General features: G+C 41.3%; 4 protein-coding genes across 4 annotated transcripts; 2 read left to right on the top strand and 2 right to left on the bottom strand.

The window, feature by feature from the left end:
* Positions 4,085-8,449, top strand: LOC8061543. The gene is made up of 7 exons (XM_002438174.2): positions 4,085-4,575; positions 4,662-4,745; positions 4,861-5,046; positions 5,724-5,894; positions 6,410-6,619; positions 6,787-6,875; positions 7,476-8,449. Exons 1-7 carry the CDS (start codon positions 4,473-4,475, stop codon positions 8,154-8,156), a joined length of 1,524 nt encoding a protein of 507 aa, XP_002438219.1. The 5' UTR covers positions 4,085-4,472; the 3' UTR covers positions 8,157-8,449.
* LOC8061542 lies at positions 9,204-12,507 on the bottom strand. Its single transcript, XM_021450257.1, has 7 exons — positions 11,944-12,507; positions 11,077-11,318; positions 10,863-10,985; positions 10,490-10,606; positions 10,218-10,400; positions 9,978-10,119; positions 9,204-9,698 (listed from the first exon to the last, which is right to left on the bottom strand). The coding sequence occupies exons 1-7, from the start codon at positions 12,365-12,367 to the stop codon at positions 9,622-9,624; spliced, it is 1,308 nt and encodes a 435-aa protein (XP_021305932.1). The 5' UTR covers positions 12,368-12,507; the 3' UTR covers positions 9,204-9,621.
* Positions 36,616-38,298, top strand: LOC110430714. Its single transcript, XM_021448568.1, has 4 exons — positions 36,616-36,901; positions 37,115-37,208; positions 37,433-37,599; positions 37,814-38,298. The coding sequence occupies exons 1-4, from the start codon at positions 36,896-36,898 to the stop codon at positions 38,117-38,119; spliced, it is 573 nt and encodes a 190-aa protein (XP_021304243.1). The 5' UTR covers positions 36,616-36,895; the 3' UTR covers positions 38,120-38,298.
* Positions 64,305-65,434, bottom strand: LOC110431087 (zinc finger BED domain-containing protein RICESLEEPER 2-like). The gene is made up of 3 exons (XM_021449781.1): positions 65,180-65,434; positions 64,887-65,093; positions 64,305-64,793 (listed from the first exon to the last, which is right to left on the bottom strand). Exons 1-3 carry the CDS (start codon positions 65,432-65,434, stop codon positions 64,305-64,307), a joined length of 951 nt encoding a protein of 316 aa, XP_021305456.1.

The raw sequence follows: 72,089 nt of genomic DNA, 5'->3' as shown, positions 1-72,089 counted from the left end.
TTTCTCTATGCACAAATTATATTTTAATTTAAAACTTTGTGAGGTGATAGAGGACATTGTATTTTGTGTTATAAAAATGCACTATAATTTTTCATCATTAGGTTTTATATGATATTGTATCTCTACTGTTAGTTTATTTTTAAATTTCCTAAGCTATCAAAATTTTGGTAAAAAGTTAAGATATATTTTATCTAACATAACTTATGATGTTCTCCATCATATCACAAAAGTTGATATTAAAACTCAACTAACACGTGAAAAAACAAAAATAATAAATCATGTTAAGGGGTAAACTAGACCAACTAAAATAGTTGGAGTGAGTAAATTGAACCAAATGTAAGTTTAGGGGGTAACCTTGACATATGCCAAACTTGAGGAAGTAATTTGGACTTTTTCTATTTTTCACCAAAATCTCTATTCCTAGCATTTAGAAAAGATTTAGAGAGTCTCTTGGAGTTGCTATTATCACTTCCATATTTCCATTGCATAAGACAAACCTACAAAGTACATCTAGGAATAGTAATAATGGGGGAAAAAGTCTATATAACCGCCAAACTATTTAGGGTGAAATAGTTCATCCCTCAAACTATTAAAATCGGATATTCTACCCCTAAACTTTCAAAACCGGTCAAATAACCCCCTAACGTGGTTTTAGAGGGTGGTTTTGTCTTTTTGTTTTTTATTTACTTCCGCTAAATATTTGAAAAATCATAAAAAATCATAAAAAATCAGAAAAATGAAAAATTCAATTTTCTTGGACTCCAGATGAGTAGATCTACACAATGAATATAATATGATATACTTTAGTAAAAAGTTTTTGTTGTAGCTTTAAATCTATATTTTTCTATAATTAATAAGAATAATTCATATATAGTTCTTATGGTTCAATTAGGCCCTGTTTAGTTTCTCACCCAAAAAATTTACATCCATCACATCGAATCTTTAAACACATGCATAGAAAATTAAATATAGATTAAAAAAATAAATTAATTACATAGTTTGGTTGAAAATTGCGAGACGAATCTTTTAAGTCTAGTTAGTCCATGATTAGCCTTAAGTGCTACAGTAACCCACATGTGCTAATGATAGATTAATTATGCTTAATAAATTTGTCTTGCAGTTTCTAGACGAGCTATGTAATTTGTTTTTTTATTAGTTTCGAAAAACCCCTCCCGACATCCTTCCGACACATCCGATGTGACACCTAAAAATTTTTCATCTCCGATCTAAACATGCCCTTATGGTAAAATTTTATGGTGGACTCATTATTGTATGCTTGAACTATGTTAAAAGTTTTCTACGCATTGGATCAAGTATAACTTAGTTATATTCTTGTTAAATCTATACTTTATCTAGTTTTGACTATGAAGTACCAATAAATCTAGTTGATAATCATCTATTGGATCTAAAGAAATGCAGAGCTGATGTCTCCAAAAACTATCCAGCAAATAGTAGCTGGTCCTTTAAAAAGTCATGCCGCTGTAGTCCTGCCATTTGTCAGAGCCAATGGGTTCTCCTAAATAGTACCTGTAAAAAGGTTTTCAGTCTGCATTTATCAAAAACCATTTTGTTTCTTGTTACCTACACATGGATATAAGTAGGAATGGATTCACATCAGATCAGCAAGGAATCAAATATGGATAGCACCATTTACTATTTTTTATTAATTCGAATCCAGATACAACTATGAATATTATCGGATAGAAATGCAAAACAAATGTCTCAAATTCAAATTATATATATATATATATATATATATATATATATATAAGTGCTATTCTACACCCTAGGTGTAGAATACTATTCTACACCGAACTACTATACTGAACAGATTTCAGTATCCATATTTCAGTATTGTTCAGTATTTCGTGGTCCTAGTGTTGGATGATACTGAATGATGTTCAGTACTGCTCAGTATTTTTTCTGCTCAAATTTGGCTTGCGGTGTAGAATAATATTCTACACCTAGGGTGTAGAATAGCGCTATATATATATATATATATGATTGTCAATAGTTTTAATAGAATATGATTATTATAACACATGTGGATGTTTACTACGTTTTAGTATACGGATACAGATACACATATACCTCAAATCCGGATTCAAATTCAGATATCTATTTGATTTTGAAGATAACATGTATCTATCTGCTTATCGATAGTTTCATGGTATAATAAAATCCTTATGGATGAAGGATTTAAAATATAGCTATATAATACCATAGATAAAGACAACTACCAAAAAAATATTTTAATCAATAATTAAATATATAAACTATAAGAAAATTATGGATAATGTACATTAATTACTGAATTTAAATAGATTGAAACAAAATCTAGAAGTATATAAATAAAATAAAATACTACTTAATAATTAGCCACGTAAAAATTAATTAGATTTAAGATTTATATATTAATAATATTAAAATCACACTAGCTATAGATAACTTTTAAATAATGATACATATCATCTCTTATGTTAAAGTTATTTTATTTATATAGTTAATTAGTCATAATTATAAGATTTAGATTATTTCAAAATAAATTGTACTTTGCGGATATGAAGTATCAGATATTTCATATTTTTTAATACGAATGTGGAATGGGACATAAAATAACCTTCAAAAACAAATGCAGATACATCTATTTAACATATGTATTTAAATCAAATACAAATACAAATATCCATATTTACACTAAAACATATATGACTATCAGATCTTTCGAATATCTGAACACCTGTATCCATCCCTAATCTAGGCTCACCTAAGCTCTAGGCGGAGGGTTATCATCTAGACTTAGCCTAGTGAGCATCTTCAACAGTTTGATATTTTTTGTTTGTTATTTGTTGTAGTTTGCCAACTCCCAAAACGATATGGCAAGTGGAAAAAAAAGTCATCTCCAAGTGTTTGACATAATTGACTTGGCAAAAACCAAAATTATGGACCCAACTGTATTTGCCGCGACTTTTCTTCCGCGCCGTATCTGGAAGCGCGCTTTTGGTCCCGCGCGTTTCATCTTCGCGGCATTTTCTCGTCGCGCCGCCAGTTCACGAGCATCCAGGTCGCCGCTGTTTCCTGGTACTTATGCTCGCCGCTGTTTCCTGGTACCTCTCCTGCTGCCATGGACTACAGGTCGTCATCGATCTCCAAGGTTCGTCTCCACTGTGGCGCGGAGGAGGAAGTTTCTATTGCGACAAAGTACCGGACGGACTATATACGACACGAAGAGTCTTCCACGCGCGGGAGTAGCGGGAGGAGTGCCCGATTGGTGTTTGCCAAGCGGCCCGCGACCTTGCATTTATGTCAAGTTTCCTCCTTCAATTGTCAAGTTACCTAAATTGCAAAACACAAATGCAAAACTGTTGGATACCCTATTTTAATAACTTTAGTAAATTATAAGAATGCAAACCTCAAATGCAAAATTGTTGAAGATGCTTTAACGCAACCTTGACAAATGTCAAGGTATTTTATATATTTTTTAATACGAACGTCAAATCTGATAGAGAAAAATCATAGAAAACAAATATGGACGAATCCATTTAGCATCTATATTAGAATCAAATACGAATACGAATATTCATATTGATGTTAAAACAAATACAAATATTAGATGTTTCAGATCTTTTAACATCCAATCCATCTCATATACTAAGTTCTTAAGGGTGTTTGGACTGCTCTGCTCCACGTTTTTCAGCTCTACTCCACGTTTTTTAGCCAAACGGTTCCAGCTCCACGCATTGAGTTCGAGAAAAAATGGTGGAGTTGGAGAGCATCTAAAGGGGTACTCAACGAACTCCAGTTTTTTGTAGAGCTGCTTTATGATGGAGTTTGTGGAGCAGAATTTGTGGAGCAGTCCAAACACCTGCGGAAAATCGTAATGGATTTTTCTTTTTATGAAATCGTAATGGATTTGATAAAGGATAGGTGATACCCATGGGGTATAAACCCGCTCTATCCCTACCTACATCCAGTGCTGGGGTCCACAACGCAGAGGCACGCCCCCCTTCCTAGCCGGGACCACCACAAAACCTCCCGCCGCCCCCACGTTACACGGGCAGAGAGATAGAGAGAGCGGTGCAGCGTGGAAGGCAAGGCGGCGAGTAGCAGCCGCCGCAGCCCGCAGCGGCCAGCGGGCGAGAGCGAGAGCGCCACCAGCAGACCTCTCGTGTCTCTCGTCACGCTCCCCCTCCCTCTTCGCTTTACTACGCCTTCTCTCTCTCTCTCTCTCTTGTCTCTTCCCCTCCTTTTCCACCCGGCGACGGCGAGCGAGAACTGCCGGGCCCCAAAAGAGGCCGCATTCTTGGTGCTTTCTGAACCTTCTTTACTTTGTCCTCAAATGGCCTCCTCGCCCTCTCCACATCTCCCTTCACCATAGGCACAGGCACCTCTCCCCTCTGCAAGCTCCTCCCTTTCTCGCCTCTTGGTTCTTGCTCTGTCTGTCAGCCCAGAGGCAGAGAAACCCAGAATCAATGGTGGCCATGGCGGCGCCAGGGCGAGCGGCGCTCCTGGCCGTCGCGCTCCTCTTCGCCGCCTTCTTCCCGTCAGCGTCCGCCGCGTCCTCGTACCCCGCAAGTGAGCTCCTTTCCTTTCGCGGCGCCACCGTCTGGTTCGCTTCGCTTCCTCCGCTGATTAAAGTTTTATTCTGCGTCCGGTGGCAGGGATTGCGGGCAGGCTCCTGTCCACCACGGCGTCGGCGGTGGCCAAGCAGTTGTGGTCGCTCAAATCGGCCGCCACCAAGACGGGTAATAATCGCCGGCCCGTGGCGTCGTCATTTCCCTCTCCGATTCTCGGCTTATTCTTCACTCGCTCTTTTCTCACGCCTGCTCCGGCTCCGGTCTCTGGCGGTGTCGACGACAGCGACGGCGGCCGTGGCGGCGCGGCCCAAGGTGCGGTACGAGGGCGGGTACGCGGTGGACACGGTGTTCGACGGCAGCAAGCTGGGGATCGAGCCGCACGCCGTCGAGATCACCCCCGCCGGCGACCTCCTCGTGCTCGACTCCATCAACAGCAACATCTACAGGGTCCAGCTGCCGCTGTCACCATGTGAGCACGCTCTGCCTCCGACCACTCCCCTGTCCTTTTTCAGTTTTTTCAGTCTTCATTCATGGGATTCTGCTAAGTGTCCTGCCTCCCTCGATGATGTGAGGTGTGAGTGAGGAGTTCTGGGTGGTTGGTAGTGGCTGATGCTGCATGCTAACTTCATCATGCGCTGTTCCTCGATTGCGAAATAAACTGTTATTTTCTTCATTGCTAGTAAACCTCGTATGGACAATATGACATGATAGTTCTTTGCCACCTTTGTCACTTTCAGTCCCCATGTTTGTGGCGTCATTGTTCATGAGTTTTTTTTCCCTTCGCTTCCCTTTGTTTATGTACTGTTCGTTTACTTCCTCGGTTTCACATGTCAGAAGTCGAGCAAATAGACCATGACTTTTTATTCCCCAGGAAAAATGTTTGTATGAATTGGTTGCCTTAAATTGTTAGCAATATCTCTGTCTCATGTCACTAAAGGTATAGGTGCCACTTGGAATTTTTACACTGCAACTTCACTATGAGCAAATGCTATATCAGTAACACTTCCCTCACTGCAACAAGATGGCTTGTATTTTAGGACAGTGAAGCTGTCATTTTTATGTTATTTTTAGCATAAGATGCTTCCTGGATTATATCCAAGCAATTCGATTCTGATGGATCTTCTGAAAATGGATCCAACAATGTAGATAGCAGACCAAAGCTCCTTGCTGGTTCTCCAGAAGGTTTATCTGGCCATGTGGATGGAAGGCTGAGAGAAGCAAGGATGAACCATCCTAACGGGTTCACTGTGGACGATAAGGGCAACATTTATGTCGCAGATGCTATGAACATGGCAATAAGAAAGATCAGTGATACAGGTAAGCTAAAATGGCCCATTCTGAGGTAGTCCACATGGCGTTGTCTGGTCCCCCTGGCATCCTCTGTTTGTTCTGTGGTTTTCCTGGAGCTTCTCCAGCACTTATTTACTACTTGTGCCCAAAATTGCATCCCGAACGAGGTATGCTGTCAGTGTGTCTAAAAATTATTTCTCCAGCAGCTATTTAGTAATAGATACCTGGAGGAGATTGTGCTAGGAAATGTAACCAGCATTCTACTCTTGTCTCTTGATGGTTCAAATTTCTACAATCATTTGACCTTCGCTGTTGGTTCTGTTTAAATTCTTTTAGCACATTCATGTTTCTCTTGTAACTAATTTCCTTCAGAATGAACTAATCAATTTACTTTCTTCAGTAGAGATTACCAATCTTTATGCTAAATGAATCTGGCTTTAGCTGAAATTTGTTTGGATCTTCTTCTGGAGCTATCTATTGTAAATATCCTTGTTTATTATATTGTGGATTAAGTTCTTGACAAATTGTACTATAATATTTAGGGGTTACAACCATTGCTGGGGGGAAATCAATTAGAGGAGGGCACATAGATGGGCCCAGTGATGATGCAAAATTCTCAACTGATTTTGAGATCCAGTACATCAGTAGTAGCTGCTCTCTCTTGGTCATTGATAGAGGAAACCAAGCAATTCGAGAGATTCCACTCAACGATGATGACTGTGCATATCAGTATGAAACTGGTTTTCCACTAGGTACATTGCACTTAACCTCTTCTCTCGTATTACTTGACCATATTTTACTTCTGCTCTGTAAAGCCAGTATATGGTCACTGCATTCAGTGCTCAAATTACATAGCAAAAATAAAAGGAGCCTGAAAAAAAAAAGACTAGTAATTACTTTTGATTTTGAATGCTCACAGGGTTTGCATTGCTTTGTGCTGCTGGTTTCTTTGGTTATATGCTTGCATTGCTCCAACGCCGCCTTTTCGGGATGGCATCAACGACAGATGTAAGTTTGTCAAACCGTTTTTATCTGTATCCCGCCCTCTCCTCCCCCTCCCCTCCCCCCCCCCAAAAAAAAGAGAAAAGAAAAGGTGACATAGGTACATTTGCTGACAAGAAGTAGAATTTATAACTAGTGTGTGGACCACAGTTTGTAGGCTTGCTGTAAACCAGCACATTGGTACATGCATATTTGACCATCAACCTTTGGCTACGCTACAGCTAATATTATTATATTCATAATCTTGTGGCTGCAGCCTGTGCACTCGATATGTCTGATACCAATCCTCACAGCTACTAGAACTGGATGTGTGCCAGAACAGTTAAAATGCAAACCTTTTATAGTTCAAGTAATAGATGTTTAGATGATATTTCAGCTTTAGATAACTGATTTTGTTAGTTAGGTAAATGAACAATGATAATGTATTGATTCTGAGGACACATCTATAGAAGAGTGCATAAAAGATAAATGATAGTTTAATTTGTTATTATCTTATTTTAGACCATTGTTAAAGTATAAATGATGACCAAATGCATTATCTTTGCTATGTCACTCATGTATTAATTTACAGTTTCATCTTTATTAAACTAAAATTTTACCTCACAGGAACCTCAAGCGCCTCCAAGACCAAGTATTGCAAGTATCCCTCCATACCAGAAGCCTTTAAATCCTTATGTTCGTCAACCATTCATCCCTAGAGAAGAAACTGCAAAACAGGAAACTGAAGAGGGGTTCTTCACTTCAGCTGGCAAACTCATTGGAGGGGCAAAATCATCTGTGGCTGAGATATTTGGTTTAAAGAAGAAGCGCCTGAGCAACCCATACCATCAGCAGCAACGAAGAGCTAACCCTTGGCCAGTGCAAGAAAGCTATGCCATCCCACATGATGAACACCCTCCAGCACTGGACACAAGAGCGCCAACCCCTCAGAAGAACTACAGCTTGATGACAAAGGAGCCTGAAAAGATCCACTATGTCCGCCATGGGCACCCGTATTTCAATAGCTGGGACGGTCACCGTCACCCTCAGCAGCAGCCAGACCCGCAACTGTATCACCAACAGCAGCACCTGCAGCAGCACAGGCAGTACTCTGCAGGCCCACAGACATTTTACGAGCAGAGCTGTGAGGCTACAAATGAGATTGTCTTTGGCGCAGTCCAGGAGGTGGACAGCAAGCGGCGCATGGTCGAGATCAAGGCTGTGAACTATGGAGACACATTCTATGAGCAGTACGGGATGCGCTACCGCAACAATTTCATCGGCTACAACAACAATAATAACTATTGAACAGCCCATCTATTTTAATTTTCCCTGCCTCCTTTTTTTTTTGTTTTGCCCGTCTTAGTTACATGGTTAGATTTACTGGTCGTCTCCTTATTTCCAATCCTCCATATTCCCTGTAACAAAAAAATAGAAGGTGGAGGCAGCAGAAGCTATCACCTGTTTTAACTTGTACAATGGGGAAACTGGGTTTTGGAAGTACATCGTGATCATATCTTCCTTAGACTTTCTGATGTATGTATTTTACTGACATATCTCAGACTAGGTACAGCAATAACTTCTTACATTCCTGCACTTTTTATGGTTAAGATGTGTTGTGAATTGTGATTCCATGGAAGTATGCCTTCCTGACCACCTAGGTGGATAAGAACTAATGGCATCTGGGAGCTGCCAAACTTGCCTTGCTGCATGCTGCGCTGGTGATAGCTTCTATCTGAAGTCACCCTCACTGACTGCCACAGGCACCTGTTCCTTGGATGCCTGTAGCGTTTGAGACTGGAGATTGTGGGAACGATGCCAGTCACAGGCGATGGATATCACCGAGGCTCCACGCCCCGTGATGGCACTGAATGCGTTCACCTAAAGGGGCAATGTGTGGTTCTGATGACAGGTAGGCCCTAATTTTTTTTAAAAAAAAGACAGGTGGGTCCAGCACGGCAAATACGTAGGCACACATGAAAACAGGAGCCAATCAAGATGAAAAATGGGATTACCTGCTGCCAGTGATGCCAGGTAGCGTTGTTGCTATTGGAGAAATGAAGGTGCCCTGGCTAAGATAATTCTGGCCATCTAGGACCATTGTTTAGCTGGGGTGTGGCCGTGTGGGCTACAGACATACTGTTGTGTCTGAGCTCTGATTACATCGTGATTGGGAAAAGACTGACTATGAGTCTATGACATGTTTCTGACACCCAAGGCAAGCTTGATGCACAATCAGCATGAAAACAGGTCCCTGGAAATTTTGAGGAAAAAAAAGAAGGAACTGATTGTTTTATCATATGTTTTTAATCTACAATGAGAAACATCGGATCGAAACATTCGAAATGCAAAATATATGATGAATTGATGATCATATGCTTTTTAATCTACAGTGAGAAACATTGGATATGAAAAATACATGGTGAAAGTAACTTTTTCAATCTGCTTGAAGAACTGGTTCCTATCTACTCCCTCCGTTGCAAACTATAAGACATTTCTGGCTTTTCTAGATACATTACTTTCATTATGTATCTAAACATAGTATATATCTAAATGCATAGAAAAGTCAGAATTCAGCACAAATCTGTGTTGGGTCAACCAGAGAGCTTCGGTTCCCTGCACTACTGCCTACTAGTGTCATAACAATTGTTGGATTTCTTTGTGCTGACATGCTTGCTATTGCTAGGTTATTAGATAGCTACCCTATAAAAGAAAAGAAAAAGGTTGCTTCATCATGAATTACAACTTGCTTCATCTTCTGTAATATGTACATTTAACTGTTCATCTGATAATTGTCTCCTCTAGATACATCAGGGATTGCTCCAAATATCTGAACCATCAAGCTGCCAGCTGAAAGGGGAAAAAAAGTGGAAAAAAAAACAATCAACTTCTATATTTAAAATCATGAAGCTACTGCAGAAAAAACTAAAGACCAAGGCTCAACGTCAGCTTCTCTATCTAAAGTTTTAAACCCATCAAGGTACTGGCAGGAAAAAAACAAATGATCAAGGAGTTGAGATGAAAGCTTCTCATTTTGAGAGCTTCTTCAACAATTAAACATAAAAAAATACAGCAAATGGAAATTTATGATCCATAATGTCACTGACAACACGGTGAATACGTTTTTACCTATGATCAAGATAGCCCCGACAAATCCTGTCGTGCCCCATCTCTCACCGAGCATTGCCCATGCAAAAGCAGCACCCCATACAGGTTCCAGACCATAAATAATTGCAGTTTCTGTAGCTGATACATCACGCATAGCAGCCACCTGAAATAAAAAAAGGAGAGAAATTCCACAAAATCAGCAGTGATAACAAAAACGATCTCATCCAAGAGAATAGCTGATCTGATGACAACAAAACTAACCTCTGCCCACAAACAAAACGCAGTCGAGAATATGCCAGTGTATAGAATTGCTGGCCAAGGAAAAACCATCACCATACCAAATAACTCCGATGGTGGCCATGTTTTGAAATTCCAGTGTTGCACATTTCGTGTGAAGCATTTAAAAATATATGACGCTGCTGATAGGATTGCTACAACAAACACCTGGTTTTACACTTGTTTAAGAACCTTGTCAAGAGGAACAGAAAAGAACTCGCATAACTGAGGTAATGAATCTTAGTCAGAATACTAACCTCACATCCAACAAGAGTTAAGAAATTTTCTTCCTTTATATTTTTGGAAATATGCTCAGTTCTGAGCATATGAATTGCAAAAGAAAAAGCGCTCACAAGGTTCAGAAGATCACCAATCTGATGGAAGCATGGGATGAGATCATGAGAACATCAATCAATATGGCGGACGCAATCCCTAGTGTAGTTCTAAAAATATTCAAAATATCCAAATTACTAAAGAAGCGATTTTCAGACAAGCGAACAGGCTCATAATGAGTTAAAACTTTGAAGACAACAGTAACCTTGACAAAGCACAGTGTCATAGGCCATAAGACATGCAGACTAAAGGTCCAGACAAACATGTTAACCTGTCCATGCAGATAATCCGACTTACACATGGCGGAGAACCACTTAGCTCCAGCATAGCAACACCAAGAAGTGATAAAAATGCTCCAAACCATGTATGAGCAGGTACTTCTGCTCCAATAAGACCATCCAAGAAAGGGACAATGATCACCTGCAGCAATTTGAATAAAGAATAGTGATGTGATCATATTCATACGTTTTAGGGAAGGCATTGTTGTAGAGTTCTTGAAAAGAGATCTTACAGTGAGTGCAGAAATGAAAGATGCGCGCCCAGCATCAGCTGTAACTAACCCCATAGCCTGAGCCAGGTAGGCCAAGCTTACCCAAATGCCCAACTCTATTCCTCTAAAAAGGATTTGCATATCCCTCAGCGATTTTAGTAACAGCGGCACAAAAGGGATGGCTGCTATAGTGAACCTTAACATATTGAAAAGGTCAGGGTCCAAAAGAGCCTCCGCCTGTTTCACAACTGAAATGTTGCTAGCTGAAAGAAATAAACTGAGTCTTAGCTGAAAATTTAAGAGGAAATCAGCATGCAGAGTAACTACCAGAACCAGTTCAAGCACAAAGCACAAAGCAGACCCTTGTAAGAAACACACACACACACAAAGCAGATGATAAGGTAGTGCAACTTTTGCATGCTGGTTAGTATGTATTCAAATTTTTTATATATGTGTATGTTTTTCGCTCAACACTATTAAAATGCATCCTCTTATTATTGTACATATAAGAAATGTAGAATAAACTGAACCAAACGTTTTATGCTGACACCACAAAAGATGAAATGGAAACGAAGTGGCCACATCATTCAGCAAAAGGATCAATGAACAATTTGACCAAAAGGAATGTCGATTGAAGCCTGTAGTAGGATCACCATTTATATAGGTAAATTTGATTTGATGACTACATTAATCCCCAGAGAAAAAAAACAATCGCTAACGAAGCTTATATCTGCGGCAAAACTCGGGGAAATTGAGCACAGAAGAAACAACTCCAACCCTAAACCTAAACACACCCCACCATTTTCTTGTCGACCATAACATCGAACAGGTGAGGTGCAAACAAACGACCCGTCCGTCTCAAGAAGGCGAGGTGAGGTACGATCGTACCAAATATAAGGGTGACCAGGTTGAGTAGTACGAGACTCCGGGCCTTGCTGGGCACCCAAGACGCCACCTTCCGCCACGCAGCGCGCGCCCTCCGCCTCGCCGACCACAGGGCCGTCCGCTGCGGTGATGGATCCTCAGTTTCAGTTTCAGGGCCAGCGGACTCGCGCATTCCTGGCCGCACCGCCTTCGACCTCCCGATTTCATCCGGCGCCTTATTCTTTGATGACCGCTTCGCGGGAGGGACTGGGAGTGGGGAATCTCTGGACGGAGAGCCGGAGGAGGCAGCGGCCGACGGCCGAAGGAGGTGCCTCCGTCCTGACGATGTCGTCGCCGGGATGCGGGGGCGAGGGCGAATGAGATGAGCGCCTGGTTGAAGGGAGGGGCGCCATGGACGGGAAGAACTCGGATGCTTGGGAAGGAACATCTAGCCGGAGGGAGCCCGGAGGAGAAGGTTCCGGAACCGGAAGGAGGCGATGCGCGAGCGGACGAGAGCACCGGGCGGCGGGCAGGCGAGTAGGTAGAGAGACCTGTGTGAGCTGCCCAGACAAGACGAGGGAGGATACTATTTCGGGCCTCTGAGTGCTGCGGCCCAAAATAGGTGCGTATTTTGTGAAAAAAGTACAAACAAATTATAAGGGACATGTTTTCTACCTTTTCTTTGCATGATTATTCAATGTTTTATTTATATATAATACTCCCTCTGTCCTTGAAAGCTTTAATTTCTAGAATCCGTGCCAGTCAAACTTATTTAACTTTGACCAACTTTGTAGAAAAGACAATCAATATATATGATATAAAATGAGTATCTTATGAAAATATATTTAATGATAAATCTAATGGTATTAATTTGGTACTATAAATCTTAGCATTTTTTTCTATAAATTTGGTCAAAGTTTTAAAAGTTTGACTTAAGACAACTCTAGAAGTTGCAGCTTTCAGAGACGGAGGGAGTATTATACAGGTTTCTCGGTGACTTGAAGTCAAACATGAGGAAACCAAATATTGCTGTTTTTACCGGCAGCTTTGATTGCGAGGGGTGTCATGGTCACATAGGACAAAGATTTGGCAGAGCTTTGCCTCTGATTTTCTTGTCTCCTTGCAAGAAGCCCTATCACATGGTCATATGAAAAATGGCTGAAAGCCCTAGTTTGATTTTGATAATTAATGACACTAAGTTGCTAATGTCTTGTGTTTGAGTAATTTGAGTTAGGCATAGCAACACATGTGATGAAGGAGCAAGGTGGCATGGAAAGTTTGCCACATGATCACAAAGGGATGAAGCATGAAGTGAAGATCATGGTGATAGACAAGGAAGAAAGTTATCAAGGCAAAGATATAAACATAGGGATTTACTTTTGCCGGTCTAAGATGAGTAGAGAAGTGATTGACCGGGTTTAGGATAGATAGCCGACTATCAAGAGGGGAAATCACGGTCATCTCTCGAATCAAGTGCTACTAGGTCTATATCTTGAGCATATGCATTAGGATCTAGTAAAGTGCTAACTTAACTCCTTTGGTGAAAATGTTTGTGAAAAGCTAACACACATGCACTTTGGTGGTGGACACTTGTTGGTGTTATCACATTTACAAAGGAGGTGGAGTTCCTAGGGTTGAGAGGGGTGTGGGTTCCTCTCGATTCGGCGCTTTTGAGAAAATTAAGTGCATATTTTCTATTGCGCCGATGGGAACTTTGGAGAAGTCGCGGAAGTGTTTTCTCACTGAAAAACACTCACCAGACGCTGAGTGCGGAGGCACCGGACGCTTGCCTCAGAGTCCGATGCGCTTAACTCTGCTAGGGTTGAGCACCGAACGCGCTCTGAGAGCGTCCGACGGTTAGCGTCCGGTGTGAGGGCGTTTTGCAACCCTCCCTGTGTTTAAGTCCGGTGAGCACCGGACGCTCAGGGTGCGTCCGGTGGCTCACGTCCGGTGTGGACCTGCAGAGCGTCCGGTGCTTTGCAGGTAGCCATTAGAGACTGACATGCGAGATTCAAGAAGGACATGTGGCCAACCCCTGAGCACCGGACGCTGGGGGTCGAGCGTCCGGTGATCACTTGGTAGCGTCTGGTGCCCCCGTTTTCAGCCCAGTGAAAGTGGCCAACGGCTAGTTCTTTGAGAGGGCTTATAAATAGAAGGTGGTCGGCTTTGGGAGGTTCACTCTTGCACATTTGATTACTTGAGACATACATTGAGCTAGAGAACACTCCCTCCACTCATCTCCTTGCTTGATTGGTAATCCTAGTGAGATTGAGTGAGATTCAAGTGCATTGCATTGAGAGTTGCATTTAGTGGCACTTGATTCTTGAGTTTGCTGCGGATTTCTTGTTACTCTTGGGTGTTTTCCGACGCCCTAGACGGCTTGGAGCAGCGATGGTGTTGAGCTCGTGATTGGAGATTGTTTCGAGCCTCACCAAGTGATTTGTGAGGGGTTATTGAGCCTTCCTCGTGGGAGATTGCAATTGGCTACTCTAGTGGATTGCTCGTGGCTTGGAGGATCCCTATCTTGTGAGTGGATGTGCGGCACCCGCTGAGGGTTTGGCTTTGGATTGCCAATTAGCTCGTGATCCATCAAGTGGTTGTATCGCCACAACGAGGATTAGCTTGCCGGGAAGCAAGTGAACCTCGGTAAAAAATCTTGTGTCATCTCTTGCCGAGGATTCTCTTGTGATTGTGAGTGATTGGTTGGATATATCTCTACTCTACAATGTTGGTATAACAATCACTCTCCACTCCTTTACTTACTTGTATACCTTGCTAGTTGTTTAGCTTGTTTAGTTTAGTCTTCTTGTTTAGGAGTGTAACTAGCTTTCTCTTGTTGTTGTGCTTTAGTGTTTAGCCTTATACTAGTTTGTATAGGTGGCTTGCATAGCTTAGTTGAGCTAGTGCTAGATTTGCTTCGTCATTTGTTTACTAACTCGCTTGCTTAGTGAAGTTTGTAGAAATTTTAAATAGACGATTCACCCCCCTCTAGCCATTTGGACCTTTCAATGGCTCCTTACAAAAAGCATAGAGAACGGAGCATTTTATATAGAGGAGCCAAAGCCAAAGAAATATGGTTTCTTTTGATTCTTCCTCACAAACCTAATACAAAGGAAATTATTACAAAATTGGCATTGAAGTTGTTTTTATCAAATGTTTTTACAAAACGACTTCATCTCCACTGCTCTACATAAGGATTTATGGTCCTTTTAGAGGAGCCTTAACACTACCAAATAGGGTCTTATACTAGTTTAGGCAGAGGATGTCCTACGCCTATTGTATTTGTGGTGATTGTATTGCTTATTTGCTGTACGTAGATGAATGTTAGGATTGCTTCTGATGTCTAGGCTACCAATTAAGTGCTCCCTACTCCATTCATATTCCAGGGAGCAGGGTTAAAGAAGAGATGTACCTTGACCATTATACAAGTTGGTTTTATAGTCGGTTATAACAAGGATCTTGGCAGATTTGGAATACTAACAATGTCTTGTCTCGTTCTCCTACTAGATGACGAATTGAAAGGATTGGTTGATGGGTAGAGGAGGGTGAATAGCCTATTAAAAAATGACAAAGAACAACACCAACAAAACTTGTTAGACAATATAATAAGATAATTAGAATAAGCACTACTAAAGTTTAGTCTAACAAGAGCACCCCTACACAAAAATAGAGGCAAAGCTAACAACTAGCATGGAAACTAGAGAGCTCCTACACATAGGGCAACTAGAAATGACAAATTTAGGACCATGCGTAGTTAACCCTCACCTAGTGGCATTAGATAATGGTATTAACTAAAGAATTCCTCTCTTTATAGTATGACTATCTATCCTAAACATAGCCAAACTCTTCTATACACACACACAAACACCTTATGTCAGTGAAAATAAACACACTATGCATATCCCTTTGCCTTGTGAGGTTGCCTTCAATTCCATCCATCTTCATCATCATCTCACTAATTGAGCACTTTATCACCACGGTTCTTGCCACCTCCTCTCGCTGTTCGCCTAAACGGTCGTTTAGACTGTTTAAACGCCGTGTAAACGCTACACTTTGGTACACCCTTTCCATTTAGTATCCGTTTAGCCGTTTAATGGACTGTTTAGCCCGAATAATGGCTAAACGGTAGGTGACCGACTGTTTACTGTTTAGCATTTAGGAAAACATTGCCTCCTATCATGGTGTTATGCGTGCCTCAACCTCACCTTGTGGACTAACCTAGCTCATCATCTCAAGGAAAAGCATTAATCCAAAAATTGTCACTGGATTACCAAAACCCTTCAAAATCTCTAGGTAGGTGTCACCTCTAGTCAATCAGCCTATCCCACCCTGTGTCCAAGGAAGTTTTGACCTCCATGACAATACATGTGCCCCATATAATCGCCACAAAGCTCATCCACAAGTAAAATTTCTAATTGGGTTTTGATAATTGAGTGACAACATTAGTGCACTAATGCTTTTCATGTGAGATGATTAGATGATGCTTAGCCCCCAAGTAGTGTTGAGCAACATGGATCCATTAAGAGGACTTGACTTGGACATGTTGTGTAAATCTCACTGTGTGATGAAGATGAATGGATGGAGATGAAAGCAAAGTATATGGCAAAGATATATCAGTATATGCATAGGTTTTGTTTTCACTGGGCTAAGGTGTGTAGAGAAGTGAATGTTTGGGTTTAGGATAGATAGTCATACTATAAAGAGGAGAAATCTTTGGTTAGTATGGTTGTCTAGTGCTACTATGTGAGATGTAAATAGTTATCCCATGTGACACCATTTGGAGTTAGCTAATTTGAAAATATTTTAAGAGTGAGCTTGGTGGATAATTTTGAACTCATTGAAGCCCTCTTGTAGGCACCAGAGTGATACCACTAAAGTTTTTCTACAATGCTCAGCTGTCGAACCAATTTAATTGTCATCAAATCACCCTACTATCCAATGTACACTAGAAGTGTCCATCGTAGCTTAAACCAGTGATGTTGTTGGCTAGTTTTTAGAGTGACACACCAAGATAGTGCCACAGGAGATTAGGAACAGTGGTGACTGAGCATGTCACAGTTTTCAAGAGCAAGCAATAGAATCTTCCATTGGGCACCGAAGAGTTTGTCAAGGTGAAAAATGATTCTGCATAGATCCTAGAGCTCCTCAGAGTTCTCCGATGTGTGCACCAGAGAGTGACTCTAGAGATGTTATTCTTGCACAAGTTTAGGCAATTACATGCACTAGAACTATTTGGTGGTCCACTAGAAAGAACACAGAGCTATCAATAGTGTAATGACGACTAGTTTGAAAGATCCATTGAGTCAACCATTGAAAAGCTCTAGTACGAGCACTTCAATGCTCACTAGAGCTCTCCTGTGCACATTATCTTGTGAGGTCATGCTCCAACTGTTGGGAAGGACACTTCAAGATAAACATAAAATATCTTAGAATGAGGGGAAGCAAGAACTACCACCATCAAGAAATAATAAAGTGTCATCATTGTTGTTGATCAGCAAAATCTGTCCCAACTAACAGGAGCAGGTGACCAAAGCTAATTCTAGTACTCTAGGTCAACCAAAGTGAGCTAGGTCAACATCTAAAGTCAACCATGCTAGCCTAGGAGAAAATCCCTCACATACTTGAACCAAAAGGTCTAGGGATTAAAGCACGGAAAATTAGTACAACTAAGGTATCTAAGAAAGCAATAAGGCCCGAGTCGACCTTGGACCAGCATCTAAGAAAGTACACGATCAAAGGGTCGATTCACTGAATCCTCAACCCCTAAAAAAGGAACCTTAGTCACATCCAAAGCAAATTGAACAAGATGAGCAATGGAAAATTAGTTGAGAAGCCTTGTGTTGAAACTCATGTTCAGAATCATGTTATATTACATCCACCTATGCCATGGGGGCCCTTGATGCCATGTAGGAAGTGCAATGTAAATCTATTATTTGGTATGCATTAATGTAGATTTATGCTAGCTTGATAATTGATTTGTTGCTAATTGATATGAAGACATGACGTGATTTGAAGTACTGTTGTTTATTGCTGTAAAATGCTACTAGATTTCTTCCAAAATGGTTGTTTTTGTCAATTTTGGGTAATGCTTTTTTGGGGCCAAAATCTGGTAGCAATTTATAGTACCTGAATTACGCAAACCATAACCCGAGTGCCCAACCCTACTACCTGAGACGACTCATGTGTTCTTTTTTCCAAAGATCATTAGGTGTCACATGGGGATTTCTCCTAGAGTGGATTGAGTCTATGTGTACGTGTGAGGTGTGTGTGCATGACTTGCTCAGTAGCCATTCCAAGACTGCTTGGACCCCTCATCTGTGTTTAAGCATGTGGTTAGCACGGGTGGCCATTCGAGTTCTTCTATGATATGCCAACAGTGCTTCTTGCAGTGTTAACAAAAACATCTGCGCGCACCACTTTGCTTAAGAAAAGAAACAATTGCACCTCCTTGTGTACCACCGGATAGGGGAAGTTTACATCTTTACTATTATAACGATCGCCACTCATCCAATTCTCATCCTTAGGATGGAAATTACATATTTACCAGAGAAGAGAGACAAAATCTTACAAGTTTACCAAAAAAATATTTGTGCATACGTGGCATGCCAGGTCAAGCTGCTAACATGGCGGCGCATTGCAAAAAGATGAAGCTACCCTTCTCCCTCTCCCTCTCTGATAGCTGGGTCCTGTAGCTCCTCTCACTGCCATGTGGGTCTCACTCGTTAACTTCATCTCCTATCTCTAGCACACCATGATCAAGGTTGGGCTGATTCGGCTATCAGAGATGGACACCGGTGAAGAGCGAAGGTGGAGCAAGCCCAAGACCACACACGCTAGAGACAGGGCTCAACTCGATCGGCGGCTGTCCGTGGCAGCCTGGCCATGAGAGCAGGGGACCAGCGGTGGCTATGTTGGCAGCAATAGATCTAGCAAGGCCACCTTGCCGCCGCCTGGATCGAGGCGAGGACCTGCATTGTAGCATGGCCTGAGAGGAGGGGAGAGATGGAGAGACGAATGTAACATCCTAAAAAATCATATTAAAAATACACTCACATTAGAAATTATTTTCAGAATATATTTTAAAAACTATAAAATCATGTGAGCTCTATATTATCTTCTTCCAACTCTTGTCCATCCATCCTAGTTATCTATCTTCAAATGTATCATGCACAACATGACATCAGCATCATCCAGTTGCTCCTCACCTTTCTCTCTCTCGCTCGCTTGCTCGCTTTGCCCGATACCCAGCAACGGCGCATGCACCGACCCTACCACCATCGCCGCAGCAGCGCACCCGCGCCCGAACCCCCCTCGCCGACTATACCAGCTCCAACGCTACCACAACAGTGGTTCCACCTCCTGCCTTTCCCTCACTCCTCTTTTGTGGTATAAAAAGATTGCAAGGCGCAACGCACAACTGGACATCATCTATATTTTTTACACACAAATAACAGCAAGTACCAACAGCTTACAAGATGCACACACGTAGTAGTAGTAGTAGTAGCAGCAGCAGCAACAACAAGCATAACAATGCATCCACTATACGCCACCGTCCATTTGCATGCACCATGCATGCAAATTAGGCACTATCTAGTTGTATGCACCATGCATGTAAATTAGACACCATCCATTTGCATACATCATGCATGCAAGTTAAGACACGGTTCATTTGCATGCACCATTCATGCAAATTAAGGCACCGTCCATTTACATGCACCATGCATGCAAATTAAGGCATCATCCATTTACATACACCATATATGCAAATTAGGCACCGTTCAGTATGCCGAGAATCCACCATCCCTTCTCATGCATCATGCAAAGCAAAGCATAGTGCAGCACCTCGTCATCTGTGATCATGCTGATTAGGCACCGTCCATCTGCGGCATCGTCCAATCGTCTTGTGTAGCCATGGTACTACAACAACACCATTAATGGCAAAAAGCTGAGCACCAATGGCATAGCCTCACTTCTTAGGCCTATAAAAAGGCACACTCTGGTGCTCTCTTTTAGTATCCAGAGCAGCATGCTCAGCTCACTCACTCGCTCACTTGCTCTCCCCTCGCGTATACCGTATACGGCCGTGCGCATGAGCCGAGCTCGACTGTCATCACAGGCGAGGTGAGCAGCTCATGAGCATCCCCTTGCTCTCCTCTATCTTCCTGTGGTCTCTTTCTTGTATCTCTTCTTGCATTTACCGGTGCCGAGCTCCACGAGCTTAGCCATATCGTATAGCATGCACGAAGCAAGAAGAGCTCTGATGATCCTTGCTAATTTCTCTCTGTTCCCATGCATATATGGGTCATAAGCCATAACTCCACCATATGGTGCATGCACCATGCACTACCAGCCAAATAAATACCCACATGAAGCCTCCATTCCCTAATCACACATTAGCTTTTTCTCATAATTAAATTCCAGCCATTTTATAGATGCCACATGCTAACTCTGATTTCAACGATTCTTTTTTCTAAATTCATCTAAAATCATGATCTACCTTCCATATTAATTTCATGATTTTTAGAGCTCATTTGAATTTATGTGATTATTTATCTGTGGTTATTGTCTATGTCGATCATCGTGTATTTTAGCAGACGGAGTAAACGAACCGGGGAACGAAGACGTCAGAGACGAGTACCGCGAGTTCGACGCCGAGGATCCAGACTGCTGAAAGCCCTAGTTTGGTTTTGGATAATTGAGGAAACCCTAGTACTAACATCTATACTAAGTGTGTGTAAACTTAATGAGGTTGGTACATGCCACGTGATGGAGCAAGTGATGATCATGGTGATGATGGTGATGTCCACAAGATGATCAAGTGCTCAACTTGTAAAAGAAGAAAGAGAAAAACAAAACCCTATGGAGATCAAGACAAAGATATTGCTTAGGGTTTTGGTTTTGGTGATCAAGACACCATAGAGGGTGTGATCATATTTAGGATAGATAGCCGTACTATAAAGAGGGGAATTTCTTTGACTAAGCGGTTATCAAGTGCCACTAGGTGTCATTGTTCATGTGCATGCATTTAGAACCTAGTGAGCTAACTTAACTCCTTCGAAGAAAATGATTGTGAAAATGCTAACACACGTGCACTTGTTGGTACACACTTGGTGGTGTTAGCACACTTTGAGAAGGAGATGAAGTCTAAAGGGTAGAGAGAGGATGGGTTCCTCTCTCCCTCCCACCGAGCTTGCGAGGCGGTATTCGGCGCTTTTGAGAAAATTGAAGTGCATATTTTATATTGCGCCGGTGGGAAAACTGGAGAAGTCGCGGGACCGGACGCTGGCCTAGAAGCATCGAACGCTGTGCCTTGTGCGTCCGGTGTGCAGGCTGCCTGGCTCAGCTAGGGTTAGGCACCGGACGCCAGGCACCGGACGCACGTTGTAGCGTCCGGTGTCCTGAGTCCGGTGTCCGTGTGTTTCTACAAACCTCTCTAGGTATAAGTCCGGTGAGCACCGAACGGTCCGGTGCTCAGCGTCCGATGACCCCATGAACTTGTAGACCTCTCTGTGTTTAAGACCGGTGTTCACCGGACGCATCCGGTGCCAACTTAAGAGCGTCCAATGCTCTACAGGTTACCGTTAGACTCTGACACGAGTTTTTCAAAAGGCAAAACGTGGCCGTTTCTGGAGCACCGGACGCAAGGGTTGAGCGTCCGGTGCCTCCTGTTGAGCGTCCGGTGACCCCGTTTTGTACCCAGTGAAAGAGCCAATGGCTCTATTTGTTTGAGGGGCTTATAAATACGTGTTGGCCGGCTTAGGGCTCCAACTCTTAGCATTCTAACATACTTGACATCCTTGTGAGCCTAAACAAACACCTCCCACTCATCTCCTTCATAGATTAAACATCTTTGTGAGATTGGGAGTGATTCCAAGTGCATTTGCTTGAGTGATTGCATCTAGTGGCACTTGGGGATCGTTCTAGCTACGGTTTTCTTGTTACTCTTGGTGGTTGCCGCCACCTAGACGGCTTGGAGCAGTGGAGGAGGATTGGCACGAGTTGGTGATTGTTTGTGGCCATCTCCCCGTGATTGTGAGGGGTCTTGTACCTTCCCCGGTGGTGAGCTGAAAGGTAACTCTAGTAAAGTGCTCGTGTCATTGAGCTACCTCACTTGTGGGTAGGTTCTTGTGGTGTCCTAGTGAGGACGAGGGTTCATGCTACACCTCTTAGCCATTGAACCACCAAGTGTTGGTCGACACAACAGGGACGTAGCGTGCCGGCAACACGTGAACCTCGGGAGAAAAATTGGTGTCTCAATTGTGTTTGATTGACATTCTCCCGGTGCTTGATTGTTTATATTGGTGATTGGTTCATCCCCTACACGGTGGTATAAATATCTCATCCTATCCTTTACTTACTGCAAAGTAGTGTAATTACTTTAGTTGCTTACTTTGTCTTGTGTAGCCTAGTTCACTAGTGTTCCTTGTAGAGACTTAGTTCTTGTGTGCATAGTGATCATAGCAACTAGAATTGTTGGGTAGGTGGCTTGCAAACACCCCTTTAGAGCTAGTGCAAAAAGCTTCGCTTTGTTATTTACTAACCTCTTGCTCTAGTGAGTTTGTAGAATTTTTAAATAGGCTATTCACCCCCCTCTAGCCATATTAGGACCTTTCAACTGCCAGTTGGAGTTTGCCGAGGACACCAATGAAGGCAAGTCCAACCTATTCGCTTTGATGCATGTTGGTCCTATTTTTAAACACAACTCGTAGAAGCCATTTTAAATATTGCATGCACGATATATGTATGTGATTTTTTCGCTCTGTTGAATAGCCATCCTTGAATTGATACTACCCGATAATTGTCTTATTCAAACCTATGAACAAATAATATGCTGTGATAATAATAATATTATTTAGAATGCTTAGGACTTGATACTCATCATGGATACTCATCACTATGTTTTCTCAAATACAAGGATTTTAAAAACAAAACTGTGTGAGTGATGAAAATGAATTATGGGTATTGTAAAAGGGTTAATGAACAAGTTATAAATATGATTACTATAGAGATGGGGTGGATGAGATCCATTTTGGGGATGCCTTGGTGTTGTGGCTTATACTTTTTGGGGTTAGGTGTGAAGATATTCGCCTTGTCTCGATTAAGGACTGAGTTGATGATTCATCTTGCCTAACTCATTTATCGTACAACCACTCGCCTTGCATGGGAAAGGCTTAGTTTAAATCCCTCTAGTCAGTATGACAATCACCTGGAGGTAGGTGTGCAATGGGATACTAGGATATGTATGTTGAAATTGAGGAAATATATGAAATGTAAAATGCTCTGTGAATTATTATGGTATCATGAGATGTGGCCTTAGTGTTCTCAGGGTGAGCATCATTACTTAGCTATGGAGGATAACGAATTTGATGGATTTGTGCTTGCACGATGGTGTAAGTTATGGTATCCTACTTGTGATAAAAGTGTACAACCTTTGCAGAGTATAAATCTATTTGGATATCCATGTCCTTGGTCTCGGACAAGTTATGGTTTGGTTTCAACAACTAGATGGATTGAGATGAGTAAAAATATGAGTTCCTAGATATTTAGGGGCGCTTCAGGTGGTATTAGAGCCGTAGTTGGTTGTAGGACATGACCTTATTAGGCTTTGTGGACCAGTATTTTACTAAATAGAAGTATTTTACAAAAGTTCTTACCCTCTTCCCTCTATTTGAAAAAAATACTCTCATCTATTTCTCTCAGATGGCAGAAGGGGTTTGGACCAGCTGCTAGTGTCTAAGTGTAGAAGGCTTTCCCAAGCTCTTGTATGCTACCATGTGAAAACTTGGAATCAAGGTCGCCCAGAATATAAAGGCAGAGAATACAAAGAGCATGAAATAGAGTGGTGTGAAGTTACTGTCTATGTTGGGAAAGGTGAGGACTTTCCTGACATAGCTGAAGCTTGGAGTATGACTGCGACCGGATTTTGGTCTGCAAATACATATCAAGTCATCACCCGCAAAGCCTTGAAGTACCTACGCCAGATCTACGAGAAGCCCATCACTCGTACACCCATGAGGTTCTTTCCACCCCAAGAAAAAGATCAAATAGTTTGGGGGACCCGCATGGAACTCTTGCAAGGACGTTATTCACTCGAAGATGACCCAAATGTGGTATTCATGACCACATACCTACTTGCTCTAGATAAGCAATATGATGAGCAGGCCTCAGAGTTAAGGAAGTGCATCCATTGTGTGGAGGAAGCTGAGATCATAGTTAGAAAGCTCCATGTGCAACTTGCAGAAGCTCAGGCCCAAGCAGCTGTAGCCGAGAGTCGTGAAACTGCCATTGCTGAAGTCTTGAAGAAAGCTGAGGATCGCCATACCTAGGAGTTGAACGATACCTACCTTGTCACCAAGATCAAAAGGAGGACGTTAGCCTTGGAAGACCAAGAGCCCATAATCCTAGAAGGAATCCCAATCATGTCCCTAAAAATAGGAAGAAAGTTGGACATTGAAGGGCCATTAGCTCCCCTACCAACAGAAACCTCTCATAAAGCTTTAGAGTTGGATCCCACTAAGGAAGAAGAATTCCCCCTCCTCACCTAGCCACAACCCAAAGAAGACAGTGACCCACCTCTTAGTCCAAAGGAAGAACCACAAATGTCAGAAGCATGATCCTCCTCAACACCAAGGGAATAAAGTTGTTCTATGTGAAGAAGTTGAAGATTAGTAGTACCCAGTTCCTCCTTTTGTCTTGGGGGAAGTGAAGTGTACTTCACTTTTGTTCACCCCCAAAGTAGATGAATCATATTGTAGTACACTTATTTTTCTTTGCTATGTTGTAAACCACCCTTCTATTCAAAATATATATTTATGCTTGTTGGTTGTGCTAATAATTGAGTGCTCTATGTTGTTCCCTTATGGTATAACAAGTCTTAAAACTTGCACCTTTTTAAAATATAACACTTTAACAAAAGAAAGAAACATCACTCAATAGATCTAACCCTTACCTAATGCTCTCTTATCTCAACCAATAGATGCCTCTCGAGCCAGCTACTCGCTCTCAACCAAGTGGTCGTGCAGCAAGTAAGCAAAGCCAAAATCCAAGTGGAAGTCAAGTGAATGCAAATCTGGATGGTATTCATGAAGACGAAGTGAGTCAGACTAGAAACCATAATAAAGGAGATAACTTTCCCCCTCCTCTAGCAATTGACTTAGTATAAGTCATGGCAACTTAGACCTGCCTTTTGGAGACCTTGGCTCAAGGCATGAACCGCCCTAGGAACAACCGTGGAGCCAGAGTCCAAGACAAAATGATTGAGTTCATGAGGCTTAAGCCACCCAACTTTGTTGGATCTAACAACCCTATGGAAGTAGATGATTGGCTTAAGGTTATTGAAAGGAAGTTGGACATAATCTATTGCAATGGAAGGGATAGAGTTCTATTAGCATCTCATCAGCTCATAGGAATCACCCTTTCTTGGTGGGAAGCTTATAGTGGAGCTATAGACAATGCCAACACTATCACATAGGAAGAATTTCTGGTGAATTCTGTCAGTACCACATTCTAGATGGAATCATGAAGCTAAAGGCTACTGAATTTCACAACTTAAAGCAAGGAAATAAAACTCTGAGTGAGTACATCTTCCAATTCACTGAGTTGTCTTGTTATGCCCTAGAATTGGTCAACACTGATGCTAAGAAGCAAACAAAGTTCATAGAAGGATTGATCTTTGAGTTCAAAATCCTCATGACCCCATAGATCTATCCAGACTTCAACACATTGATGAACAAAACCATTCTGACTGATGTGGCCAAGACTGAACAGAGGAAAGAAAACAAGCACAAGTTTCTAGAGTGCATGGTTCAAGATGGAGCTAGATCCCAGAGGCTAAAAACCTTTAGCCAACCAAGCCAGCGGACTCAAGCCCTAATGTAGTTCCGCTCTCCTGCTAGTGCCTCTAATAACCAAATGCAATCATCATATTAGCCCAATACAACCTCTCAGAATCAAGCTTATGACAAGACTCAACAGAACAACATTGGTCAAGTCACGAATAATGGCAAAGCTTGCTTTCATTACTATGAGACTAGACACTACATTGCTAACTGTCCCTACAAGAACAACCAACTGGTAGTATCCACTCAGTCTCACACTATTAATGGACCAAGATCTATAGTGTCTCGAGTCAACCATGGTTTCCCTTGCAACAACAACGCCACCAACAACAATAGTCAAAAGATGAGGCAACCTCAACAATCCTATGGTCGAGCCTGTGTCAACCATATTCATGCTTAGGATGCTCACACTACTTCAGGAGTGCTACTTGGTGAGTTAGTCAATTTAGTACTTGCAACAGTATTATTTGATTCTGGAGCATCACATTCATTCATGTCATCAAGTTTTGTTGAGAAGCATAAAATACCAATAATACTACTAAAGTTACCCCTAATAACTCGGACACCTCGATCTGACATCAAATGTCATCTAAGTGTTCAAATGTAAGGATCATTCTAAGTGGGGTAGTTTTCTTAGCAGACTTAGTAGTGATCAAGTCTAAAGGAATAGATGTTATCCTTGGAATGGATTGGTTAACCAAACACAATGGAATTATTAGCTGTGCAATCAAGGAAGTATCATTAGTTAACCATGAAGGGATTAAGGTGAAATGCCAAACCTGAGGGTCTAGAGTTGACCCAATGGTCTTCAACTTGGATGCAATGATCAAAGAGGAAGTGCCAATAGTGCAAAAATACCCTGATGTATTCCCTATGGAACTACCTAGAATGCAACCAGATAGGGATATAGAGTTCATCATTGATCTTATCCCTGGGACTGCCCCCATAGCCAAGAGACCTTACAGAATGGCCCCGGTAGAGTTAGCTAAACTAAAAGAGCAACTAAGAGAATTGTAGCAAAAAGGTTATATCAGACCTAGTTCTTCACCATGGGAAGCCACAGTCTAATTTGTGAAGAACAAAGATGGAAGTATGAGGATGTGTGTGGATTATAGGTCCCTAAATGAAGTCACCATCAAGAACAAGTATCCCCTACCAAGGATAGATGATTTGTTTGATTAGCTTAAAGGAGACAAGTATTTCTCCAAGATTGATTTGAGATCAGGTTATCACCAGCTCAAGATCAAGGATAGTGATGTCCCTAAGACAGCCGTTATAACTAGATATGAACAATATGAGTTTATAGTGATGTCCTTTGGGTTAACCAATGCCCCTGCCTATTTCATGAACCTCATGAATAAGGTATTCATGGAGGAGTTAGATAAGTTTGTTGTAGTCTTCATTGATGGCATACTTATCTACTCTAAGAGTGCTGAAGAACATGGGGAAACACTTGAGAGTGGTGTTGGAAAAGTTAAGAAGACACAAGTTGTATGCCAAATTTAGCAAGTATGAATTTTGGCTTGAGAAGGTTGCATTTCTAGGTCATATCCTAACAGCTGAAGGAGTTGCAGTTGGCCCTGAGAAAGTAGAAGCTGTCTCTCCTTGGCAAAAACCCACCAACGTAAGTGAGGTCAGAAGTTTTCTTGGATTAGCTGGATATTATTAAAGGTTTATAGAAGGATTTTCCAAGATAGCCAGACCCATGACAGAGCTTCTCAGGAAGGATAAGAAGTTCACATGGACAAAATCATGTGAGAAGAGTTTACAAGAGTTGAAGAAGAGATTGACAATAGCACCAGTGTTAACTTTGCCAGACATTCACCAAGATTTTACCATATACTGTGATGCCTCAAGACAAGGTTTACGATGTGTTCTCATGCAAGGAGGAAAAGTGGTTACTTATGCATCCCACTAGCTTAGACCTCATGAGCAAAATTACCCTACCCAGGATTTGGAGTTAGCAGCTATAGTACATGCTCTCAAGATTTAGAGACACTATCTCATTGGGAACAAGTGTGAAATCAACAAAGATCATAAGGGTTCAAAGTATATCTTCACACTGTCAGACTTAAACCTAAGGCAAAGAAGATGGTTGGAGTTAGTCAAGGACTACAACCTTGAGATTCATTACTACCTAGGAAAGGCCAACATGGTAGTAGATGCCCTAAGCAGAAGGTCATATGGTCAACAGTTGATGCCTAAGACACTCACCTACAAGAAGAGATAACATAGTTGAACATGCATATAGTACGCCAACCTCAAAATGGTAGTTTAAAGGTGCAACCAACTCTTGTGGAAGAAATCAAGCATACTTTAGAGTGGATGACAAAGGAGCCTTGTGGTATAAAAATAGAATTTGTGTGCCCAAGGAAGGAAAGTTTCAAGAGCTAATCCTTGATGAAGCTCATAACTCAGCATACTCTATCCATCCTAGTGCCACCAAGATGTACATGGACCTAAAAGAAAGATATTGGTGGAATGGTATCAAAGCTGATGTGGCACAATTTATTGCACAATATGATGTTTGCCAAAGGGTTAAAGCAGAGCATCAGAAACCAGCAGGCTTGCTCCAACCATTACCTATTCCTATTTGGAAATGGAATGAGATAGGCATGGATTTTGTGTCAAAACTCAGAAAGGGAAATAGTGGACCCCGCCTTACCAAGGTTGCTCACTTCATACCTATGCACACTAAATATAGTGGAGACAAGTTAGCCCAGTTATATGTGGATAACATAGTTAAAGTGCATGGTGTGCCAAGTAGGATTGTATTTGACCGAGGTACCTAATTTACCTTTAAGTTCTGATTGAAGCTATGGGAACCAAGCTAGATTTTAGCTGAGCTTATCATCCTTAGACAGATGGTTAGACAGAAAGAATAAATCAGATTATGAAAGATATGCTAGAGCATACGTGCTCACATATGGTAAAGATTAGGATAAAAGCCTAACTTTTGCAGAGTTCTCATATAACAAACTAGTTTGGGCATGTCACCTTTCGAAGCCCTATTAAATTTAGGACCCATTGATATGGTCAGAAGTTCGAGAACGAACTTTGCTTGGACCTGTCCTTATAAAAGAAACAGAAGATTGTGTGGCTGAAATCAGAGAAAAGTTGAAAGAGGCACAATCACACCAAAAGAGCTATTCTGACAAAAGAAGAAGGGAGTTAAGTTTTGCAGTTGGAGATTTTGTGTATCTCAAAGTCTCTCCTATTCGAGGAACTCAAAGATTCCAAGTTAGAGGCAAGCTAGCACCTCGGTATATTAGACTATATCAAGTATTGCAAAGGATTGGAGCTGTAGCTTACCGTGTTCGGCTAGCTGAAGAAATTTCAGATAACACAATGTATTTCATGTCTTTCAATTAAAGAAATGTCTCAGAGTACCAGAGGAACAAATATCGTCAGTTATAGTTGATTTACAAGATGATCTAAGATATCAAGAAGTACCAATAAAAATTCTATACAGTCACCAAGCAAACTGGAATGGCAACATTATGAATTAGTCTTGTTCAATGGAGTAGGCACACTAAAGCAGAAGCAACTTGGAAAAGAGAAGATGTCGTGAGAAAAGAGTTTCCTCATCTATTTAGAACCTAGCCGAATCTCGAGGACAAGATTCCTTTTAAGTGAGGTAGGTTTATAACATCCCAAAAATTCATAATAAAAATCACTCGCATTAAAAATTATTTTCAAAATATATTTTAGAAACTATAAATCATTTGAGATCTATATTATCTCCTTCGAATTCTTGTCCATCCATCCCAATTATCTATCTTCAAATATATCCTACATAATATGGCATTAGCATCACCTGCCCGCTCCTCACCTCTCTCTCTCTCGCTAACTCGCTTTGCCCGATACCTGGCAATGGCGCATGTGTCGACTCCACCACCATCGCCGTAGCAGTGCACCCGCGGTCGGACCCTTCCTCGCCGACTGCGCCAACTCGCACGCTGCCATGATAGCAGGTCCCACCTTCCGCCTTTCCCTCACTCCTCTTTTGTGGTACAAAAAGATAGCAAGGCGCAACACACAGCTGGACACCATCCATATTTTTCACACACAAATAATATCAAGTACCAATAGCTTACAAGATGCACGCACGTAGTAGTAGCAGCAGCAAGCATAACAATGCATCCACTACACGCCACCGTTCATTTGCATGCACCATGCATTTAAATTAGGCACCATCCATTTGCTTGCACCATGCATGCAAATTAGGCACCGTCTATTTGCATGCACCATACATGCAAATTAAGGCACCATCTATTTGTATGCACCATGTATGCAAATTAAGGCACCGTCCATTTGTATGCCAAGAATCCATCATCCCTTCGCATGCAACATGCAAAGCAAAGCACAGTGCAACACCTCGTCATCTGTGACCATGCTAATTAGGCACTATCCACCTACAGCATCATCATGTGTAGCCATAGCACTACAACAACATCATTAATGACAAGAAACTAAGCACTGGTGGCACAACCTCACTTCTTTGGCCCACAAAAAGGCACACTTAAGTGCTTCTTTCAGCATCCAGAGCAGCACGCTTAGCTCACTCACTCGCTCACTTGCTCTCGCCTCGCGAATACCGTATACGGGCATGCGCATGAGCCGAGCTCGACTATCGTCGTAGGTAAGGTGAGCAGCTCATGAGTATCCCCTTGCTCTCCTCTGTCTTCCTGTGGTCTGTTTCCTGTATCTCTTCTTGTATTTACCAGTACCGAGCTCCACGAGCTTAGCCATAGCGTACAACACGCACGAAGCAAGAAGAGCTCCGATGATTCTTGCTAATTTCTCTTTCTTCCTATGCATATGTGGGCCATAAGCAATAACTACACCATATGGTGCATGCACCATGCACTACCAGCCAAATAAATACCCATGTCAAGCCACTCATTCCCTAATCACGCATTAGCCTTTTTCGCGTGATTAAATTCCGGCCATTTCACAAATGCCATATGCTAACTTTGATTTCAATGATTCTTTTTCTTAAATTCATCTAAAATCATGATCTACCTCCCATATTAATTTTATGATTTTTGAGCTCATTTGAATTTATATGATTATTTATTTATGCTTGTTATTTGTGCCGATTATCGCGTATTTTAGCTAACGGAGTAAACGAACCGGGAACGAAGACATGGAGACGAGTACCGCGAGTTCGACACCGAGGATCCGGACTACCGGCAGGAGTTTGCCGAGGACACCATCAGAGGTAAGTCCAGCCTATTCCCTTTTGATGCATATTGATCCTATTTTTAAACATAACTCATAGAAGCCATTTTAAATATTGCATGTATGATATATGTACGAGGTATTTTCGCTGCTTAGCTAAATCCTGTTGAATAGCCGTCCTTGAATTGATATGACTCGATAATTGTCTTATTCAAACCTAGGAGCTAATAATTTCCTATGACAGAAATATTATTATTTAGAATGCTTAGGACTTGATACTCATCCAGGATACTTATCACTATAAAAGCAAAACTGTGTGAATAGTGAAAATGAATTGGTATTGTGGATTATTCCTTTTGGGGTTAAGCGTGAAGATATCCACCTTGTCTTGATTAAGGACTGAGTTGATGATTTATCTTGTCTAACTCATTTATCGTACAACCACTCGCTTTGCATGAAAAATGCTTAGTCTAAATCCCTCTAGTTAGTATGACAATCACCTGGAGGCAGGTGTGCAACGAGACACTAAGATATGTATGTTGAAATTGAGGAAATATATAAAATGTAAAGAGCTTTGTGAATTCTTATGGTATCATGAGATGTGGTCTTAGTGTTCTTGTGGTGAGCGCCATTACTTAGCTATGGAGGGTAATGACTTTGATGGATCTGTGCTTGTAGATGGTGTAAGTTATGCTATCCTACTTGTGATGAATGTGTACAACCTCTACAGAGTGTAAATCTATCTGAATAGCCGTGTCTGCAGTCTCAGACGGGTTATGGTTTGGTTTCAACAACTAGATGTGTTGGGATGAGTGGAAACATGAGAGTGAGTGTGATTTTAAAAATAAATGATTGTTCGCCATTGTGTTGTGAGAACAAGGGTTCAACAACACTTAAAATTATGATCAAACCCCCATTTTTCAAAAATACTATCATATATGAAAAAGAAGTATTTTGCAAAAGTATTTATGAAATGAAACCTTGCATGAGTAAAAAGATAGCTTTATGCAAATAAAACCAAGTCTTATCCTTAATTTATTCATATGCATATATTGTTATCCCCTTCCATAGGGTAAGGTTGGATTTGCTGAGTACTTTGTACTCACCCTTGCTTTATTAAACGGAGGAAGACCCAGATTTTAATCCTCAAGTGGTGTACGAATAAGGCCGTGTCTGCACCCAACTAAGCTTGTGACATTAGGACTCGTGAGATATTTAGCTGTGATATCATCTGTTTTGGGTTCTTTGGACCTATGTTGTATTCTGGTCACTTGTTTTATAGCATGCCTTCATTGTTCACACCTATCAAGACTACCGCGCTAAAACTTATTTGATATAAAATATGTTACTAGCCTCCTAGAACTTGTATTGTACCATATTTGAGTTCTGGATATCCAGGGGCGCTTCAACAGGGCAACACACTATAGCGCCGAGTCACAGGACCACCACGGGGCATGCTAGCCTTTGGTCGTAGGACAGGGGCGGGGCGGAGAGGCAACCAGAGGATGAATTCGCGGCGTCTGGGGGTGAGCGCGTAGCCAGAGCATGGTGTCGCCAGAGTAGGGCCGGCGGCGAGCAGGCGTGGCTACCGGAGCACTCCCGCGTGCGGCCACCAGAGCTTTCTCGCGTGCGGCAATGGCTCCTCTCCCACGCCCAGCCAAGGATCCTCTCTCGCGTCCCGCCGAAGCTCTACCACGAAGTGTTAGCCGAGTCTCTCCCACGCTCGGCCATGGTGGCATCCTCCCATTCCTCTGCTCTGCTCTTGTTGGGATAGATCAGGTGGGATAAGTGGGGCCCACCAGACAGCGAGAGGAGCTGTGGGGCCCAACTGTTGGAGAGGGAGAGTCTTTTCACAATGCACATCCACGTCGGTATCGTGCTCTAGCACGCCACGTACGCAAAAACGCTCGTTTTTTGCAAACTTCTAAGATTCCGTCTCTCTCTGCTTGTAAATACGTAATTTCCATTCTAAAAATGAGAATAGGATGAGTGGTGATCGTTATAATAGTAAAAAGGTAAATTTGTTTCTACATACATGTCTCACAATTAACAGTCAGGCCTGCCCCTATATTCTTACCTTGTCTATGTGTAGTCTCATATATATCTAGAACATGTATGTGCTTATGTAATACTCGCTCTATTCTGTAATATAATGAAAAATCTAGAGAGAGTTTAGGACAAACTAATAGAGAACATAAAAGTTGTATGTATCTCCACCTTGTTTCTTAATCAGATGTTATCACCAATGATTAACAGTGATTGGTTGACAAATGGTAAGTATTCAATGTAAAATTATTTTTAGACCTCTAGAATCTCTTTTATTTGAGTATAATTTCTGAATCCTTGTATACGCCATGTTTAATTTGAACTTATTAGACTACTGTAAGACCATTTTCATGGGGTATTTGACGACTTTATTTTATGTTTGAGAAGACCAAAGAGAATTATTTTTCAGATCTGTATCTATAGCAACATATGTACTAGTAAAGTAGTGACCTTTATATATAATATAAGAATTGTACCTTACCATATATGGACAGATCTTAGTACCTTACCATATATACCGACAATTCTTATATTATATATAAAGGTCACTACTTTACTAGTACATATGTTGCTATAGATACAGATCTGAAAAATAATTCTCTTTGGTCTTCTCAAACATAAAATAAGGTCGTCAAATACCCCCTGAAAATGGTCTTACAGTAGTCGATAAAGGCAGCTAATTCAGGCATGCATAGCACATTGTCAGGAAATTTAGAAGTGAGAATGTTTGGAAGCAGTAGTTGCCTTCCGTTGTTCGACACGGCACCTATTAGCGCGTTACGTTGTTGGGTCGTACTAGGAAATTGAATAGTAACTACTCTTAGTATATATTATCTGTCAACGAGTAATGGAACTCCTTGATTAATTAGCTGCGAAGTAAGTTCAGATAAATGTTGTTCTGGACATATATAAGCAGGCCCTAGCCTTAATTAACTCCGGGCCCGCGCGCCTAATTTCTTTTCCACCACCTCGTTAGACAACTAGCTAGAAGTTCCGCCATGGAGGTGAGCATATCAGACCTTCTCGTCTATGCTACCTACGTAGATCTGTCGTCGATACTATCCACTCTGAATTTTTGCATGCCTTTGTTTTTTATTAGTTTGAATTCAATTATATATCTATTGTGCCCTCGTTTTTTCTTATAGATACACAGATAGATATTGCATGCTGTTGTTAATTACCTACTTGATCAGTTTCATTTCGTGAACCTATATATATACCTGCTTCATCAGGAGTAATAACTAGTTTGGCGTGGATTTGTTTAATTTGGTTCTTGGCAGGACTACGAGATCCAGAACGTGGAGACCGTGAGTACTGTTTCTCAGCGCAGGGGTGGCTGCTGCATCCATCAAACGACCGTGATGACAACACGACTGGTACAGGCCGACCAGGTTCATTCGTGCTGTCTTATAAAAATAAAACTTGGCTTGATTTTTTGTTTAGGCCTTGTTTAGTTCCTAAAATTTTTCAAGATTTTCCGTCACATCGAATCTTGCGGTACATGTATGAAGTATTAAATATAGACGAAAACAAAAACTAATTATACAGTTTGTCTGTAAACCATAAGACGAATCTTTTGACCCTAATTAGTCTATGATTGGACAATATTTGTTACAAACAAACGAAAATGCTACAGTAACAAAATCCAAAAACTTTTGCGAACTCCAGACCTTAGTTATATCATATATAGTATTTGTGTGTATAGTATATATATGCATATGGTAAGCACTAGATAGATCTCCACAAGTTAACCATGCATGCAAGTTGATTTCGCGCGCATGCATGCACATACAGAAACTCGCGGAGACCTGGTCGCGGTTGCGCTGCGGCAGATTGACGACAGCGACTACGGTTTGGTGGCGGAGCAGGTCGCGGCGATATGGAGGCGGTCGTGGCGCAGTTCAAGCAGACCGACGATCGGGTTGAGAAGCTGGAGAAGGAGCTCGCGGAAGTGAAGCGCGAGCTGGACTGGAGAGCTGCAGGCCGCAGGACCGGCCGCTGGCCCTGGGCGAAGACGTTGGGCAGGACGGTGGCCGTCGCCATCCTCTCGGATGGCCTCAGGAGCAAGCTTCGCGGCGTCAGGAATCTCCTCGACCTCATTCTCGACGAGTGATGATCCGGCCGACCACCAATCCGTACGTAGAGACACGGACACGGCCGGCACACAGACGACCTAAGGTAGCTGCTTGTATGTGTGTGGTGATGCTTGCATAATTTGGTCGACTTTTTTTATTGCATGGTTGTTTGACTAGACCAAAAAAAATGCTACTTGGAAAAATGGAAAACTCCCTAGATTGGACAGATCCATGAAAATGGGCACCACGTACCCTATATATTTGTGGCTTAATTTGTCCCTTTCCAACGACCGGCAGCGTCCAAAAGCCGATGACGACGACGGTGACTATCGCTAACTTAATTTGATGTCTGCCTTGCCTTGCCTTGTTTGACCCTACAAAGACGAGCTAGCCCCTTGCAGGATCAGGGCTTAGGAAAAAAAAATCCAGACAGACTGATCAACTCTCAAGGTAACACAATCGTGCATGCATTTTCCTGGTGATGTCTATGAGTTTATAAACGTCATGCATTTTTCTTCTTCATTGCCGCAAGCAAACCACGCCCACGCTCTTAATTATAAGTTCAGTTTGTTAGGCCGCCATTATTTTATATCTAGAGATAAGTACTAACCGAATGAAACTGTATAGTATTTAAAGCAATTGGTCATTGACCAATGACCACAAAATTTGGATAGTTTTGTTTTAGTCCCAGTATGGTAGATGAATGGCCATTGGCCACACAATTTTCTTTAAGAAAATGGTCGTCACATTAACCACAAAACTTAGAATATAGTTGTTCCAATTTTTTTCCCACGTCAAAAGCCGCAGTCGATCTCTTGGAGCTTTATTAAGAGCATCCTCAGCTTTTTCTTCGGGATGAAGGGATATGTTTTACTGCTATAAAAAATATAGCACCCTAGGGTTTTATCTCAATTAGTAGTATGCCTCACAATTAGTATGTCTCCACGCCCACATGATTATATTGATAAAGGACAAAACAAGGACATGATTTGAAAGATCTGCAATAAACATCATTGAAAGTTTAATTATTTTCGTATGATAAGCGTGTAGTTCATCACCTAAACCTGTTTCGAAATGAATACTGTCATATATATAAGACATCATGTCGTTCTTGTGATGAGATGATGTTCCATGTTCGTTATTATATAATTAAGGTAGCTGACCATTTTTGGCAGCCTAATGAAGGTAGCTAGCTTGCAGGTCTTTTTCATAGAGAAAACAAGCAAGGGACATCGGAACCGGTCTGCAATACTCCGATGCTATAATGGACAAAAGCATGTTTTTGTATTGACATAACCAATCAAACAACAGATCCTGGCAATATGTCAACGGCCGGTGCAGTATAGTTTTCTCCGAGGGGATACCGTGTGTTACTGTGTTAGTTACGAGGAAATTCGTCGAGAAAGCGATTTACTTAACGGCCATATATAGACTTGCACACTGCTTGATATGTTGCGTGTACTGCAAGTCTGCAACACCACATTGTTTAATCATATCTAAGCAAATGCTTAGTATGGAAGCTGCAGTATCTTCCAACAAGCGGTTGTACACTTGTACTTAAACCAATCTTTCTATATATCTTGGGTATGTAATCGTCACGGATGATCTTCCCTGACGGATCTGGCCATCAGGAAAAAAACTTGCCTGGGTGGTGAGGGGCACAATTGCAAAGTATGCATGTGTTCCTTCTTTAAACCTCCATTAGGTTGTCTTGTCCCTTCATCCTCCATCATCCATCACTACTACTATAGCTATCTGCTTGGAAATCTAAAGGCGACCGTACTTCTCTGCTCAGGTGTTCGCGCCAAACCAAGATAGCTCTGGCCGTACGTGATGGAGGTGAGGAATTAAAACTTCAGGTGGCTTTGTGTTTTTCTCTTCTTCTCTGCCGATATTCCTATTTTGACTATCTTGTTTTCATGCTTTTACTTTAATTTGTTGATTAGTAGTTATTTTCATGCTTTTACTTTGTTGGTTAGTAGTTTAATTACTAAGTTGTTATTGTTCTAGGAGTAATTTATTGTCTATCTGATCCGATCCATTTCATCCCAGGAAGAGCAAGGGATCCAGAGCAAGACAAGAATGGTTGTTAAGCACAGGGGCTGCTGCATCGAGCAGACCGTGATGAAAACACAGTCACCATCAGGTTCTAAATCATTTTGTTTCTGATCTTTCTTAATGTATGACCGATTGTTTGGTTTGATTAAGGAGGTATGACATGTGTGTCCTGCCATGTTCGTGCAGCTAATAATTTTTTTTTCGAAAAGCCACAGACGAGAAAATTGCTGATCTGATGAGCATAGACATATGTGTGGCTAACGCTAATTATAATAAAGAGTACATGTTTTCTCGATATCTATGTACATGTAGCTCTGGACGACGACCCTTCCATGCATCTGCGCCGGAGGTCCAAGACGGTGCGGGTGACCCCGATCCACTACGAGGTGGTGTCGGGTTGGATTCAGCCTGAGACGCCTTCTGCTACTGCTGGTCACCATGATCATCAGATCATCCAGATGTATCCCGAGGATAATCAGGTAGGTCATCCGTGATCATGCATGCCCCTTCTTCCATTTTGACCTAGCTAGCTAGCTAGCTGGTCCTGTCATTGTGAAAATTAAATTAGGTTTCCTCGCTCTCAGGCTATTGGATAATAGCCTGGTCTTCCATATATACTATATAACAACTGAAGAAGATTCAGAATTAACCTATTACTAGTAACTGTATTGTATTATTCATGCGTACACGCAGAAGAAGGCATTATTGACGGCAGCGTCATGGGATGGAGGAGGAGCCAACAGGGGTGGCTACGATTACTGCTGGGTCATGGAGCAGGTCAGGACAATCGAGGCTGCCATGAGCCGAGACAAGAAGCTGCTGAGGGAGCTGAAGAAGGAGGTGGCGGAGCTGAAGCGCGAGGTCCAGCGCTACAAGGAGGAGCTCGACGCCATGCAGCACAAGAACATCGGAAAGATGGTACTGGGTATGGTGGCCGAGGTGCTCCCGGTCCCGGACAGCATCAGGACCACGCTCGGCCGCCTTGTCGACCTAATATAATTAACCTTAGCTTGCATTGCATGAGATCAGGCCATGACGACCTCGATCGATCTTGCGATACAAAGAATTTAAAGGTTTTGCCACTAGCTCCCTTCCCAGATATAAATTTTGCTCAGTTTTAATTTGTATGCGAGACGTATATGCACATGTGTGTGGCCGATCGATGGCCGTCAGTTTAATTGGTATTGCGCGCGTGTAAATGCTACTTGAGTAGGTTTTTTTTTTGGACATTTTGTTGTGCTTGATGGAGGATACAAACACGACTTGATTATTACCCAAACATTTTGTGACAGGGAGAAAACTTGAACACCAACAGGGCGTTAAGACACTTATTCTTTTATTTGTCTTGCTTGCACATTCGAGTGCAAACAAACATGTGTAATCTTCACCGACTTTTTGCCCGTATATATCTATAGTCTCGTACGAGTAGTTTCAACTTGAAAGATCTGGTAGTAGTTTTTAATTCATGACCTTGCTATTGTTGTCCGTTGATGACGGAAGAAGGTAGCGTGTTTAGTAGCTTAATGGAGTACTTATAACTAAGTGGATATATATTATATAATTAAGATTAAGAGCAGGGTGGAAAATCCTATGTGCATTTGGGTAATGCACAGGTCACATATGTAGAATGCAATTTTGTCAAACTATCCCTGTAGTAGGGTCAGAAACAATATATATATATATATATATATATATATATATATATATATTGTTTCTGACCCTACTACAGGGATAGCCTAGCCAATTGCGCGGTGGTATAATATACTCTCCCTGCGATCCGGTGGCCAGTTGGAGGGTATGATATCTACCGTAGCTACTCTCCCTGCATTAGAGAACAGAATAGTAGTACAAGTCTTCTAGTTTTATTATTCTGTCATTTTCTCAAAACACCGTATAGACACAAACGTTGTCGAACAAGCACATTATATCTAGTACCACACAAAGAGTTGTATTGTCTCTTGTCAAAAAAAAAGAGAATTATATTGTCAAACACTGAAGTAAACTTAAGAAAATACTAGTATACTGGGGAAGTTTGTACCTATATGTGTATCTAGAAATCAACAATTTTTAGAAACGAGTGTCTAGCTGTCCCTAGAAATTATTTTTCGAGGTGGCTAGGAACATGAACCGTCTCTACAAATGAATTTTGAGAGGCGGACTATCTCTACAAATCTATTTTCCACATGCGGCTGTTGTTCCTAGTTGTCCACCTTTGAAAATTAATGTTTAGAGGTGGCTCAATTTCCTAGCAGTCTTTTCCACATTAAAACTAAAAACTGACATTTCAAATTCTGAATATACATATAATGTGTGTATGTGTGTGTGCGTGTCTATATATGCAACAATTTGAAAAGTATAATATTACATACATATGCACATTTTAATCAAGAAGGTGCATACATATACACATGTTCGTACATTCAAATTCAGAGCAAACTACATGACATCAATATATCTAGATTAGAGTAGTATCTGATAATGTAGATAACTATAGTTTACTTGAGCATGCTCCCCCACGGAGCATAGTGGTAGCTGGCAGGTGGTGGTACCGTTGTTCGGGTGACTTGTCAACTTGTTTATTTAGCACCCTTCTCATCCGTTTTGCTGCTATAAGGAAGAGTTTGACATTCCGAAGTAAGTAACCTTCCATAAGAATATAATCCATAAGAAATGTTTGTGGTCCCATATTAAGAAAAACTTAATCTAATAAGGTTCCAACTTAGACCTGAGATGTGTGACCACTAAGGATGGAAGATCATCGATAGGTGTCATTCATCACCATATGGAGGTCATTATGGAGCATTCCGTACACATTCAAAGATCTGGCAGTGTGGATTCTACTGGCCTACAATGTATGAAAGACAAGAAGCAATATATCAGAAGATGTGGGCCATGTCAAAGGCACGGAAACATAAACACAAGGGATGCCATGCCACTCACCAACAACCTTCAGATTGAGCTCTTTGATGTTTGGGGAATAGATTACATGGGTCCATTTCCCCCATCAAAGAAGTGTGAGTTCATCTTGGTGGCTGTTGACGGTCCTTAAGTATCAAATTTAATTATCAAATAAATAAAGAAAAGGATCCAAATACAACCAACACCTAGAATTATGGTTTGATCTGACAGAATTCCATGAGTTTTGGTGTTTGTCTATTTCTGCAGGGGGTTATCAGGAAATAAGGAAGAAAGGCCCACATGTCGGGATTACATAGATATATCAACGCACCGCGCAATTTTTTACCATCTAGAAGACTCTAGAAGCCACGGGAAGGAAGCGGAGGCCGAAAGGGGCCAGGCCCAGGGCGCCCGCCCTGGTGACCTGGGCGCCCGCCCCCTGTTGGATGCCAATCGGGACTCTCTTCGCACACGACGTTCCACCGACCTAATAGATCAAAGATAATGTAGTACCACCTCGCCTACCGACCCAAAAACGCATAGAGGAGGAGGACTATATAAGGAGACCCCCCTGGCCCCTGGAGAAGACAAGAAATTATCATAGAGATTGAGGGGTGCCCTCGAAGGAAAACCTCTTCTCTAAATAATATTTCTTTTTAGGCTTAGCAACCAATGTAAGGTAGAAATAGATCTTCTAGGTTCTACTAGATTGAGAGAGATAGAGTGGAGGTGTAGATCGGAGGAAGACCGGCCTGTCAGTGTCTACTCCGAGTTGTACCTGCGGGATCAAGTCTCCTAACCCGAGGCTTGCTTCTAAGATTCTTCAGTAATTCGACTTCTAATTCTAGTGAGTTCTTGTTTTATTTTATTGTTCTTTGGTTTATGAGTTTACTTTAATCCTCTTCCGGTTGAGTATTAGAGTAATCACTTGCTAGCGTAAACGTGGTGTTTAGGCTAGGGTACTCATAGATATCCCCTGACTAGCTGGACCGTGGTAGTAGCGAGGAACGTGACATTTCCGAGTTACCTTTGTATCCCATATCTTGTTAGCAGGACGGGTAGGGTTTATAGGTGCGGGTCGAGCATCCTTTGTGTTGTCTAGATTCCGTGAGCCTCCCCAATAGAACAGTAGATCATCCTTACCAAGGTTAGAACGAGAGTACGATTGCAGTCTTCTCTATACATCACTCACATCGAGAAACATTCTTTGTAGCCTAAAGGGATAGTAGCAATAGATTTGGTTAGTCAGATGCACCCTTTCTCCCAGTGGTAAAAATATAAATACGATACTCTGGAAAACCTCCCGGGTGAAATGCTCACCGATATCCGTGCGCTTGCGGATCATTTCCTGATTGCGTTACCAAATATCAACAAGCATTTCTGGCGCCGTTGCCGGGGAGAAAGACGGTTTGCTGAGATAACTTTGAATCTTGCTATTATCTTGTATTATACTTTTATACTTTTATTCTTTTATCTTTTTATTTTTATCTTTATGGATAACTTAAATTCCATATCTATTATTGAATTCTTTGCACCTTCGGAGACCAGCCATAGACCATGGGAGTCAACACGTCCTGCCCCTAATTATGATCTGTGTCCGGAGTTGATTGCAATAGGTCAAAACCAACCCTTTTCTATAGCCGAGGTCCTATCTTTTAATCAAGAAGATAATGCACTTTTAGCTACACCTAGGGAATCTGTTAATCTTTCTATAAATTCTGGTTTAGACCTAGCCCTACAAGACCATGTTTTTCCTAGATATTTTCACATTGGTCTTAATCATATAACCTTTGGTAGAGTCTTTCTTTCTTTATCTATTAGTAAAGGAAGGTATGTCTTCATTCGTGGACATCCTTCTTGTACTAGTCTTCATAGAAAAATCTTAGAGATAGAGAAGGAATCATCTCCCAAACAAGGAGAGGTAGTTTCAATAGCCGATTTCCAAACATTTCAATCCCATAATTCGGCTATCCAACCCATCCTTGAGCTTAATAATTTCTACTATGCTCTTGAACCTCCTGATAATCCTATGAATCTATCTAGACATTCCATTCACCAAGACTACAAGGAGGATCGAGAAGAGCAACATCAATGGCTAGAGGGCATTAAAAATCCATGTGCTATCACCATTGAATGGATGGATAAAACAAACTTGAGAGACAATCCTAGAGGAATTTTAAGCATTCATGAAGAATCATCCTTGGAGTTTGAGAATGAGAGAAACAATATTGAGCATGGAAGTTATTTCATAAATACCTCACCAAGTCCTTGCTCATATAAAACATCTCCCCAATCAATTTGTCTCTCCATCCTTACCACATTTGAGATCTCCAACCCCTTCTTCCTTTCTATTTATAAAAACTTTAAAAGGGCGGTTGTCGATGCATATGTCTATAATAAATATTGCAGATCTCGTTGAGTTGATCTTGATATAGGTAGGTGTTGGAGGGGAAACCACTTCGCCGACATAAATTGATGGTTTCCCAAGGACAAGCTTAGTGTTCTAAAACAAGCACTTATCAGATCATAACATGAACTTTTAATTATTTGCAACATTGCCTTGTGTATTGAGCATATTAAGATAATTGTAGAAATATTCCTTCGGGTATTCTTGCCACTAACCTTTCCAGGATTGGAGCAAGAAGATGGGATGAATGACAAGTACAAGGTATGTCCAACCAACCATCACACAACATTGAATTAAATTCATCCAAACTTGAATTTCGCAAAAATTCAAGCTTGGGGAAATACCTTATATAAAAACATCATTTGCCATATTGCTATGTTGGTTGTCCTTACCTTTGAGACATGCTCAATTTGTTAAATACTAATTACACTACTTCATCTCCACTTAAGTAGATCTTCATGCTACCTTTATTTGTTTAAGTATATGTCTAGGTTTGGAATAGTTTCATTTATCTCTTAATTAAGCATGGTGCTTAGTTTAGGAATGATGATCTTACTTCCAAGGGATTTTAAATTAAGCATGGTGCTTAGGTTAAAATGCCCTTCTAAATCAAATTAGACATGGTGTCTAGGTTGATTTTTGAGCCGATAGTATGCTATAGTAGATATAGGATATTTCGTTGGACTAACCCCTGCAGGAAAACATTCAATATCAACCTGGGAAGTCCTGAGATAAACTCACATTGGAGATGAAGAAAGTGACACATGAAGTTTAACAATTTGCACAAGAAAGACGTAGCTCATAAGAGATGATTCAAGGAGGGTGCCACAAACACGATGTACAACTGCTAAGAAAGGAAAGCTTCCACAAGGTGATACTGTACCATCACTCTTCAAGTAAGGTAACATCTTAAGGTACTTGACTATCGCTTTTATATGTTTCTCCTTGGTTCTGGCATTCACATAAAGAGACAAACATGTATTATCTGTAACTCCAAATTAACCATCTCAATTAATTCAACATGTTTAGTCCTTTAATCTTTGTTCTTAGTACTACCTTCGTGATCCCACACTCCTAATCATATAAGCTAATATGTTGCACATTCAATCTTTGGGAAGATATAAAGAAAAAAGACATATACATAGATAGATTATCTTTACATTAGGTCGATCAATCTGATCTGACAAATGTTTTAAATACTACACTCATGATCTTATTATCTATCAACTTTGTCTTGCTCACTATGCTTAAGGTTAGAGAAGAACAAATACACTTTTGGTTCTGTTGGTGTTTTCCACCAACAGGGCCCATGCACTTGATCTCTGCCTTGTCTCTATGAACAGGTACACTTCAAGCAAAACATGGAGGAGTTTTACAACTCCCAGACTCCACCAAGTGAAGGACCTGGATCTACAAGCACAAACACAATGGAGATCAGACACTTAGTTTCCCAAAGGAAATATTGAAGAACCTCTGTGTCCGAGTTGGTACCTTGTACGCTCCAGCAACTTCGTGGTGATAGAGAATGGTACTGAGGAGAGGGCACCCATCATCCTAGGGAGGCCATTCCTAAACACCAGAGCTGTCATCTACGCTAATGCTGCCAAGATCAGTTCCTACATCAAGGGAAGAAGGAGACTTTCCTTCAAGAACAAGACTACACAAACTTCAGAGCAATCCCGACATAAACCAAGAAAGAGGACCAACAGGAGGAACAGGAATAAGCAAATATGGACCGAGTCAGCTAAGATGGTCACTGCAAGTCAAAGAGGTCAAGATCGTCGACTCAAGTCTCCTTTCCTCATTAAGAAGGACGACCCTGGTGTTCCAAGCATTAAGTGCACAATCAATAGATACTCTTTTTAGAAGACACTCTATGACACCGGATCTGACGTCAACATAATGGCCGCAGTCACTTATCAGCTCCTGCATGGAACCATGCCCCTACAACCAATATATATTCAGCTCCAGATGATTTTCAGAACATTGACATGGGAGAAGACGAGTACGATCCACCCATCATCCTTGGAAGATCGTTCCTCAACACTATCAAAGCCATCATCTATATTGGAACCGGAGAAGTCCACATGCACTTCCCCTGTGAGAAGGTACGCCGCTATTTTACTGACCCTAACTATATAGTTGAAGATTCTAAGCAGATCAGGACAAGAAGAAGACAACGCAACCGCAATCAGAGGAGGCAAATCATCAAGGATGGATGGGAAGACTACGAAGAAGAAGTGATAAGGACTGAAGACATACAACTTGAACAGAACTGTCCTGAGGAAACCGTAGCACCGAGTCAGATATGGAAAGAGAAGATAGTTATAGCCGCCAGAACCACCGACTATGCCATCGAGCGAATCCCAGGATGACCGAGAAAACGGAGAGTCCCGTTCGGAGGACTTAAAAACACCGAACGCCTTGCCAAGATGTAAACCTGGTAGTTATCCTTTTCCTTTCAATTATTCAATTATAGTTTGCTTAGTTAATCAGGTTCATGCTATCTAGTAAAAAAATGTTAAAAAAAATAGTAAGCCCCATGTGAGTATGCTCATGGCATAAAACCCATAAGTACATTCACTTTGGTGACATAAAAGATAAAATAAATAAGTTTTCATCTTACAATAAAAATATAAAAATAATAAGTGCATGATTCTGCTAAATAAGTAATATTTATTGAGGAGGCTCAACATGATAAAGGCTAGATATTTATGCTAACACTTAACCAGTTCCACAAAGCTTTGTTGTCTATTTGAGCTCCACAGAATTCAAGGATCAAAGAAGACTAGCAGACGGAGGACATCCTAATTGCTGTCAGGGTACTGCCGACTTTCAAATACACGTCCACCACCTGCTAGCTACATCAGAAGAAATTACGTCAAAATCCAGCTTGGGGGAGAGCACCCCCATTTATCTAGCTAAGTGTTTCTACTCGCGTTTATACTTTACTCAAATAATAAAAGATGCATAATCATGAAAACCCAAATAAAGATTTTGTGCTTTTATATATATATTTTTGCTTAGTTTGCTAAATAAATAAATAAATAAAGTTTGCTATGAACCCTCATGATAAGCTCTCACATGGAAATGATGAATAGTTGCTCTGCCATGACTAGTTCTTAAAATTGAAATCTCCCTCAAGTTTAGGCATGACTGTTATGAAGTAAGATTTGCTCTGAACCTGAACTTGTGGGAAGAGTACTTGATCTAAAGTCTAAGTCGTTAACGGATATGATATGGGAGGATTGAGCTGTTGTTTATCTGTTGCTAGATATGCTAGAATTCTGGAGAATTTTATCTTTGAAAATCTTTAAAATAACACATGATGAGTTCCTATATGAAGAGAGTTTAAATTCCTACCACAGCCATATATACATGCTTGCTAGACTTTGAACCACATATTTACTTTTTACTGCTTATGAGCATTGAATGTGGTCAAGCTGTGTAGACCCTTAGGAGCTTGTCATGTGGTTAAAATCAAGATTCACTTGCACGTTCACTCATACATGCTACTTCTACTCCGGAAGTACCATCCACATATATCCACTCATTTCCATCTCCAGATTCACCCAAAATTATTCTACTCCTAATCTGGGAGAGAATAGCCAAAAATATTATCCTATCCCTATTATTCCCTGTGAAATAAATGCTCGAGTTATCTTGGTTACTACCACTTGCTATATTATTTAAGGAGATGAGTGCTCTAAAAAAAATAGAAAAAAATACGAGGAAATAAAAAGGGGCAAGTGCCCAGAACCTCGAAGAAAAAGAAAAAAAAGTGAGACGAGAGGTAAAAATGGACAAGTGTCCGACAGTAGAATTAGGGGTACAAGATACCCACCTGAGAGGAAAGAAAAAGAAAATATAGAGCATCTCATTCTCCCTAAAAAGCTTCAAAGTGCAAGAAAGGTATGTATCCCCTCAAAAGAGCAAAAGTAGAATTAGACTTTCACCATCATTATCACCATCATCACCATACACCATTCATTCGCCACACATGCACATCTTGATTTGACATATTGACTTGTTTCTCTAGATCCATGGTTTGACTATGCAATAAATATCTTGTAAGTATGTATTAGCTGTCTCCCACCTATGAACTCTAGATATCAAAACCTTATTAGAGTAGGGTGAGAGAGAAGGTAATATCACTATGCCTCATACCACAAATACCACATACTTTGAGAGAAGGCATATACCATTACTGCTTTGGTAAGGATCCAGAAATACCACAAAAGAGAGATCTGAGAGTCATATAAGGAATCTCTGAGTTTTATTTGAAAATCTGCAAAAACCCCAGAGCTATAGCTGATCAAGAATAAGAGACATGGCGCTTGACTTGACCGTTCTATCTTTTAACTGCTCAAGACACAAGTGACGGTTACAAGCCCCATGGTGAAAGGTAAAATGAGTAAGTTTGAAGTCTTAACAGTTTATTCTAACTCAGAGATAAGATCTTGCTTGAATGCGTGTGTACTTTTAAGGCATGAAACCACTCCAGAAACTCTTGAGTCTATCCTTGCTCAGGGACGAGCAAGAGGTAAGCTTGGGGGAGTTTGTTGACGGTCCTTAAGTATCAAATTTAATTATCAAATAAATAAAGAAAAGGATCCAAATGCAACCAACACCTAGAATTAGGGTTTGATCTGATAGAATTCCATGGTGTTTAATCCTCTTCCAGTTGAGTATTAGAGTAATCACTTGCTAGCGTAAACGTGGTGTTTAGGCTAGGGTACTCATAGATATCCCCTGACTAGCTGGACCGTGGTAGTAGCGAGGAACGTGACATTTCCGAGTTACCTTTGTATCCCATATCTTTTTAGCAGGACGGGTAGTGTTTATAGGTGCGGGTCGAACATCCTTTGTGTTGTCTAGATTCTGTTAGCCTCCCCAATAGAACAGTAGATCATCCTTACCAAGGTTAGAACAAGACTACGGCTGCAGTCTTCTCTATACATCACTCACATCGAGAAACATTCTTTGTAGCATAAAGGGATAGTAGTAATAGATTTGGTTAGTCAGATGCACCCTTTCTCCTAGTGGTAAAAATATAAATACGATACTCTGGAAAACCTCCCGGGTGAAATGCTCACCGATATCCGTGCGCTTGCGGATCATTTCCTGATTGCGTTACCAAATATCAACTGTCGCAGTTGACTACGTCTCCAAGTGGGTAGAGACATTACCTTGCAAGCACGTCGACAACATCAGTTCAAAGAGGATGTTTGAAGAAATTATATTTCCAAGATTTGGAGTTCCCAGAGTAGTGATAAGTGATGGAGGAGCACACTTCATCGACAAACGCTTCAAGCAATATCTATCAAAACATGGAATCCGTCACAACGTCGCTCCCCCCTACCATCCTCAGACAAGTGGCCAAGCAGAGACTTCCAACAAGAAAATCAAGAATATTCTTCAGAAGACAGTCAATGAAATGGGAACGACATGGAAAGACAAGTTACCCGATGCACTCTGGGCGTACCGGACAGCATACAAGACCCCAATTGGAATGTCCCCATACCAATTGGTGTACGGGAAGACTTGCCACCAACCTGTTGAACTAGAATTCAAAGCACACTGGGCCATAAGAAGATGGAATATGGACCTAGATGTCGCTGGAGACCATAGAAGAATGCAACTATCAGAATTGGAAGAATGGCGAGAGAAAGCATATCACAATTCGAAGATCTACAAAGAAAGAGTCAAAAGGTGGCATGACAAGAGGATCAAGAAGAAGGAGTTCACACCCGGAGATAAGGTATTACTTTTTAATTCTAGGGTGAAGCTTTTCGGGCATGGAAAACTCCAGAGTAAATGGGAAGGACCATTCAAGGTAATCAATTCATCATCCCACGGAGCTATCACACTTCAAAATGACGAAGGTACGTTATTCAAGGTAAATGGTCAACGTCTTAAATTATTTTTAGAGCCCAATAAAGAATTAGAAGAGATAGACGTGATCCATTTTTACCTTCCCATGGAGATTTAGAGCCCGACCTTTTTAATCTGACGTTTTTGGGCCACATATATATTTTTCTAATAAAGTCTGCATCTAGAAGCATGCTCGAGGAAGCGGGCCCATAGAGGGGCCAGGCACAAGGCGGATGCCCTGATGAAGAGGGCGGGCGCCCAGCCCCTGCCCCCTCTTAGTCCCGTTTTTCTCTGTCGCGGTAAACACATTTATGGTAAACCAAATAATCCTACAGATGGAAAGTTTCACACGCAGGCGGCGGGAGTAGCCCGAGCAAATCCTAGAGGCACTTTTTGACCCCTATATAAACAGACCCCTGACGTCAGTTTTCAAACACCAAAGTATTCAAGCCTTCTCTCCTTCTTCAATTAGAGCTTGCTTAGTTCCTCGCTCCTCCAATGGCCGAAGAGTTCCACGACGATTGGGAAGTCGTCCCCTTCAACCTCAACATGAAGCCCAAGGAAGATCCCGACGCCCACGCTCTCGTCCCGGCCAACACAGAGCGACAGCTAGAAGCCATGCCATTACGCCAGCGCAGCTTCGCCCAATCCTACCATGCTCAACTAGTACTCACCGCACCGCCGCAACCCCTACTTCTCAAGGGACCATCAGCCAAGAAGGAGGCCACCATCAAGGTGCCAGCCGACACAAGGATCCTACCACCCAGACCCAATGAGAGGGTCGTTGGAGTCAAGACCAACTAGAGCGGCGAGATCAGTAGCATCCGCTACACTACGGAGGAAGAGAGACCTTACTTTGAGGGGATTAGAGCAGCCAAAGTCCGTTTCATCCCTCCAAAGGCAGCCCTGAAGCACGCTCTCAATGCTCTCGAGACACCTCCCAAGCATCGCAAGACTATAGTAGATATTGATGAGGACGTACGCAGGCTAGACAGGATCATCATAGACCTCCAGTCCTCAGTTAACTCTATCACTAGGCAGCTCTCTAACCACAACACCGTGATACTAGGTCTTAGGCATAATCTTGCTAGTGCCAATAAGAAGATCAGGGAATTAGAGCGCCGCTAAGTTATCTAGGTTAGATCTTAAGACAATGCATCTTAGTTATCTTTAAATTCGGTTTAGATTTACTATTAGCTTCAGTTCATTATTAGTCAGTTGTAATAAATGCCTCAAGATTAATAAAGAGTATTATTATTATTATTATTATTATTATTATTATTATTATTATTATTATTATTATTATTACTATTATTATTATTACTATTATTATTATTACTATTGCTATTATTATTATTATTATTATTATTATTATTATTATTATTATTATTATTATTATTATTATTATTATTATTATTATTATTATTATTATTATTATTATTATTATTATTATTATTATTATGTCTTGTGTGTCTCTATTTTATTTTTATGCAAAAAAGTAGAAAACAAGTATGAAGGAGATCCCTCGACATGCCAAACACACTTCGACTACACCACTCCACGATTCAGGTACATACTCTGCACACTTTACACATACATATATATCTTGGATTATGCAGAATACTGTCTCTGACATGATAAATTAATAAGATTAAAATGTTTCTAATCATGGTTAATTTCACTCTGTGATATTTCCTGAAAACTTGCAATTATTGAAAAAATTATTTTAAAACCATGTGTTACTTAAGTCATTGTGGAATGTGAGATGGTATTGCTTGGAGAATTTATTCCAAAACCTTTAAAAATTCTAGCTACCATCCTCAGTGTTTTATATGACTACTAAACCTAAAAATATTATTTGCTCTGTATTGAATTTGTTCAAAATGAGTTAGACCCTTGTTAAGAGATTTATCATACTCCTAAGATCAAGACATTTATTCAGAAAGATTCACTCTTCCGAAGTATTATTGCATTAGAGGCATGGGCTAGGCAAAAATAAAGATATTTCGAGGAAATAAAAAGGAGCAAGTGCTCGACAACCTCGCAAAAAAATGGACAAGTGTCCGGCAGTAGAATTAGGGGTACCTCGGTATCCACCTAAAAAAAAAGAGAAGAAAAGAAAATGATAGCCCATGGTCCCTCTAATAAGCAATATGCTAGCAAGAGCTGACAAGTTTTTAAATTCCAAAGTCTTTGATCTAAGAGTATGGCATTCTTCTCCTCAGATCCCGTTTTGATCAAGCAATAAATGCAAGGTAAGTATGCTTGAGAATTTCTGCAAATTAAAAGAACCTCAGTAAGATATACAAAAGATATTGAGTGATCTGAGAGAACCTATGAGGATAAAGGTATGCTAAATTTCTTTTCAAAAAATATATAAAAACTCCAAGTAACAGGATTGAGAAGAAAGGACCTCTACTCTTAACCATATATTTCCCTGACTACGATACACAGTGAATTTTTACAACACCCTGCAGGTATGAAGAAGATGCTTTACAATGTTTTAACCCCAGATATTTTTCTTAACCATCCTTTTCTCGAGGATGAGTAAAAGCCTAAGTATGGGGGTATTTGTTGATGGTTCTTAAGTATCAATTTTAATTATCAAATAAACAAGGGAAAAGACCAATATACAAACAACACCTAGAATTAGGGTTTGATCTGACAGAATTCCATGAGTTTTGTTGTTTATTTGTTTCTACAGGGGGTTATCAAGAAATAAGGAAGAATGGCCCATATGTCGGGATTACATAGAGATATTAACGCACCGCGCAATTTTCTACCATCTAGAACGAGAAGGCGATCGGGCCCGGGGGCAGGGCGCCCGCCCTCCCCCCTAGGGCGCCCGCCCTCCCCCCTAGGGCGCCCGCCCTGGTGGTTCCACCAATCGGAGCCAATCTCGCGGATCATGCTCCACCGACCTAAAGGATCAAGGATAACCGTTCAATCAATGTCGGTTCGATCCGACGGCCCACGTTCACCTGAGGGGACTATATAAGCAGACCCCCTAGCCCCTGGAGGAGAACAAGTTCATCATAGAGTTGAGAGGTGCCCTCGAAGGATAACCTTTCCTCTAAATAGACTTAGGGCTTAGCATCTAATGTGAGAGTAGACTAGATCTACTAGATTGAGAGAGATAGAGTAGAGGTGTAGATCGAAGGAAGCCCGACATGTCGGTGTCTACTCCGAGGTTGTACCTGCAGGATCAAGTTCTCGTAACCTGAAGCTTGTTCCTAGGATTCTTCAGTATTTCGACTTCTATTCTAGTAAGTTCTTGTTTTATTGTTCTTTGGTTTATGAGTTTACTTTAATCTCTTCGCGTAGAGTTTAGAGTAATCATCTCTAGCGTAGACGTGGTGTTTGGGCTAGGATACACATAGATATTCCCTGACTAGCTGGACCGTGGTACTAGCAAGGAACGTGACATTTCCGAGTTACCTTTGCAGCCCATATCCCGTTAGTAGGATCGATAGGGTTTATAGGTGCGGGTTGAACATCCTCTATGGTGTCTAGATTCCGTGAGCCTCCCCAACACAACAGTAGATTATCCTTACCAAGGTTAGAAAGAGATTACGGTTGTAGTCTTCTCTATATATCGCTCACATCGAGAAACATTCTTTGTAGCCTAAAGGTTAGTAGTAATAGACTGGGTTAGTCAGATGCACTCTTTCTCCTAGTGATAAAAATATAAATACGATACTCTGGATAACCTCCCGGGTGAAGTGCTCACCGATATCCGTGCGCTTGCGGATCAATTCCTTATTGCGTTCCCAAATATCAACATTGATCTAAAGAGGGTCCCTTGCCTCTCTTTATATTGTCCAGAGGTTACAAATCTAGAAACTAATCCTAGTCGGTTATAATTGTCATAGATAGTAGATATCAATTCCTATTCTAACCGACTAGGATCTTGCTTGATTTCCATGTCTTGTTTCCTTGCGTGAAACACCAAGTAGATGGATCAAGCCATGAGTCGTCTCGTAATGGGCCAAATCTTCTGGCCTAAGTCTAGCCGTAAGGGTATAGGGGTGTATACCCCCACAGCATGCGGCCACCAGAGCTTTCCCGCACACGGCCATGGCTCCTCTCCCACACGCCCAGCCATGGATCCTCTCTCGCGTCCCGCCGAAGCTCTACCACGAAGTGTTAGCCGAGTCTCTCCCACGCTCGGCCATGGTGGCATCCTCCCATTCCTCTGCTCTGCTCTTGTTGGGATAGAGGATGAGTGGGGCCCACCATGCAGCGAGAGGAGCTGTGGGGCCCAACTGTTGGAGAGGGAGAGTCTTTTCACAATGCACGTCCATGTCGACATCGTGCTCTAACACGCCACATCCGCAAAAACGCTCATTTTTGGCAAACTTGTAAGATTCCGTCTCTCTCCGCTTGTAAATACGTAATTTCCATTCTAAAAATGAGAATCGGATGAGTGGTGATCGTGATAATAGTAAAAAAGTAAATTTGTTTCTACATACATGTCTCACAATTAACAGTCAGGCCCGCGCCTATATTCTTACTTTGTCTATGTGTAGTCTCATATATATTAGAACATGTATGTGCTTATGTAATACTCGCTCTATTCTGTAATATAATGAAAAATCTAGAGAGTGTTTAGGACAAACTAATAGAGAACATAAAAGCTGTATGTATCTCCACCTTGTTTCTTAATCAGATGCTATCACCAATGATTAACAGTGATTGGTTGACAAATGGTAAGTATTCAATGTAAATTTATTTTTAGACCTCTAGAATCTCTTTTATTTGAGTATAATTTCTGAATCCTTGTTTAATTTGAACTTATTAGCTATATGGACAGATCTTAGCACCTTACCATATATACCGACAATTCTTATATTATATATAAAGGTCACTACTTTACTAGTACATATGTTGCTATAGATACAGATCTGAAAAATAATTCTCTTTGGTCTTCTCAAACATAAAATAAGGTCGTCAAATACCCCCTGAAAATGGTCTTACAGTAGTCGACAAAATTCAGGCAAAGCAGCTAATTCAGGTAAAGCACATTGTCAGGAAATTTAGAAGTGAGAATGTTTGGAAACAGTAGTTGCCTTCTGTTGTTCCACACGGCACCCATTAAACGCGTTACGTTGTTGGGTTGTACTAGGAAATTGAATAGTAACTACTCTTGCAGTATATATTATTTGTCAAACGAGTAATGGAACTCCTTGATTAGCTGTGAAGTAAGTTCAGATAAATGTTGTTCTGGACATATATAAGCAGGCCCTAGCCTTAATTAACCCCCGGCCCGTGCGCCTAATTTCTTCTCCACCACCTCCCCTAAGTTAGTTAGGCAACTAGCTAGAAGTTCCGCCATGGAGGTGAGCATATCAGATCTTTTCGTCTATGCTGCCTACGTAGCAGTGGCGAAGCTAGAGTAAATTGAAGGGTGTTGCACTTACCTTGTGGGTACATATACTTGTATAAGAGATGGTGCATATATGGTGAAATTTAAGCTAAAAATATTGTTTTTTTAAATTTGGGGTGGTGCATTTGCACCCCCCCACATATAGTGTACCTTCGCCCCTGCTACGTAGATCTGTCGTGTCGGTACTATCCACTCTGAATTTTTGCATATGCCTTTGTTTTTTATTAGTTTGAATTCAGTTATATATCTATTGTGCCCTCATTTTTTTCTTATAGATACATAGATAGATATTGCATGCTGTTGTTAATTACCTGCTTGATCAGTTTCATTTCGTGAACCTATATATATATCCTGCTTCATCAGGCCGGAGTAATAACTAGTTTGGCGTACGTGTGGATTTGTTTTGGTTCTTGGCAGGAGTACTACGAGATCCAGAACGTGGAGACCCGAGGGTACTGTTTCTCAGGGCATGGGTGGCTGCTGCATCCATCAAACGACCATGATGACAACACGACTGGTACAGGCTGACCAGGTTCATTCGTCCCGATTTGCCTTCTGAATGTAGATTTCAAATGGTTTACTAAGGTTCTCACTAATAGATTAGTCCCGATTGCCCAAAGGGTGGTAGGGAAAAATCAGACTGGTTTTATCAAAGGGAGGAATATCCTAGATGGGATAGTGGTGTTACATGAAGTCATCCATGAATTACAATCCTCTAATCAAAAAGGACTTATTCTTAAAATTGATTTTGAAAAAGCTTATGATAGAGTTCGATGGAGTTTTTTGGAGCAAGTGATGGAAAAGAAAGCTTTTCCTGCGAAATGGATCCAGTGGGTTATGAGCACTGTCAGGGGTGGGCAAGTTTGCATTAATGTTAATGGAGAGAGAAGCTCATACTTTAAAACTTTCAGAGGTTTAAGACAGGGGGATCCCTTATCACCCATCCTTTTCAATCTTGTTGCAGATGTGTTGGGCATTTTATTGGATAAGGCTGTTAACAAAGGTCATATCCGAGGGGTCTTGAATAATCTCTTACCTGGGGGCATATCACATATACAATATGCAGATGACACAGTAATTCTGATTGATGGGACAGAACAGTCTATGAGGAACCTTAAACTTATCTTGTATTGTTTTGAATGGCTCTCTGGGCTTCGAATTAACTATCATAAAAGTGAAGTCTTTGTTTTTGGAGCTCATCAAGAAGAAAAGGAAAAGATGGCTAATATGCTAAATTGTGTCCTGGGTGAAATGCCTATGAAATACTTGGGAATCCCAATTAGTGATAAACATCTCAATATAAATGCCTTTTCGTTTTTACATCAAAAACTCTACAAGAGGCTTGATCCTTGGAAGGGCAAGCATCTAACCTCTGGGGGTAGACAAATTCTTACTAACTCCTGTCTTAGCAGCATCCCTCTTTACTGCATGGGTTTTTATTGGCTTCAGGATGGTGTGCACAAAAAGATGGATAGCATTAGAGCCAACTTCTTATGGCAGGGGACTGAGGACAAATTTAAATACCATATGGCAAAATGGGAAATGGTTTCTAGACCTAAAGATCAGGGGGTTTGGGCATAATTAATACTAGACTGATGAATGATTGTTTGCTGGTCAAATGGATCTGGAAAATCCTTCTGGAACCGGATGATCTATGGTTCAAATTGTTGAAAGCCAAATATATGGTAAACACTAATTTTTTCTCTTCTTAGTCAAAAAAAGGTTCTCAGTTTTGGCAGGGGCTTCACAAAGTCAAAGCTTTTTTCAAATGGGGGGCTACGTTTACAATTGGCAATGGGAATAATTGTCTTTTTTGGCAGGATTGTTGGCTGCATAGTGTTCCTTTGAAAATCTATTATGAGGATCTTTATAAAATGGTTAGACACCCTGATTGTTCTGTTGCTGATTGTTGGGTTAACCAAGATTGGTTTGTTGAGTTTAGAAGAGCTCTTTCAAATGTTGAGTTTGAAAGATGGACTCTCCTCTATGAGGAACTTCAACACATCAGGATAGATGGGTCCAATCCTGATAAAGTCTCCTGGGCCTTGGAGAAAACTAAAATGTTCACTACTAAATCGTTATATAGATTCTTATCCAGTAGAGGCATGCCAAGTAGAGTTGCGGGGGTAATCTGGAAATGTAGGATTCCATTAAAAATAATTTTTTTCCTGTGGCAAATCTTTAATAACAAGCTGCCAGTGGGTTCGGAGCTGATGAAAAGAGGTTGGAAAGGAGATGGCAAATGCTGTCTATGTGGGGTGTTGGAAACGATAAATCATCTGCTCTTTGAATGTGTCCTTGCTAAATTGTGTCCTTGCTAAATGGTTTTGGGCTGTCATAAAGGAAGTGTTCTATGTGATGGATATTCCTCACTCAATACAGGAGTTGTCTGAGGGGTGGCTGTGGGGTAAGGGGCCCTTGCAAACACGAAATATTATGTTTCTTTTTGCAGGCTTTGCTTGGACCTTGTGGGTAACAAGAAACAAGATGGCGATTGAGAAGTGTTATCCTAAGGCACCTGCTAACATTCTGTATGACGCCTTGTCATTGTTGCAGAGGTGGTCTTTGCTCTTGAAGGCGGTGGACAAGGAAAAGGTGGACCAGGCGAATGTTATGCTATTAAGTTGGATGAGGAGTTTTGAGCCAAGCTTGGTCGTGCCTACAGACATTGTTGAGATTTGAGTTCCTTCTGAGCTTCATTCTACCTATCTTTGTAATAGGTTTAGTTTGATGTTTGTTTGCTTGAGATACTGGTATCCCCAGTCGATGTATCCAAACGTGGTGCTTTCTTAAAAGCAGAGATCTTCTCTTAAAAAAAAAAAAACTGGTACAGGCTGACCAGGTTCATTCGTGCTGCCTTTATAAAAATAAAATTTGGCTTGATTTTTGTTTAGTTATACCATATATAGTACTCCGTATTTGTGTGTATAGTATATGCATATGGTAAGCACTAGATAGATATAGATCTCCACAGGTTAACCATGCATGTAATTTGATTTCGTGCGCATGCATGCAGAAACTCGGAGACCTGGTCGCGGTTGCGCTGCGGCAGATCGACGACAGCGACTACGGTTTGGTGGCGGAGCAGGTCGCGGCGATGGAGTCGGTCGTGGCGCAGTTCAAGCAGACCGACGACCGGGTTGAGAAGCTGGAGAAGGAGCTCGCGGAAGTGAAGCGCGAGCTGGAGCGCTGCAGGCCGCAGGACCGCTGGCCCTGGGCGAAGACGTACGTTGGGCAGGACGGTGGCCGTCGCCATCCTCTCGGATGGCCTCAGGAGCAAGCTTCGCGGCGTCAGGAATCTCTTCAACCTCATTCTCGACGAGTAATCCGACCTCCAATCAGTACATATCACACGGCCGGCCGGCACACAGACGACCTAGGTAGCTGCTCGTTTGGTGTCGAATTGCATGCAAACATGTATATGTATGTGTGGGTTGCTTGCATTTGGTGTGGCCTTTTTTTTTATTGCATGGTGGTTTGACTAGACCAAAAAATTCCACCGACTTCATGAGTTGTTTGGGAAAAAAAATCCGTAGATCACCAACGACCGGCAGCGTCCATAAGCCGATGACGACGACGGCCGGTGACTATCGCTATAGCTTTGATGTCTGCCTTGCCTTGCCTTGTTTGACCCTACAAAGACGACCTAGCCCTGGCAGGATCAGGCTTTCTTGTAAGACATCAAGGAAATAGTCTATCATGGATAGACTAAGAGTTCAGAGGAAAATAAGCTCTTGTTTAGTTCACCTCAAAAACCAAAAACTTTTTAAGATTCTCCATTACATCGAATCTTGTGGCACATGCATGGAGCATTAAATATAGATAAAAACAAAAATTAATTACACAGTTTGTCTGTAAATCACGAGATAAATCTTTTGAGTTTACTTAGTCCATGATTGAACAACATTTGCCAAATAAAAACGAAAGTGATACAGTACTCGAAAACAGAAAATTTTGGGAACTTAACAAGGCCTAAACACATGTATGTGATCCTTGGTATATCCTCTCCTCATGCAGGCATGCAGGTGTCACATTTGGAGACGTGTCAGCTGACGTACATACGTACGTAGACTCGTAGTGCCGCGTGGGAGACGGTAACCAAGGGTCAAGGACTCAAGGTAACACAATCGTGCATTTTCCTGGTGATGCCTATGAGTTTATGAACGTCATGCATTTTCTTCTTCATTGCCGCAACCGCGCAAGCAAGACGCTCACGCTCTTAATTATAAGTTCAGTTTGTTAGGTAGATCCATTTTATATCTTAGAGATAAGTACTAATGGAATGAAACTGTATAGTATTTAAAGCAATTGGTCATAAAGTTTTGTTTTAGTCCCAGTATGGTAGATGAAATGGCCATTGGCCACACAATTTTCTTTAAGAAAACGGTCGTCATTAACCACGAAACTTAGAAATATATAATTGTTCCAATTTTTTTCCTACGTCAAAGTAGTCGATCTCTTGGAGCTTTATTAATTAAGAGCATCCTCAGCTTTCTTCGGGATGAAGGGATATGTTTTACTGCTATAAATATTAGCACTCTAGGGTTTATCTCAATTAGTAGTATGTCTCACAATTAGTATGTCTCCGCGCCCACATGATTATATTGATAATAAGGACAAAACAACGACATGGTTTGAATGATCTGCAATAAACATCATTGGAAGTTTAATTATTTTTCGTATGATAAGCATGTAATTCATCAGCTAAACCATATAAACACTAACCACATGGAATTATCATTTCTGTTTCGAAATGAATACTATCAATATATAAGACATGTGTCATTCTTGTGATGATAGATGATGTTCCATGTTCGCTATATATTATATAGTTATTTATCCAGGTAGCTGACCATTTTTGGCAGCCTAATGAATCGAAGGTAGCTAGCTTGCAGGTCTTTTTCATAGAGAAAAACAAGCAAGGGACATCGGAACCGGTCTGCAATAGTCCGATGCTATAATAATGGACAAAAGCATGTTTTTGTCTTGACATATAACCAATCAAACAACAGATCCTGGCAACTATGTCAACGGGTGCAGTATATAGTTTTCTCCGAGGGATACCGTGTGTGTTATATTACTGTGTTAGTTTACAAGGAAATTCGTCGAGAAAGCGATTTACTTAACGACCATAGACTTGGACACTGCTTTGTTATGTTTCGTGTACTGCAAGTCTGTAACACCACCTTGTTTAATCATATCTAATTAAGCAAATGCTTAGTATGGAAGTTGCAGTATCTTTGGACACCAATCTTTCTATATCTTGGATACGTAATCGTCACGGATGATCTCCCCCTGACGGATCTGCTGGCCATCAGGAAAAAAAATGGGGTGGTGAGGGGCACAATTGCAAAGTGTGAATGTGTATGTGTTCCCTTCTTTAAACCTCCATTAGGTTGTTTTGTCCCTTCATCTTCCATCCTCCATCATCCACTAGCACTCACTACTACTATAGCTGTCTGCTTGGAAACCCGAAGACGACCGTACTTCTCTGTTCAGGTGTTCGCCCCAAACCAAGATAGCTGCTGGCCTGCTGCTGCTCCAGCCGTGATGGAGGTGAGGAAGCTTCAGTTGTCTTTGTGTTTTTCTCTTCTTCTCTGCCGATCTGCCAATATTCCTATTTTGACTATCTTATTTTCCATGCTTTTACTTTGTTGATTAGTAGTTAGTTTCAGGCTTTTACTTTGTTGGTTAGTACTTAGTAGTTTAATTACTAAGTTGTTATAGAGTTTTTTTTACATATTTCTTGATTAATAATCACCTTGTCTATCTGATCCGATCCATTTCATCCCAGGAAGGGGAAAGGATCCAGAGCAAGACAAGAACAATTGTTAAGCACAGGGGTTGCTGCATCGAGCAGACCGTGATGAAAACACTGTCACCATCAGGTTCTACATAATTTTATTTGTTTCTCTTACTTAATCTATGACCGATTGTTGTTTGATTTGATTAAGCAGTGTGTCCTTCCATGTTCATGCGGCTAATAACATTTTTTTCCGAAAAGCCACAATCGAGAAAATCGCTGAGCATATATTAATAGAAAAGATATGCATGTGGGTAACGCTAATATGGAGTACATGTGCTTTTCTCGATACTTATCTATGTGGATATAGCTCTGGACGACAACCCTCGCCGGAGGTCGAAGACGGTGCGGGTGACCCCGATCCACTACGAGGTGGTGTCGGGTTGGATTCAGCCTGAGACGCCTTCTGCTACTGCTGGTCACCATGATCATCAGATCATCCAGATGTATCCCGAGGATAATCAGGTAGGTCATGCATGCCCCTTCCAGTTCCATTTTGACCTAGCTTAGGTGGTTAATTATCTAAACAGTTCGTTCTGGTCCCGTCATCATCATGAAAATTAAATTAGGTTTCCTCGCTCGCAGGCTATTGGATAATATATAATAGCCTGGTCTTCCATATATAACACCTGAAGAAGATTCAGAATTGACCTACTACTAGTAATTATATTGTATTCATGCGCACACGCAGAAGAAGGCATTATTGACAGCAGCGTCATGGGATGGCGGAGAAGAAGCCAACAGGGTTGGCTACGATTACTGCTGGGTCATGGAGCAGGTCAGGGCAATCGAGGCGGCCATGAGCCGAGACAAGAAGCTGCTCAGGGAGCTGAAGAATGAGGTGGCGGAGCTGAAGCGCGAGGTCCAGCGCTACAAGGAGCAGCTCGACGCCAAGCAGCAGATGAACAAGGGAAAGATGATACTGGCCATGGTGGCCGAGGTGCTCCCGGTCCCGGACAGCATCAGGACCACGCTCAGCCGCCTTATCGACCTGATATAACCTAGCTTGCATTGCATGAGATCAGGCCATAGTTGAAGGTTGCTACTAGCTGTTCCCTTCCCAGCTAAATTTTGCTCAGTTTTGTATACAATGAGAGTATATGCATGTATCTTTCTGGACATGTGTGTGGCCGATGGCCGTCGGTTTATATTTTGTATTGCGCGCGTGTAAATGCTACTTGAGTCTTGGGGTATGACATTTTGTTGTGCTTGATGGAGGATACATATACGCGACTTGATTATTACCCAAACATTTTGTGACAGTGAAACACCAGCAGGGCGCGCGTTAATTAAGACACTTATTCGCTTATTTGTTGCTACTGTACTTGATTTTTGCTTGCTTGAGTGCAAACAAACATGTGTAAATCTTCACCCACACGGCCATCAGGACTTCTTTCTACTTACTTATGAAAAAAAGGATGACACTATAGAAGGTGAAATTTCCGGTATTATTACGACCTTTTACCCGTATCTATTCCCGTAGGAGTAGTTTCAACTTGAAAGATCTGCTAGTAGTTTTTAATTCATGACCTTGCTATATATTGTTGTCCGGTGGCGGAAAGAAGCTAGTGTGTGTTCTGTAGTTTAACGGGGTACTTATAACTTAGTGATATATTATATAATTAAGATTAAGAGCAGGGTGGAAATTAAATCCTATGTGCATTTGGGTAATGCAGGTCACATATGTAGACGGCCATTTGGTCAAACTATCCCTGTAGGGTCAAAAACAATGGTGGGGACATAAGAGCTAGCCAGTATGCAAGTTGGTAAAAAAATAAAAGCGGAAAGCTTCTCAAGTCAATTGCGCGGTGGTATATATACACTCCATCTCCCATCCGGCGGTGGCCAGTTGGAGGGTAGGATATCTACCTAGCTACTCTCTCCCTACATTAGAGAACAAAATAGTAGTACACAAGTCTTCTAGTTTTATTAATTCTGTCCTTTGTTCAAAGCACCTTATAGACACAAACGTTGTCGAACAAGCACATTGTCTAGAACCACACAAAGAATTGTATGGTCTCTTGTCAAAAAAAAAGAATTGTATTGTCAAATACTGAAGTAAACTTAAGAAAATACTAGTATACTGGGGAAGTCTCTACTGTCCCTAGAAATTGTTTTTCGAGGTGGCTAGAAACATAAACCGCCTCTAAAAATAAATTTTGAGAGGCAGATGTTGTTCCCAACTATCTCTACAAATCTATTTTCCACATGCAGATGTTGTTCCCAGCTGGCCGCTTTTGAAAAATGATTTTTAGAGGTGGCACGATTTGCTAGCCATCTTTAGAAATATGTTCACGTTAAAACTTAAAATTGACATTTCAAATTCTGCATATACATATAATGTATGTATATATATGCAACACTTTGAAAAGTATAATATTACATACATTGCACATTTTAATCAAGAAGGTATATACATCTACACATGACATTCAAATTCAGAGCAAACTACATGACATCAATATATCTAGATTATAATATCTGATAATATAGATATATCAAAACTATATTTTACCTGATAATGCTCTTAACCCCACGGGGCATAGTGGTAGCTGGCAGGTGGTACCCTTGTTCGGGTGACGTATTCTATCACATTTATTTAAAAACTGTAAGACACTTGTCAACTTGTTTATTTAGTATCCTTCTCCTTTTTGCTGCTAAGGGAGAGTTTGACATTCCGAAGTAAGTAATCTTGCATAAGAATATAATCCATAAGAAATTATTTGTGGTGCTATATATAGTAAAAAAAACTTAATCTAATAAGGTCCCAACTTGTAGACATGAGAAAATTGAGTCTAGCCCGGCCCGAGTCCCACGGGTTTTGGCTACCCGCAAATGTTTAGTGGACGACAGGGCCTAGGCATAGATGCCATTGCTCACAAAATTTTTCTTAACCCGAGCCCATCCAAAATATTTACACTGTAAACTACATGCGCGGCCTATCTAGGCCCGAGCCCAGCCCAAAAAAATGAGTACTTCTTTGGCCCAAAATAGCAAGGCTTTTTTTTGCTTGGCTCAAGCCTAGTCCAACCCGCAAAGTGCTTATTAGGTCTACCCCAACTCGAGTCCCTACTTTATATCCCAATTCTCCCCCCTTAGCCCCATCTCATATGGATGCGTAGGGAGGTCCCAAATTCTTCCTAGGATTTTTTACCCAAAGCAACTCCCTCCCACATATTTTTTCATCCTGGTCGTCGCCCTATTCCCTCCCGCCATGTCGCCATCGAGTCTGAGCCTGCCCCTCCCTGACACCTTGCCTTGTCCCTCACCTCCTGCTTGACAAGCCTTTTTATCCCTAACCTGTTCCCCAATGAGCACCTACTAGGAGCGGGGATAGGAGAAGTGAGCATGAAAGAAAAAATAAAAAGAATAATAGTAATATGACTGACAAGTAAGTCTAAAAATAGGGGGCACAATTAATTTGAGATGACTACCGTTAGAATTGAACCTAGTAAACAAAACCTTCAAAAGTAGGGAAAACCCTTAAATCCCAAGTAGGGTAACTATTTTAAGGAACATTATTGGAGTTGCTCTCAATTCTTTAGACTATCCTAAGAAACCATATGAAAATCTTATCTACCCCATACAAAACATTTATTATCCTTAGACAAACTTTATCTTTGATTAGTATAGTTTGCATTGTGTCCCTTATGAAAATTGTTACATTGAAATACTTCTATACAAAAACTATATCGGTGGTAATATGTGTGCTTATGAATTTTTCTATAAGTTAACAAATATCAACATCCATCACGTGCACATATATATTTTTGTACAAGACGAGAGAAGTACATAAACCAAATGGAATCAAAACTTTTCACTTCGCTGCCCCCGGCATCAAGTCTAGAAAGGGTAGGGAAGACACATGAAAAGCAGCCACTCGTTGTTCCAATCTAGCTCACTGTCATCACCATATCACCCTGAAATGGACTGTAGGGCATGGGAGTCTAATGGTGAATGAAGTGAGAAACATTGAGACGACCTGTAACTGCTTTGTTCTCTTGGTGAGCCTGGTTCGCTTTCTTGGCCACATAGCAACACAGAGATGACTGGTTTTAGGGTGTTTTGGTCCAGTTCGCTTAAGCTTATCTGCCGAATCTGTCAGTCATTCAACAATATTTTTCTTTCATAATAAATCAACGAACAATACTTTTAACTATGGTTTTTAGATAAACAAACATGCTCAAGGTCGAGCAGCCATGGCTGACCCTCTAATCACTGTGCGTGAGAGATGCTGATTGACTCATGCACCTAGAATCTTATAATTGTTTTTAGAACAAGGGTCATGTATTAAGTGTGCCCTACTACTTCAGTCTGGGCGTTCGGATAACCTGCAAACTTCGGGTCGGGTAGTTCGGGTTTTCAGTTTAGGTAATGAGAATTGTTACCCGATGACAGCCCCTAAAAAATCATTACCCGCAGGTTTGGTGTCACAGATGGCTGCTCATTCTTTTTTCCATTGCCGCCATAGTCTTCTATCCACTCTATGAATGCACAGCGCACAACACAGTTACATATGTAACATTATAGTAAATTGAAAATTGCAAAGGAAATACGGTACCATTTTGTATTATTGCCAATTCCTCTGTAATCTCTCTTATGTCAACAGAAGGCCTTCGTAGCCAATCCTGTGTGCATACTAAAGCCTCTAACATGAATCGAGTACTACTAAAGCCTCTAACATGAATGGAGTAAGAGAGGTACGGAAGTCATCCAAAATACGTCCGCATGTAGTAAAAGCTGACTCTGACGCAACTGTTGTAATGGGGATAGCAAGCACATCACGAGCCATGTGACCCAAAACTGGAAACCTCGCTTAATTGACTTTCCACCAAGCAAGCATGTCCATTTTTGAGTCTATGTATTCTGTTTCTTCAGCAAGATATTTCTCAAGTTCAGATTTGTTGGTGCTAGTAGAACAGTTATTTAACTTCATCTTCTTGGCAATTTTGTTTTTAAGCATTCCTCCTGCTACTCTCTTAGATTTATCATCATCAACTACTGGAGTTGTTTCTTCACTTGGAGCATACATGTTCCTGTATTCTTCAAACAACACTGTCACACAAGTATTTATCGCTGCCCAAACCAATTGACCTCTTTCCTCACCAAATATCTCTTCAACAGTAATTATTGTGTACAAAGATAAGTACCTTGGATCAAGGAATGCAGCCACAAATATCAGTAAGTTGATGTTCTCTTTCTCCTTGTCCTTGTCCTTCCCCTTGCCCTTTCTTTGCCCTTTATCCCTATCTTGCTCTTGCTGCTGCCCTTTCTCGTTGTCCTTGTTGTTGGTGTGCCAAACTCCCTAATATTTATCAAATTTCTCTTTCATTCTTTTTCCCATTAAAACTTGCAAACTATCTTCACTGTTTAGCCATTCTTGTATCACAAGACATACTTCTCTAATCTCATGGAAGAAAGTGTTACTAGTAACTTGGAGGGAAGAAGAGATACGGACAGTAAGGTCATAAAAATGTTGTAGAAATTGTGCCATTTTCTTTGCATTTTCCCAATCATCTTCATCTGGATGCCCAAGACCATCTCTTGCTTCAGACAAGTCAATAACATAATTAGGGTCATCTTCAGCTAACTTTAAAAACACTTTCTGATACACAATGCAGCCTTCAACATCAAATAGGTGGAATTCCACCTTGACGAATAGTCTAGTTTCAAAAAGGCTTTGTTGTCCACTTTCTCTTCCTCATCAATTTCTTTAAACTTGACCAATCTTGATGTCCCATTTTTTATATACCTAATAGTAGCCTTAACACGCTTAATAGATAGGTCAACTTCTTGCAAACCATCTCTTACAATCAGATTCACAATGTGAGTTGCACACCTCATATGCACAAACTTGCCCTTGGCAATGTTGGTTTTCTGCAGCTGCTTCCTCAAGTAATCAACTCCAGTGTCATTGGCACTCACATTATCCACTGTTATACTCATTACTTTATCCAAACCCCAATCAGCTAAGCATCTTGTCATGTTCTTCCCAATATCCTCCCCCTTGTGACCCTTTAACATGAAAAAGTTACCACTTTCTTATGCAAATTCCAGCTTTCATCAATGAAGCTTGTCGTAACAGTCATATATCCATCTTGAACTTGAGAAGTCCAAGCATCTGTTCTCAGACACACTCTTTGACAAGAATCAACAAAGAACTTCTTCAGCTTGGCCTTCTCTTCAAAGTAATGGCGCACAATGTCCCTTGTGCAAGTCCTTCTCGATGGAACTTGGAAACGAGGACATGCTTTGGATAGAAATTTCTTCAAACCTGGCTTCTCACCAAAACAAAAGGGTTGCTCATCTTCTATAACCATCTCAGCAGAGGCATCTCTAAGTGCTTCTTGATCAAACCTCCAATGGTAGGAGCTTCCCCGTGATATGCTTGCAAGGTGGCCTGCTTCGGGTCCTTGTTGAAAACATGAGTGTAAGTACATTCGCCCCCAGTGTGGGTTTTGATAATTAATGACAATTAAATTAGGAACTAACATGTCTATCAAGTGTAATCTACAGGTGCTAGTTCATTAATGGAATCAAACAAACACATTTGGTGAATCACAGCACCCCCAAAATTTCTTCATTTAAGCGTCGTTTCAACTCAAGAAGTTACCTAGTTTTATTTCTTGTTTGAGTTGTAGGAAACGCCGCACTATCAAGAGGGATGCAAATTAAGTTGGTAAGATGAGGATAAAGGTGCTCAGGTCAACTTAGCTTTTGCGCTTTAGAGACACACTTGCACGCACGAACTTCTGGGAAGTTTCTTCTCTGCCAGGGTGAGCCGGTAGTACCGGCCCTCAGGGCCAGTGGTACCGGCAGTGCCAGTTCTTCTCCTGAGTTTTGCGAGAAAATGAACTACCGGTAGTACCGGGCTTTAACCGGTGGTACCGGTGAAACGCCGGTAGTACCGGCAGGCCAAATTCTCGCAGAACTGCTTTTTGCGGGAATTTGTACTGCCGGTGGTACCGGCCTTCCACCGGTGGTACCGGCTCATGGCCGGTAGTACCGGTAGGCCTTTTTCTCGCATCCTCCTTGACCTTCTCACGTTTAGATCTGAGGACACCGGTGGTACCGGTGGTTGCACCGGTAGTACCGGCAAGTGTTCTGTACTCTAGTATAAATAGCTCTCTCCTCTTTTCTAACCGTTGGCTTGCTCATTCTAGCTTTTCACATCTGAGAAAACAGTCTCCAAGCTTTGTCTCACCCACTCTCTCTCCCACTTGCTCCTAGACTTCATTTCTTGAGAGATTCGAGCTAGAGAAGTGAGATTAGAGAGTTGGGAGCTTCGATCTGTGACTTGAGCACTCTGTTCCTCGTCTTGCCGGTTCGGTTTGTATTTGTTACTCTTGGGTTCTTGGAACCCTAGCCGGCTAGGCGTTCTTCGTGGTTGCCCGTGTTGATTCACTTGTGAGGGCACCCCGAAGTGTTTGTATTACCCTTTGATTCTTAGTGGAAACATCAAGCTAACCTTTGTGGTTGCTTGAAGAGGAGACCTAAGTGGTCAGACCTTTGTGGTCACCTCAACAACGGGGACGTAGGAACTCCTAAGTGGAGATTGCCGAACCTCAGGAAAAATACCTTGTCTTGCTGTGGAGGTAGCTTCGACTACCCTTGTTTGTGTTCTTTGTATTCCTCTCTCTCTCTACCTCTCTTCAATAGATAAACAAAGGTTGATCTACGTTGTGAAGAAGGACTAAGCTAAGGAGACTCCAACAACATCCTCTCCTACACTTAGGAAAGTGGGGTAAAACTCAGATCTGAAATCTAAGCTCTTTACACTCTGATTTCGTAGCTGTCTTAGGGAGTCGGTAGTACCAGCAGTTTGCGTCGGTAGTACTGGCTGTGTGACACCAGTAGTACCGGCCCAAACTGTCGGTGGTACCGATAGGCATTTGACTTCCGCAACTTGAGTTGAGTTTTAGGTTTTAAAATACGCCTATTCACCCCCCCTCTAGGCCAATTAGATCCTTTCAATTGGTATCAAAGCAAGGTTCCTCGTTCAAACGCTTCACCGCGTGAGGAGCAACATTGGCGAAGATGGATCCAACAACTCAACAACAAATCGTTGAGCAAATCACAGCACAGATCACAGCATCCTTGCAGCTGCAGCAGAAAGAGCAAATGAAGAAGATGCAAGAAGAGCTAGACAAGATGAAAGAACTCCTAGGTAAAAGGAATCATGAGTCGGATAGCGAAGGTGGAAATGATGATGCTAGCAAGGTTTTAAAGACCTACAATAAAACTGGGTTTGATTATAGCGGTTCAAGCAAGAATCCAACATTGCCGATGATCAATCCTGGAAAGCCACCTCCATTTGATGGTATAAGGTACACCGATTGGGATCACAGAATGAAGTTGCATCTCATTGCCGCAAGATGCTGGGAAGTTGTGGACATTGGAGTGAATCCACCACAAGATCCAAGTGAGTGGACTTCCGAAGATGAGAGAGACTTTCACCTTAATGCAACAGCTGCTACCTTGATCCTGCAATGTCTTACTCCTGAGGACAACAACAAAGTAAATGGTATGGTAAATGCTAAGCAGATTTGGGACACTTTGAAAGTGTCATTTGAGGGAGACAAAAGTGTAAGAGTAGGAAACATTGAGCTCCTACAAAGCAAGATTGAGAAATTTTGCATACTTGAGGGAGAAACAATAAAAGCCATGTTTGATAGATTTATGTCATTGATCAATCAAATTAGAGCACTTGGAGCAAAAACATGGGATGATAACTCTGCAGCAAGAAAGATCTATAGAGTGTATAGGCAAAGGAACAACATGCTTGCATCCGTCATCATGGAGAAAGACAACTATCATACTATGACTCCTCAAGAAATGCTAGCAAAGTTGATGCACCATGAAGTCTTGGATGATGAAGCCAAAGAAGCTCTAAATCAAAGAAAGAACATAGCACTCACAGCTTCACATGGAAGTGAGTCAAGTCATTGCAACAAAGGTTGTTGTGAGCATAAGCACAAAGATGATGATGATCTTGATGAAGAACAAGCTATGCTAGTGGGAAACTACAAGAACTATCTAAGAATGAAGAAAGATAAGATGAGGAGATATGGAGGAAACAAGCCATATAGAAAGAGGTTGTGCTATGAGTGTGGTGACACCAGCCATCTTGCAGCTGATTGTCCCAACAAAGGGAAGAAGTCAAGGTACACCAAACAAAATGACAAGAAGTACAAGGACAAGAAGAAAGGGGAAGCTCATCTCGGGCAAGAATGGCAATCGGACAGTGACAGTGATGATGATGACAATGAGAAGAAGAGTATAGCTGCCATCGCCGTACAAGAAAGATCCTCCCCAACCAAGATCTTCACCAACGTTGCCTCATCCACAGCACTCATCTTCGACACTCACTCATTGCCTAGGCTCTTCACCAATCTCTCCGATGACGATGATAACACTCCTACATGCCTTATAGCAAAAGGAGACAAGGTACAAACTGACTCCTCTCCTCAAACCACTAGTGACTATGACAGTGATAATGAAGATGATGAAAACTATGCCAATAATCTCATTAAGAAATATGGTAAAGCTGCTGCAACTAAAATTCTAAAGCTGATATACGCTAATGACAAGCTTGAGTCATGCATCGAGTCGCAAGGCGAATTGCTCCTAGAGGAAAGGGAGAAGAACCAAGGGCTCGAAGTATGTTTCTCCAAGGAAAAGGAGAGGGTTGAGAAATTGGGTGTAGAATTGTCTCTAGTCAAAGACTCCAATGAGCGATTGACTAAGGAACATTCCTCACTCAATGGCTCTTTGGCTAGCCTAAAGAATGATCATAGTTTGGCTCAAGAAAGCCTCACAAGCTTGACAATAAAATATCATGAGCTTGAACTAAACTATGAAAAGCTTTGGTCTAGCACCTCTACCGCTTCTAAGGATTCAAAGGCTTCTACTAGTAAAAGCTGTGAAAGATACATAAATGTTGACATAAATGCATGTCTCACTAACCTTGATGAGTTAGCCAAGAAGGACAAAGAAATTCAAAGACTGAACACTATTGTCAAGATTGGTTGCAAGTGCAAGGACAAGCAGCCGGTAAATGTGTTCAAGGCATCAAGGCACCCCATAATCAAGGATGGCCTCGGATATAATCGGTACAATGGTAAGGCCAATGGAAGAAACATGATAAATGGGGTGGCTTGTGTGAAGTTCAACAAGAGTGTGCCTCTTGTTGACCTTATTGACAAGGTGAACAATGTTGCCACTCCTACAATCCCACTTGCAAACAACAAGAACATCAAGAAGAAGCAAGGGGAAATGCCCAAGCAACAAGCGCCTATCTCACGCAATCATATTTGTGATTACATGTGTTGTTGGGATAAGGATGGCAAGATTATTGTGAAGTATGTGGGCGCCCTCAAGAAGAGACAAATCTTGAGGAGTGTTTGGGTGCCCAAATCTTATGTGTCTAACCCCCTAGGTTCCAACTCGGGACCTAAAACAAAGGCTTAATCTTATCTTGTAGGTTTATTCCTCCGGTGGGCCAAGTTGGTTGCTTGATAGTGGATGCACCAATCACATGACCGGAGAGAAGAACATGTTCACTTCCTTTCAACCGAATCAAATCACAAGTGAAAGGATTGTCTTTGGTGACAATAGTAAAGGAGATATCCTTGGTTTAGGTAAAATTGCAATTTCAAATGATAATTGCATTTCGAATGTTTTGCTTGTGGATTCGTTGGGATACAATTTGTTATCCGTCTCACAACTTTGTGAGAAAGGTTACAATTATCTCTTTACGGATAAGGGTGTGGAAGTCTCTAGAAGGTCGGATTCCTCTATTGCTTTTACGGGTCAACTGAAGGGCAAGCTCTATCTAGTTGATTTTTCAACTAGTAGAGTGGGGTCCGAGACTTATTTAGTGGCAAAATCTAGCATGGGCTGGCTGTGGCATCGCCGTCTAGCCCATGTTGGGATGAGGAACTTGGCCAATCTTCAAAGAGGTGAACACATCCTTAGACTAACGAATGTTTCTTTTGAGAAAGACAGAATTTGCAGTGCATGTCAAGCAGGAAAACAAGTTGGAGCTAAGCATCTCGCGAAGAACATTGTGACTACATCAAGAAAGGAGTAAGTCAATGCTAAAATTTTAGGTAAAGAAGAGCCATCTCGCCAAGTAATCAAAAAGCTTGCTACCGGTGAAGTGAAACCCGTTGAAGAAGAAGATGATGCACACATGCAAATTTCTCGTGACTCAAACTTGCATCATGGGACAACCAATGCCCATGATGATGCTTCCACATCAAGAAAAGGTCATGACTCAAGAGAACAAATTGGACAAGATTCACCTCAAGCACAAGAACCAAACCAAGATGGAGATCAAAACTTTCAAGATCTAGATTCTCAAATCAACCAAGACCATGAAGACGAAGATAATGGTCCCATTCAAACAAGAACAGCAGTGCCTCACCCAAGAGTCCATCACTCTATTCAACGGGATCATCCCTTTGATAGCATTTTGGGAGACATACAACGAGGGGTAACAACACGCTCTCGTTTAGTTGGTTTTTGTGAACATTACTCTTTTGTCTCCTCTATGTTGCCAAATTGGGTGGAAGATGCCTTGGCGGACCCGGATTGGGTGATGGCTATGCAAGAAGAGTTGAACAACTTCACTAGGAATGAAGTCTGGTCCTTGGTGGAAAGACCCAAGCAAAACGTGATAGGTACCAAATGGGTCTTCCGCAACAAAGAAGATGACTATGGCGTGGTCACTAGAAACATGGCTCGGTTGGTTGCCAAAGGTTTCACTCAAATCGAAGGTTTGGATTTTGGGGAAACCTATGCACCTGTAGCTAGGCTTGAATCTATTCGTATATTACTCGCCTTTGCTGCTCACCATGATTTCAAGTTGTTTCAAATAGACGTGAAAAGTGCATTCCTCAATGGCCCCCTCTCCGAAACCGTATATGTGGAGCAACCACCGGGTTTTGAAGATCCACATCATCCCGATCATGTCTACAAGCTGAACAAGGCACTCTATGGGCTTAAGCAAGCCCCTAGAGCTTGGTATGATTGCCTCAAGGATTTCCTACTCAAACAAGGGTTTGAGATTGGAAAAGCCGATCCCACTTTATTTACTCGCAAAGTCAATAATGACATTTTTATATGCCAAATATATGTCGATGACATTATATTTGGTAGTACTAATGCGGACTTCAGTGAGGAGTTTAGTAGGATCATGACCAAAAGGTTCGAGATGTCCATGATGGGGGAGTTGACGTACTTTCTTGGATTTCAAATCAAGCAACTCAAGGACGGCACGTTCATAAGTCAAACCAAGTACACCACCGACATGCTAAAGAAGTTTGACATGGACAAAGCCAAACCCATAAAGACACCAATGCCAACAACCGGACACCTTGACCTTGATGGAGACGGCAAGGCCATTGATCAAAAGGTATATCGCTCCATGATTGGATCTTTGCTTTACCTTTGTGATCTAGGCCTAATATTATGCTTAGTGTGTGCATGTGTGCAAGATTTCAAGCTAGTCCGAAAGAATGCCATCTTATGGCTGTTAAGAGAATCTTTCGATATCTTGTGTTCATTCCTAATCTTGGCTTATGGTACCCAAAGGGCT

The sequence above is a fragment of the Sorghum bicolor genome, chromosome 10 (assembly GCF_000003195.3).
Source record: "Sorghum bicolor cultivar BTx623 chromosome 10, Sorghum_bicolor_NCBIv3, whole genome shotgun sequence".
NCBI lineage: Eukaryota > Viridiplantae > Streptophyta > Magnoliopsida > Poales > Poaceae > Sorghum > Sorghum bicolor.
Note: the sequence above shows the minus strand (reverse complement) of the source record. Positions and strands in the feature narration are given on the sequence as shown.

Bases quoted from the DNA above. Each gene is read 5' to 3' on its own strand.
- LOC8061543 (XM_002438174.2), top strand. From the start codon at position 4,473: ATGGTGGCCATGGCGGCGCCAGGGCGAGCGGCGCTCCTGGCCGTCGCG. The intron at 6,620-6,786 runs GTACATTGCACT...GAATGCTCACAG, and splicing joins TGAAACTGGTTTTCCACTAG to GGTTTGCATTGCTTTGTGCT. The intron at 6,876-7,475 runs GTAAGTTTGTCA...TTTACCTCACAG, and splicing joins GGATGGCATCAACGACAGAT to GAACCTCAAGCGCCTCCAAG.
- LOC8061542 (XM_021450257.1), bottom strand. From the start codon at position 12,367: ATGTTCCTTCCCAAGCATCCGAGTTCTTCCCGTCCATGGCGCCCCTCC. The intron at 10,120-10,217 runs GTTAGTTTTGTT...TTTTTATTTCAG, and splicing joins CGTTTTGTTTGTGGGCAGAG to GTGGCTGCTATGCGTGATGT. The intron at 9,699-9,977 runs GTAAAAACGTAT...TTCCCCTTTCAG, and splicing joins CGGGGCTATCTTGATCATAG to CTGGCAGCTTGATGGTTCAG.
- LOC110431087 (XM_021449781.1), bottom strand. From the start codon at position 65,434: ATGAGTATAACAGTGGATAATGTGAGTGCCAATGACACTGGAGTTGAT. The intron at 65,094-65,179 runs GTGGACAACAAA...ATTGTGTATCAG, and splicing joins AAATTGATGAGGAAGAGAAA to AAAGTGTTTTTAAAGTTAGC. The intron at 64,794-64,886 runs GTATGTCTTGTG...GATAAATATTAG, and splicing joins TCTTCCATGAGATTAGAGAA to GGAGTTTGGCACACCAACAA.
- LOC110430714 (XM_021448568.1), top strand. The intron at 37,209-37,432 runs GTTCTAAATCAT...ATGTACATGTAG, and splicing joins GAAAACACAGTCACCATCAG to CTCTGGACGACGACCCTTCC. The intron at 37,600-37,813 runs GTAGGTCATCCG...GCGTACACGCAG, and splicing joins TGTATCCCGAGGATAATCAG to AAGAAGGCATTATTGACGGC.